Source organism: Tenrec ecaudatus, chromosome 8 (assembly GCF_050624435.1).
Source record: "Tenrec ecaudatus isolate mTenEca1 chromosome 8, mTenEca1.hap1, whole genome shotgun sequence".
Lineage (NCBI taxonomy): Eukaryota > Metazoa > Chordata > Mammalia > Afrosoricida > Tenrecidae > Tenrec > Tenrec ecaudatus.
The window spans coordinates 2690465-2762553 of record NC_134537.1 but is presented as its reverse complement, the minus strand read 5'-3'; the positions used below and the strand labels follow the sequence as shown (position 1 = coordinate 2762553).

At 39.3% G+C, this 72089-nt stretch overlaps 1 non-coding gene across 1 annotated transcript; it reads right to left on the bottom strand.

The window, feature by feature from the left end:
* Nucleotides 1–47626: 47626 nt before the first annotated feature.
* On the bottom strand, nt 47627–47760 carry LOC142455879 (small nucleolar RNA SNORA18). Its single transcript, XR_012785991.1, has one exon. It is a non-coding gene; the product is annotated as a small nucleolar RNA SNORA18 (small nucleolar RNA).
* Nucleotides 47761–72089: the final 24329 nt, after the last annotated feature.

The following is a 72089-nucleotide window of genomic DNA, read 5'->3' as shown; positions in this document are numbered from 1 at the left end:
ATTGCTTGTATGACTCTTGATTGTGCAACCAAGCAAAATGAAATCCTTCACAATGGGAGCCTTTGTCTCTCGCTGCGCTGGAGAGGATTAGGGGTTTAATTACACCGAGTTGGAATCCATACTAAATGCTTAAGTCTTGGATCTTCCTACTTCTTGCAGCAGTGCTTCAAGCTTCCCTCACTTGTAGCCAGCAGGTTGTGTTATCAGAATATTCAGTTTGCCAACCAGTCTTCCTCCAGTCCTGATGCCACATTCTTCTTCATATAGTCCAGCTCCTCAGATCAACTGTTCAGTCCATAGCTTGAAAACCTATGGTGAAAAAGTAAAACCCCGATGCACATTTTCCGATTTTTATCCCTATAGTATTCCTTTGTTCTGTTTGAATGACTGTCTCTTGGTCTCTGTATAGACTCTGCATGAGCTCAGTAGAGAGCTCTGGGATTCCAATGTTTCACAATGTTGGCCAGGATTTATTATGATCTCCACAGTCAAAGGCCTTTGCACAGTCAATGAAACACAAGAAAATGTGTTTCTGGTATTTCACGCTTTCAGCCAAGATCCATTTGACCTCAGCGATGGTACCCCTCACTCCAGGTCCTCTTCTGAATCCAGCTTGAATTTCTGACAGCTCCCTCTTGGTGTACTGCTCTAACCATTGTTTGGTTATCTTCAGCAACATTCAATTTGCATGTGATGTGAATGATATTACTCCATAATATCCTCATTTGTTGGGGTGTCACCTTTTGTTGGCATGGAAAATTTTCCAGATGATTAGCCAGATCTTCCATACTTGTTGACCTAAATGAGTGCATGCTTCCGGTACTTCATCAGCTTTTTGAGACATTTCCACCAATGTTCCAGCAAGTACTGGCGTCTTCATTTCTGGTGATTCCTTCGGGGAAGCTTGTGTTTGTTTCTTTAATACCTTTTGGTCACACGGTTGAACACTGACAGGTTCTTTGTGGCACAATGGTTCTGTGTATTCCTTCCATGTCCTTTGATGTTCCCTGCCTATAGACGCCTTCGATAGTTTCTTAGTTCAGACATTGCACTATTAATGGACGTTTGCGGCTGTTTGCTTTCATTTTGAATCTTGCTCCATTGGCAAATGAAGGCCCCCATGCTTTTTTTCATCCACGTCGTTAAATTCAACTCTGCTTTGAAGAGGCAGCCCTTCCCCAGGTGTACCTGGAATGCCTTCCGATCTGCAGGAGGCTTGCTTCAATAGTGGGTATGTCTTGGCAAAGCAGCTCAAAGGGACCAGCCACTGTTCAGGAGAAAGATGAGGCTTCCTACTTCCGTAAAGAGTTACCCTCCCAGAGGCTCCCACGGGAAGTTTTACCCTGTCCAGTAGGGTCCCTATGAGTTGGCATGGATTCCTGTCAGTGAATTAGGGTTTGGGGCTTGCACTTTGAGGAAAACGTCCCCTGGCAATGTATCTGACATAGTTGTGCTGATATCTGTAACATCTGTACTGGAGAATCTCTTAGAAGGGAACAAGCTATTCCTTCTTAGCCTGTTCTGAATTGGGAAGCTCCGCTGAAATCTGCTCACCATGGTGACTCTGCTGGAACCTGGAATCCCGGTGGCATGTCTTTCAGCATCCTAGCAACATTGGACCCTTCAACGCGTGGGATACTCTGATCGATGGGTAGAGCTGCTAAAATACATTAATTAGCAACAAAACATATCCCAATTTCCAAATACCTTATAATCTCACCCAGTCAAAAATAAATCAAAATCCCCGTTACTGTTGGTTGCTTTCCAATTCAAAAACCCAAACTTCCAAACTTTTGTTCAGCAGTGGAGCATGTTAACTGCTGGTGCCACCTCTATATCATGAGAAGTAATCTGTGTTAGGGTTTATCGCTCTTTGGCACTGGCACCGCATATAGATGATAACATTATAAAAATCCCTTCAGTTAGTTTCCCCAGATTCTCCCAAGACATATTTGTTTTCTGCTAATAGATTTTGAGAGATAGTGTGATATAGTGGATATGGGGATGGAACTTAAAAGGAGATAGGAGGTAACTTCAATTCTAATTTTACTTCATCATGTATGCATGTTACTTAAACGTTGAGTTTCAGTTTCCCTAATTATAACACAGAGATCATTATTTCAATCTAAAAGTTTATTATAAAGACTATGATCGTGTACACAAGTGCAGTACATGCTCAACTGCCAGCTACCATCATTGGAATTTACCCTGGCTAAGACTGGCCGTCGCTCCATTTGTAGAAAACTTTCCACAGCCAGTTACTTAATCCCAAGGTGAAGTTTGTTTCAGGTAAAGTTCCTTAATTGTTTGAATATATAGGATGCCAAGGATAAGAAAAACTGCTCATTTCATTAAGAGTTGGGCCCATGGAAACACCATACCCTGTGTACCAGCCTGGAGGCAGCTTGCCTTTCAGGGGGTTCTTCCTATTGCGAGGCCTAGGGTGAAATTACAGGTGGGTGCTCCTTGCGCACAAGAAGGAGGGAGCTAACTTGAAGCTACCATGAGCTCCATCCTGGCCCAGCAGATGCATTTGTTTGTTCATGCAGATCTCTAACACTTTCCCCATGGCCAGAATTCCCAACTTTAAAATATCCTGTAGGTTTTGTGGAGCTCCTACCTAATCACTCAGAACATGTAGGGGGGTTTTTTTTTGTGTTTTTAAATTTTTTTCAACTTTCTTCCTGATTCTGAATGAGAATGTAGTTAAATGCCTGTTTAAGAATTGATGAGTAATTTAAAGGATTTAGGAGAACATTCTGTGCTATTATATGCAAATACATGCCATGCATGGCTCCCTATGTCATTAACCTGGCAGTCATTTCATGCATGGCTCCCCATCTTATTAAGCTAGCAGTATGGAATATTTGATTTACTAAACTGGTATGAACTACTTAGTGTGCTAATATAGGAATATAACTTTTGAATTTCTTTGGAATAACTCTCTTTGAAACAGATTCTTAGAGACGATAACATTATTTTGACAGCTGTGCGCAGTTTCAAAAAGTCTATTTTAGGAAGCTTCTTATAACTGGTGCAAATGTACCTGTGTGATTGAATGAAGCATACAATAATTGGAAATGAAAACCATCATAGCATGGTCCTTAGAATTCTGTAGCAAGTGATGCTACAGAGCAGGTCAGTACATTTAGTAGACATGTTTGCTCAGAAAGCCAACACACAGCCGCTCACTATTGCTCGAGAGTCTGCCACTAGTCTCCAGTTACCATGATGTTCTAGAAACTCTTTTTATAACCAAGGCCCCCTGGGTTTCCCTCCCCCTTCGTTGCCATAGCAGCATTGATCGGCCATGGGATTTACAGAAGGGAAGGGGAAAAAAGAGGGGGAGGGGGCTGCATCTTTGTAAAGTTGGTGCAGTGCCAAACGTAGCAGGAATTAGAAATGCAGCATGCTGGATGCCTCCTTTAGTGTCCATTTCAGCTGGCACCTAATGTCACCCACATAATCACAAGCCACTCTGTCATCATTCGGACCAGCTGCATGAAATGAGACAAAGGGAAATTCAGCAGTAACGGAGGGAACGGTAATTTTAAAAGCTTTTAAATGATGTTTTCTGTGTTCCTCAGTCAACAGTATTTTAAAGCCTTTAATTTCGCCCCCACCTACGATCGGATTTCCTTGTTGTTACGAGCTTGACTGACGACATATCACCACCAACTTGGCCAAAAATATGCCAGAGACTAGAAAGGAGGTCAAAGAGATAAATCGAAACGGAGCAGAAAAGAAATATTTATAGTAATTTTCATGCCTGTTAGGATTTTTCTTTTCTTTTTTTGGCATTTAAAAGAAGTCGGCAAAATTGCCCTTATTCTTTGACGAAGGTATAATTTCTGAGCCACGAGTGTTCAGAGTTGATCTGCAGACCCTTCAACACCTACATCCGGGCTTGTGTAGCTCATGTGCATTGTTTCTCCAGTCATGACACGTATTTCAGAGTTCACAAGGCAGCAGCAAAAAAAAAAAAATGTTCATGGAGGAAGAAAACCAACTGCATAATCCAGGGAAGTTGGTGAACTGTGACATGGTAGGGCTCATAGAGACATGAATATGTAAGCAGGGCTGGCTAGGCTTGGAGGAGGGGGAGGGGAGAGAGTAGTGAGATTGGGGAATGCTTCCAAGAGCGAGCAAATATGCAATGTGTTTGCTTGCAGCAATTCCAGAATGTTGGCAAGTGTGTTAGGGTATACAAATGGACGGAGTTAAAACTGGAATCATTTATTGGAGATGCTTGGGAAGGGGAGAGCTACTATGATGGGACTATTAATGGTTGGCTGAGACTTTTCTTAGTTAAACAAAAATGTTCTCTTTTTAGGAGCTGTTCATCTCAGATGGTAAACAAAGCCTTCGTCTAAGTATAGGCAGACAGAGAAATGGAATCATTAGAGATCCTGGCCTCACCATTATCTGGGAAACGGGCAAACCATGGAAGTGGCATTAAAAATCCGAGAAGGAAGAAAGGCGTGTTCCATGACCTGTTTGGGGCAATTTGGCTATCTACATTGAAAAAATAAAAGAGAATAAACATGTCCCACTGTAGAGAAAATCAGAAAGGATGGAAAGCTGAAGTTTGAATACAATAACTTTAAGAGGTGTAAGAAAAAATGTGAGGACTATTTTTATGAGTTTAAAGGAGGTATGACCTTCTTAAACAAGGTATGAAAGTTCAAATTTCAAGGGGTAAATATGTTGCTTTGACTCAATGGCTAAATAATCCAAACAGTTCAATCACGGAAGAAGAATCATCAAGATGATCAATTTTATTAATAGAAAGTATGTGTTAAAGAAAACATGATAAACTATTTCAAAAATATCAGACTGGCAAGATATTAAAGTCTGACGGTGCTAACGACGTGAATGCTAAGAGCACACATGCGCTGCTGGTGCACATTTCCATCTGCGTCAGGACTTTGGAGAGCAATCTGGTGAGATGTTGTGATAGCCCAAATGTGTCTGCTTTAAGAATGAGAGAGCATGTTTATAGTTATTCACATGAATGAACAATCACATTCTGATAACAATAATTGGATTGACAACAAAGATGCCATAGTATACTCATCGTCAGAAAGACAGTGAAGGTCATAAGGTCTGTGAAGGTCATAAGGAGACCTGGGTGCACAGAGGTTAGCCTTGGCTGCTAACTGGAGTAAGCTAGTTCCAACTTATCAGAGGACCCCAGTACAGCCTTGGGAACCCCAGAGATAAGTCTACTCTTGCCTGTGAAATAGAACTGAATGGATGGTGTGACAGCGGTGGGGTTCTTGGTTCATGACAATAAATGAACTGATTAAGAGAAATGATGGAGTTAGAAATATAGATTGTGGGAAACTGAGAACCTAGAAGAAAGTGTAAGCAGCCTAATCTCTACACTCGTGATGAGAGGGCTTGGAAGACCAGCCCTAGTGGTTAGAGGGAAACCCCTACAGTCTGAGCTAGGGATACCAGCCAAATATACATTCTCCATATAGAGAGATTTCTCCACATTGCCCTCCACTAAAATGCTAATATAAAACTGCCTCCTACAGGTGCCTGTTCCTCGCTATGCAGCTAAAGGATGCCCATCTTTAAGAGAAGAGGGATTCTTTTATCCCCCCATTCATGGAGCGATCTCCTACTTCTTTTGTCTCTTAAAGGCCTGAAACTTGCCATAAAGTCTCCTCCATGTTGCTCAGGATACCCAAGATTCACACAGCATTCTGCTGTGTCTGCCATACCTGGAGGCTTGCAGCGCTGTCACGATAGAACCCGGTTGTTTAATAAAATTGAGACTGATACTGGAGATCAGTCCCCTGTGTAATTATGCAGCCTCCTTTGTGGTGGTTACATAATCTGGCGTCAGTTTGGGATTCATGAGATTTAAGAGTGAAGGGGTGGAGTCTAGTCTGTCAATCAGGTCATAGCCCATGAGACCCATGTGTGGACACTGCGTTCTCCTGAGGATTCTGGGAATTCTGGCATTTCCTCCTGGAAATGGAAGACACTCTTTCCCTCCGTGCACTCCCTGAGAGACTCTCTACTGACAAGACACGTGAGGCTATGCTGATGGCAGCAAGAGCCTTGGACCTGGAGAAGCCATGTCAAGACCCAATTTGTAGAAGGCAATGTGGCACAGCGGGAACCCAAAATCCATCTGCAGACTATCCAGCCAGATTAAGCCTTTGCCAGGTTCCCTTCAGCCACAGGCGAGAGACCCAAACAGCTTTACTATCAAACAGAGATGATTATAAACTTGATTATAGTAGATCAAAACATGTATAATATTATAATTGGTCAGTCAGTTGACCTCTCTCTTGATCCAACTTGAATTTGGGCTAAGCTCAAGTATTTCTTGTTCCATGACGGACGTTCCTTCTCTGTACGTTTAAATATCGATGGTGGTCTTTTCTTTCTTACTCTTTATTGGCATTTTTCTTCTTGCTGTTTTGTTTTTGTGTTTTATTGATTCTGTTGGGTTTCCCAGTCTGCGAAGCGCAGGAGTGAATGCACAGAGACAATAATGGATGCAGTGGTTTAAAGGGGGATGCAGAGTGGGGGGTGGGGTGGGGAGAAAGGGGTTAGGGGGTTTCAGGAGCAAACAATGAATGTGGGAGTGGGGAGGGATCACTAGAACTGGTTGTGATGATATATGTACAAATGTCTTTAAAAGAGATTTAACCATGTGAATGTGCATGATATGTGAATAATGTATCAAGAGAAATACTTAAAAAAAAAAAGAAACCAAACTTGGTCAATGGTTACCATGGGTGAAGGAGAAAGAGTTGCTGCTTAAAGGGCCTTGAGCTTATGTTAATGGTGTTGGAGTAATTTTAAAAATAATATCAATAATGGTTATATAACATAAAGAGTGTAATCAATGGTATTGAATTGTACATGTAGAAGTTGTTGAATTGGATAATGTTTTGTTGTATATATTTTGCCACAATTAGAAAAAAAAGTATATGACTAACCATGGGTACAGGAAGAAGAAAATTTTCTAGAATTGAAAGTGGTGATAATTGTACAATTCCTTTGATATGACTGAATTATTGAACTGTATGTCAAGTGGATGAAATGCTAATAAAACTGTTTTTTTTTTTAAAAAAACAACCTAACAAAAAACCCAAGGCTTGATCAGGCACACCTCGGTCCTCAGAGTAACATTTTTGCTTTTCAATACATTAAAGCGGTCTTGTGCAGCAGATTTACCCGTGCCATGTGTCATTTGATCTCTAGACTGCTGCTTCCATGAGTGGGGATTGTGGATCCAAGCAAGACAGAAGCCATGACAACTTCAATTGTGGACTTCTTTACACTGAGTTATAATCCATACGGAAGGCGGCACTCCTTGATCTTCACTAACAAGTGCTTGGAGCAAGCACTTTCCTCATTTTCAGCAAGCAAGAGTGTGCCAGGTGCAGATCAGGGGTTGTTAATAAGCCTTCCTCCATTCCCAATACTGAGTTCTCTATCATATAATCTAGCTTCTCTAATGCTTTTCTCAGCATACAAATTGAGGAAGTATTGGGAGAGGATGCCACCCCAACACACTTTCCTGATTTTAAACCGTGTAGGATGCCCTTGTTCTGTTTGGCCACCTGTTTTTTTGGTCAATATACGGGTTCCGCATGAGCTCAATGAAGCGTTCTGGAATTCCCTTCTTCTCAAGGCCGCCCATAGTTTGTGTGATCCACACAGTCCTAAAACACAAGAACATTTTCCTGGCATTCCCTGCATTCAGTTGAGATCCACCTGACATCAGCATGATATCCCTTGCTCCACAGCCTGTTCTGACTTCTGGCAGCTCCCTGTTGGTGAACTTTTGCAACTGTGGTTGTATGATCTGCAGCAAATTTTACTGGCATGTGCTATGAAGGAGGTTGTATAATGTGTGCATTCTGTGGGTGACTTCTCTTTGGAATGGGTACAGCTGCGGATGCCTTCTAGTCAGTTGACCAATTTCTGTCCTCCAAATTTCTTCACAGAGATGAGTGAGAGCATCCAGTGCATCAGTTTGTTGAAGCATTTCTATTGGCATTTCATCCATTCCAGAAGCCTTGTTTTTGATGAAGGCTTCCAGTACCATTGAGTCTGGCTCATATGCCACCTCTTGAAAGTTGACTGGTCCTTTTTGGTACGGTAACTCTTTGGATACTTTCCATCTTCTGTCCATGCTTTCTGCAACATTGAATATTTTACCCATAAAAACTTTCCATACTGCAACTCAAGCTTGAATGTTTTCTTAGGTTCCTTCAGTTTAAAATATGCTGAGAATGTTCTTAATTTTTTCTTTTCTAATTCTGTGTTTTCACATTCATTATTTTATATTGTCTTCTTGGGCTGCTCATTGAAGCATTCTGTTCAGCTCTTTTACTTCATTTCTTCCATTTGTCTTAGCTACTCCACACTTCAGATCAAATGTCAGAGTTTCCTCTGACATCCACTTTGATCTTTCCTTACTTTTGAATGCCCCTTGTGCTTTCGTTATGTGTGACGTTCTTGATGGCATCCCTCTGATGTCATCCACTCTTCTATCACAATATTCAATGGGTCAGCTAGGTTGTTGAGATGTTCTTAAAATGCAATGGGATAGACTCAAAGTCGTATTTTAGTTCTCATGGACTTGTTTTAACCTTCTTCCAGTCATATTTTGCCTCGCATGGGTTATTTTCATTTTCTTCCACTTAAATATGAGTAGTTGATGGTATGTATCGCAGTTGGCCCCTGGTTGGTTTTACCTGTTGACATTGAGCTTCTCAATCCTGTCTTGACTACAGATGTAGTCTATTTGAGTTCTGTGTATCCCATCTGGAGAAGTCCAAGTGTATAGTACCTGTTTGTCTTGTTGGGAAAGTTATTTGTGAAGAAGAAGTCTTACAAAATTCTATTACGCCATCTCCAGATTAATTTCTATCACCGAGACCATATTTTCCAATTACTGTCCCTTATGTTGTTTCTACCTTTTGCATTCCAATCACCAATAATTATCAATGCATCTAGATTTCATGCTTGATCAATTTTAAACTGAAAACAAAGGTAGAATTATTCAATGTATGCATCACTAGCTTTAGTGCTTGGTGCATTAATTTCAATAATACTTGTATTCACTAGATTTCCTTGTATTCGTTTAGATATTATCCTATCACAGACAGCAGTATACTTCAAGATAGATGTTGATATATCCCTTTGGATGAAGAACGTGATATACTCCTCTTGAATCTGTCATTCCTGAGATGGTACACCCTATGATTTTCAGATTCAGAACTGCCAACACAGTCCTCCTCAGCTCATTAATGCCTACAAGGTCAATCTCTGTGTATTACATTTCATTCTTGACATATTCTAATGTTCTGAGATTCATACATTTTACATTTCCATGTTCTGATTATTGATTTATGTTTGCAGGTGTTTCTTTTCATTTTGAGTCAATACCCACCAACAATTAAAGGTCCAGATGCTGTTCTCCCGCACGCTTTACTCCATCCAAGTCATTACGCTCCGCTAAGTGAGAAGGAAGTTCTTTTCCAGTCATACTTTCAGTGCCTTTTGGTCTCAGGGTTCATCTTCTAGCATTATATCTGACAATGTTCTTCTTCTATTCATGAGGCTTTTGATATCTGAAATGTTTTGATACTATCAATAAGGTCAGTACTGACTCAGCAGCTCCCTGTAATAATAATAGCCATACCAACTAAAAATGAGGAAAGGGTAAACAAAAACAAAAAAATACTGTTACTTAACCCCTTACTTCTAATTCCTTTCCTAAGCTCTGGCAGTCTAGTTTAAAGATCACTCCAATTACAGATTATGCTGCTTCCTGCCTCATTCCTCAGCCCCTCATTCCAATCTGTTTCCTTTTCCTTCTTGCATCTATCCTCCCCACTGCCTGTAAGCAGCCTTCCATAATTCCCTAAGCTAAGTTAAACATTCTTAATTATAGTATTATATATACATGTGTTAGAAATCGGTTGTGCTCAGTTAAATTGATTTTGAAAACTGGTGGCCTCAGGCATCCTTATTTCTTCTCATAAGTACTCATCATAATTATAATCAATTATCTAAAATTATTTCTTCTCCCTCCCCTCTAGGCTGAGATCATTAATGGAGAAATCTGATGTGGTTTCTCCCCTCAGACATCAAATCTAGGATATATATAATATATGTATAGTATACATATTATCTTATACTTTAATATATATGTATTATACCTGTATATAAAGTACATTAGAATTTCTTGTTCTATGTATTCATATATATATATAAGTGTAGTTGAAAAGACAATCAATAACTCATTCTATTTCTTGTCTAAGTAGTTATCAAAATTTTTAAATGTTTCAAAAAACGAATGATCCACTATCCCTTCTTTAGTAAAGGGGCTAACATAAAACAACATTTGCTGTGGGGCAGTTAACAGCCTGGTGCTTAACCACTGCTCATCCAGGGACTCTATGGTAAGTTTAAAAGTACAGGTTATTTCATAATTTTTTAAAAAGGCAAAAATGATGCCACACTACATTTCTACATTGTATTGTTTATGAAACCTAAACTGGTAGAAAAGCTAGTAACTTAAAAAATGTGTTTCAAAAGGAAAACAAGGTCATGGAATTGAAATGCTGCTTCATTTTTAAGAATCCAAAAGTTAAAAAAAGTCAAATTCTTACAATTGGAAACATCATATGATTACTTGCTGCCTTGCATTTTCATAAAGTTTAGTGCGTTCCTAAATTATATAGCATCCTGTCTGATTTCTTCCACTTAAAAATTAAAATGTTTTTAAATATTCTAATTATTTTTGTTAAAACAAATTTCTACTGTTTTTACCACTCTGCATATGAAAACTCACAGGAAACACCCATCGAGCCAACAGTTTATGATTTTAATTTCCAAATGCAATGATAAGCGTTTTTGGACTGTTTATAAATTCAGACCACTAGAATGAGCCTCTTTCAGGAGCCAGTGTAGGAAAATCATTTAGACTGAATACTTTGCTACTTTAACCACGGTCCTGGCTATGTGTCATCCCGGTTAAGCGTTATGTACGTCCTATGTCATTATGTCAAAATGGCTGCTAACCGCAAGTCAGCAGCTAGAACCTACCGGCTGCTCTGTGGGAGAACGAGGGAGCTCTCTAATTCCAGAGAGAGGTACAGTCTCAAACATCGGCCTCAGAAACCCCTGGGGCACTTCTGCTCCGTCTATAGAGTTGCTCTGAGATAACCAATAGTAGTAGCAGTACCTTTGGTGTTTCAGTCTTGCTGTCTAGCTTTGTAGCTCTTTGAGAATATTTTGTGGTCTCTGGGCTATTAATATTTTACAGGATTTTCTTATAATTTAAAGGAGCTAATTTGAACAAAACTATCAATATGATATTTCTTGGAAGCTTTTATTGTTGGTTTTTTTGTTCATTTTCAAGTATCTGATTCCTTGTTTGTTTTGGTTTTCAATAGATAACTGGGCCTTAGAGTAAGCTGCAGAGTCAAGAATATTTGATTTACCACTTGTAGAACTCACTGGCATGAAGCCAACTGCATTATAAACTTGAATTAAGCACAAGGGTTCATAAGAAGGAATGTCCACACTGCTTTGTGACGCGCATGGACGCTTTGTGTGGTCTCCGCTGGGTCAGCCACACTGGAACGGACTTTATCCAAGAAAGGATAAAGCTGTCCTCCTTTTTAAGTCAGATCACATTGCCACCAATATTGTGTTGAAACTGTAATTTTAATGTGAATTCTCCTCTTAGTTACCTTTGTGGCATACATAGATGCAAACTGACTCCCTCTCTCACTTTCTCCCTTATACAATTCCATATGTAATTATTCTATGATTGCTTTATTTTATTTATTATTTAGATTATTTAGAACAGTATTATTATGTTTAAGATGTTGTATTTGGAAATAGGGTACTTAGAAGTTGTATATAAGTAGTGTTTTTGGAAGTGTTTCTTAAGTTTTTATATGTATGAAAGATAAAATGTATACTATATACGTAAACAGTTAACAAACACTAACAAGAATGATAGATGTATATGTGTATTTACCTAAAAACTTGATTTAAAGACAATTGGGGACAGATTTCATTTGTGACCCCGGTGAGACCACTCCCCACTCTGCTTATTCCTGTGTGACATTATAAATTTCAGTTGTTCCCAAGGAGCCTACCTTTAGGATATAATACACTAACACAGGATGTTGGAATATATATACCTGATATATTGCCCATAATGAACCTGTGCTTTTGTTCCTGATAACCTATCTCTTTTGAGCCCTTTTCCTGGGAAAATATCTCATCACACAAGTTACTGGTTATAACCAAACCTGGCCCACTGAACATGCACAGGAAGGACAGCTACACCTCTGAAGTCACCCCAGGACAAAAATAGTTTGGCAGAAAACAAATGTTGCCAGAAATAGGCCATCAGGCCGGCTCAACATATTTGCCATATGCTGCCAATAAGCCATATCCCACCTAGAATTTCAACTCAGTCCAAATGCATATTCATGACAGATACTTAGAAATTGGTATATATTTATAATCCTCTCTTTTCCTTTCCTAGACCTAACACATAACGCTGTAAACCCTCTTTGCCTTGTCTACCTTAGTCCTGGCTTGCTCCTTACTTGAACAATCAAAACAAAGTGTTCCCTATGATCTGTACTCTGGCTTTGTTTCTTAGCCATTCAAACACTGGGGCTGATTATATTGAGAGAGCAGGGTATAGCACTCAGCTGTAAACTGAAAGATCGGTGGTTTAAGCCCACCAACTTCTTTCTGAGGAAAGATGTGGCCGTCTGTTTCCATAGAGATTGTAGTCTCAGAAGCCCTTGGGACAGCTCCCCTCTGCTCTGCATGGTCACTATGAATTGGAATGGACACAGTATCAACAGTTTTGTTTTCTTGTTTGTGTGTTTGTGTTTATTGATAGGGCTGAATTAGGGATCATGGGTGTACTCTACTACAAAGCTAAGTCTTCAGGCAATCATTAGAAGAATAAAGAAAAAACTATTTATAGTGACAAAGACTTAATGACTGTGGTTCATTTAGACCTGAAACTAGAATATCAGAAAGGAGGAGAATAATATTCTCTGAGTGAGGTAAGTTGTTTATTGTGCCAACCTGGCTGATAAACACATGTGGGGTTAATTGAAGGGCAGAAGGATAAATGGTTCCATGAGCCGCACCTTTCTAGTTCTTTCTAGTTCTCAGGTCTCTTCTTTGTGATGGTAGGACCAGGGTGCAGTTGACTTAGCCAGTTCCCTACTTTAGCTAGCAAGGCTCACTTCCTGCAAGACATCCCTGAGAAGAAGCCACATGGACCTACCCCGATGCAGCCCTGGGTGCTGAAGTAGCCGTGTGGAGAGAGACACCTGCCAGAGCTGAGATGCTTACACATTCACTGACTCAGATTTCCTCCTGCAGTCGGCATCATTGCATCTGTCTTTGAGATGGAGGAGAACTTTGTAGATCGGTGTCGGACATATGGGTTAATGTTGGACTTGTGGATTTGGGCAGCACTGGGTTGGGATGTTTTCTTGATATGACCTTACCCTTTATAAAAAACTCTCTCTTATACATGAGTTTCTGTGGATTTGTTTCTCTAAAGTAGCCAAACTAACACACTGGGTATACTCAGTGCATGTCCCAAGAAGAAATGCATGATGTTTGGAGAGAGCTGAGCTTTCTTACAAAAGATGCAAACAGACTCAAGGGAATATGGAGAGTCACTTCAGGTTTGGCAACTCTTCTCATGCAACTATTTAATTATGGAACTAATTAAAATACATGGTCTAGATTTTAGATCTGATCTTGGGAAAGTTTATAATAGGGCTCTGGGCACATGATTAAAATAGATAAAATCATGAGTTTTTGTGAAACAATGCTTATTGTTAATTACATTGTGCTAATTCAAATCATGGAGATTATTAGACCTTAACTGCCAAACTGCTGAGAACCCTGGCCCAGCCAAGTTGTCACAGAACTTAACTATTACCAATATAAAATTATTATTTTTTAAAAGTTTGATCAGCATAATGCTTTTTTTCATAGTAGCATTACATAGAAATAATGAGATCTGTGAACCTGTACAAGTTTGAGATTTTTAGAATCACATACTCAGTGTAATTAAAAAGAAAACAAATGAGACATATATACTTCTATAATATTTAATACTGATACACTATAGAAAGGGGAAATCTTTATTTTTAGATCAAACATTTTAGATCAGTTTCATTTCCTTAATATTTACCTTAATAACATGAACCTGAATTCTGAAAATGCTTTGTGCTAGCAATTTCAATAAGGAATTTTGAAAGTATTTTAGGTGTAAGTACATATTTTTCTCCACAAGCCAACCTCCTCAGAGCTCTTTTGCTTTGGCATAAAATATAATTTTGAAATAGCTATCAAAGGTGGGAAAGCAAGGAGAGGGGAAAAGCATTGCCTAGGTATAGACAAACAGACATGCAAAGAGCATATGTGATGGTTAGCTATTTGTGCCAATTGGCACGTGTACGAAGAGATGGGTGAAGTCCAGTTGAGCAATCTGGTCTCCACCTGGTGATGTCTCCTTGGGGATGTGACCTAGATATATGAAGCTGCGTTTCACCTAGGCTGGTCACCCTTTCTTTCCCTTCCTACTGGACACCCTGCACCACCAGTTTCCTTGCCTCGTGTGTACACTCTGTGACACCTGGTCTGACCACCTCGTGCCACCACATGACCAGGTCCCCCGCTGGGCTCGGCATCCTCACAGGGCACCACCAGGCCCCGGTGTGCAACATTCCACCTTGTCTGCCCCTTCATCCCCCGCCCCCCCCCCCCGCCCGCTTCTTTGGCCCTGGCGCCCGGGAGCCATGTAAGCTTGGCAAGACCTTCAGTACATTATCTGATCCATGGAGGAAGTCGGTCCGGGCTCTCTCTCTTCAGCTGAGTGGGCTGCTCTCCTTTTATAAATTTCTTTCTCCATACAAACTCGTCTACCTTGCTAAGTGTCCTGCTTTGTTTCTCTAGGGAACCCAGCCTAATACAGCATCATCTTCAATTTTACAAGTTTCATTCACACGTCAAATGTAAGCACAAACACAAAGACACACTGCTCCACCTATCGAAAACACTCTTCTTCTCAGTGGTTATGGAATGCTTAAAAATCAATGTGAGCTCAAAATATACAGATGAATATTTTTTTTTAATTAACACACAATAGTCTTCATCCTCTCTCATCTTAGAACAGATGCCCATTGCTCATCGAAGGCCCGATGGTGCAGTACGGAAAGCACATGGCTGCCAACCCAAAAGCTGGACGTTCCAACCCAACGGTCACCCCACAGCAGACATGGCGGTCTGATTGCTGGAAAGAATACATTCTTGGAAATCTCTATAGGATTGCATGAGCTGGCGTCCATTTCTATCATGACAATTCACTTGCTCATGCTTCAAAGTTCACCAGGGCTGTCCTGTGAGAATGTTGCTGGAAAACCTTATCCATGATCCACCCTACAGCCCTGACCTCACCCCTTTGGGCTCTTATGCTATTTGTTGTAACTATTTAAGGAACATGTAAAGGGAGATGAGTGAGTTCCTCCAGCAAGGCAATGGGTCCATCTTGATTTAGAGCTGACCCAAGAGTGCAGAGGTCTCTGAAGAAGGGCTGCGGAGATGGGGCACTGCCACCCAGAGTGCATAAGCCTAGAGGGAGGCTGCCTCTAGGAACTGCACCTCACGTGCTGATTGTTTTGTTTAATTAAGTTCTCTATGATTTCGGTGAAGTGGAGGGGCAGTGTAAAAGAGGAAGGCCCTCCAGGAGCTGGATTGACAGAGTGGCTGCAACCATGGGGACAATGTGAGGATGGCACAGGACTGAGCAGTGTTCCATTCTGGTGTGCATGACATCACTCCAAGTCTGAACCCTCCCCACTGCACCGAACAACAGCAGGACTTTGTAGCAGTAATTTTGAGCTTACCCTCCTTTACCCACATATATTTTCCATTGGCTAGTTATCACTTGTCATTTCTTATTTGAACTCGCTCTCATGGGTTTTTTTCCCTAATTATATTAACTAATGGCTAGTTTCCACCACTCAGCTGCCGACTTACTATGCCATGGTGTGGCTGTGAAGCTCCAACTATGCCACTGGTATGTCAACTATGGTGACTAGATTTCAATGGAGCTTCTAGACTGAGAATCGACTACAAAGAAGAAATAGGCTCTTCAGTTCTGAGATATTCGTCATTGAGACCTTTTGAATGCCAACGGAACATTACTGATGTAATCCCCAAAGATGAGTCCCTTAACTTGGAAAGCACTCAAGGCATGACTAAGCAAGAGCTGCCTGCTCAAAGCGCAGGTGACTTTAATGACCTAGATGGAAGAAAGTCTGAGAGAGCCTTGTTTGAGGAGGAGACATGACTCAAAATGAACAGAAACAGCTGTGAATATTCATGACTAACCTGAAAGTGGAGTGCTTGAAGTATGATTGTAGGAAAATTGAAATTCCTAAAACAATGAAATGAAATTCATTACAATCAATAGTCATTACTGACGTAAAATGTTATTTCACTTTGAGGACAATCATATATCATACTATGTCAGGAATGACAAATTCAAGAAGAATGAGATTATATTCTTTGTCCAAAAGAACATTTCAAGTACAATGCTGCATGTGATAGGCTAATATCTACATGCCTACAAGGAAGCCCGGTTAACACAATGATCATTCAAATTTTCACACCAACCCCTAAAGCTACGCGTGAAGAAATTGAAAAACTCTACCAAATTCTTCAGTCTAAAGTCTATCAGACATAAAATCAAGGTTAATTGATTATTATTAGACACTGGGATACAAAATATTCAAACAGATATGAAGAAATATAGAAAAATAAAACTCACTGTCATCAATTCATAGAAACCCTATAGGACAGAGTAGAAGTAAGCCTGTGAGTTCCCAAGACTTCATGAGAGTAGAAAGCTCACAGGGGCTGGTGGTTTATATCTGCTGACCTTGTGGGTTGCAGACCAATGTTTAACCACTACGCACTGGCCTTGATGATAAAAGCTGACTTTGAGATCACATGATAGAGTTTTGCAAGACCCCAGACTTCATTACAAACACCTTTTTTTCCAGCAACACAACAACTGTAGACATGAACCTCAACAAATAGAACATACAAGAATCAAATTGACTACATCTGTAGGGTGAGACCGTGGAGAAACCCCAAATCATCAGACAAAGCAAAGCCAAGGGCTGGCTGTGGAGTAGACTATCAATATGCAAGTTCAGGTTGAAGCTGAATAAAAACCCTTAAATTAATTATTAAAAATTAAATTAACTCATGAAAGTCAAAAGATGTGAAAGATAACCTACCGCAATTCCAAGAACATCTTAAAAGTAGATTGAACACATTGAAACCTAGTGATAGGAGACCTGATAAGCTGTGGGATGACCTCCCGGTTGTAATACATGAAGAAAACAAATGATTATAAAAAAGACAGGAAAGAAAGAAAATACCAGAGTGGATGTCAAAAGAGACTCTGAAACTTGCTCTTGAACATATAATAGATATAGCGAATGAAAGAAATGTTGCAGTGAAATACTGGAACAGAAAGTTCCAAAGGGCAGCTCGAGACGATCTTCGAGTATAATAATGTAATGTTCAGAGACCTGAAGGTGGGAAGCCAAAAATAAAAATCAGGTTCAGCATATCTCAAACTGAGAGACCTAAGAAAAATCCACGACTTGAAGTACAGCTCGGCAGGATCTCATTGGCAAAACACTGAGTAATGCAGGAGGCGTCCAAAGAAGCTGCTGTCGACCACGTGGTCCTTGGTGGTGCTGCCTCTGCCTCCTACATGCTTCTGTGCACCACTTTCGGCTCTGGAGAAAAGATGATGAGGTTGGGACCCCTGGAGCTTGGCAAAGTCCCCAGTTTGGGCCATTCTGCACCCTAAGCTGGGATCTCTGGTCTTAGTAAGTCATAGGGGAGTAGGAGGTGGGAGCCAGAGCCTGTGGCAGGCAAAGCAGAGAAGCAAAGATTGAGGTGTCGCTTTGTCTGTGATACACCTGGACCTACCTTCTTCAATACATTCTGAGGCTACTTGCTTGAGAAAGCAGTTCTACGTTTGATGCATCTCTTTACTACTTGCTGTGTCCATTGTTACTCGGGACCAGGCGATGCAAAGTACTAGCCCATAGGCGATTTATGCCAGGCTTGGTTTCATGGACACAATCCTTGACCACTGAATGTACCTGCAGCTGTGTCTGGAGAGTAAATCTTTGCAACATAAACGTTGATTATGTATTCGATGAAGTGCTGGTATGATACTATTTGACAAGTCTGTAGTCTGTCTGGCATTACAGAACTGAGAACCTCTCACCAACAAAGGCCAGGAGAGCTCAGTAGAGGTTGCCAATCAGTGGGAAACAAAATCACCGTCACCACTGACAATTTGGTTGGTTTTCTGATTATTCTTTGATTTGAGGTAATTTTACTCATATCTACTTAAAATTTGAGTCAATGAAATTTTATTTTTGAGAAGTTTTAACTTGAGATGTGTACTACATACTGAGTTACAGATTAAGGGACGAATTCTATGAATTTTGAAGCCCATGAGGTTTATTTTTGGTTTTTTTTCTCCAAAATTTGAACACAAATACCTGTGTAGGGGCCTAATTATGTACTTGAAGTTTGGTTCCGTCATTCTCTTTGTTTTATAACATATTCTGTATAGCTGAGTATTCAGAATCAGCAACAGCTGAAGTAAAATTTGGAGGTTTATTAATTGTAAAAAAAGAAGAAGAAAAAGAAGATGGAAGGTCTGGATAGAGCCACTGTACCCAAAATAACTGGTATTTGTTCAACCATTCTAAGATCAATGGTTTGACCATATTGAAGGGAGGAGTCCTAGCTGTACTGAAGGCATTTGCCAAAAACAAGGTTTCAGCAATTGACCGAGTAACAATTGAAATGCTATCAACAAGGTGATAAACCCTGAAAAGCATTTCCTAGTTTATACTAAGAAATGCAGAAAAATTTTCTCGCAAACCAACTGAAGAGATCAATATCTGTCCATTTTAAAGAAAGGTGACCCAATAGAACGTGGGACTTATCAAACAATATCATAAATAACACACACAAGTAAAATTTTGCTGAAAGTTATCCAAGAAAGATTGTAAAAGTACATCAACAAAGAGCCCCCAGAAATGCAAGCAGGAGTTGAAGAGACCATGCTCATAGGGAGAGCATGGCTATTATCAGATGAACCTTGGCTGAAAGAAGGCAATATTAGAAAGATGTTTACTTGTGTTTTATATCTGTGCAAAGGCATTTAACAAGGTGGTTCATAACAAATGGTGGATAACAGTCAGAAGAATTGGGATGCCAGAACCCTTCATTGTGCTCATGTAGAGCCTGGGCATGGACAATGAACAAGGAAGATCGAAGAAGAACTGATGTAGTGGAATGGAGGGGTTGGCAAAGGATACTGAAATACCATGGACTTCAAGAAGCACCAACAAATCTGTCTTGGAAGACGTACAGCCAGAGTGCTCCTTACAAGAGAGAATGGCAAGCCTTGTTTTCATATGCATTGGACATATTTTCAGGAAAGACTGGTCTCTGGAAGAAGACGTTGTGTTTGATGAAATAGACTGTCAGCAAAACAGAGGAAGGCCCTTGACAAGAGGGAGTGACTCATTGGCTGCTAAAATGAGGAGGCTGGTGTGTGACTGGGCGGTGCTGAATTCTATCATATATAGCTAGGGACCCTGTGAGGCAGAATCTGCTTGACGGCATTAAAAATGATAATAATGGCCACTAGTGGCCATCCAGCCCAGAAGCAACAGAGCCCACATGGAAGAACACACCAGCCTGTGTGATCACGTGGTTCCAGACATCACAGAACAAAAAATCATATCATTGGGTGCACACCTCCATGATACGATCGCTGAGGACAAGCAGGTGCATAAGCAAATGTGGCGAAGAAAGCTGATGGTGCCCGGCTATCGAAAGAGATAGTGTTTTAAAGGCTTGAAGGTGAACAAGCGGCCATCTAGCTCAGAAGCAACAAAGCCCAGATGGAAGAAGCACACCAACCTGTGCGATCATGGGGTGTCGAAGGGATCAGGTATAAGGCATCATCAAAAAAAATATCTTACCATAGTGAATGAAGGGGGAAGTGCAGAGTGGAGACCCAAAGCCCATTTGTCGGCCACTGGAGATCCCCTCACAGAGGGATCTAGAGGAGGAGATGAGTCACAGGGTGCGATGCAGCCCCGATGAAGAATACACCTTTCCTCCAGTTCCTTAATGCTTCCTGCCCCCCCACCCACCCCCACTATCATGATCCAAATTCTACCTCACAAGTCTGGATAGAGCAGAGTATGTACACTGGTGCAGATAGGCGCTGGAGGCACAGGGAATCCAGGGTGGATGATACCTTCAGGACCAGGGCTGTGAGGGACAATACTGGGAGGGTAAAGGGTGAGTGGGTTGGAAAGAGGAAACCGATTACAAAGATCTACATGTGACCTCCTCCCTGGGGGACAGACAACAGAAAAGGGGGTGAAGGGAGATGCCAGATAGGGCAAGATATGACAAAATAATTTATAAATTATTAAGGGCTCATGAAGGAGGGGGGAGTTGGGAGGGAGGGGAAAAAGAGGACTTGATGCAAAGGACTTAAGTGGAGAGCAAATGGTTTGAAAATGATGAGGGCAAATGCATGTATAGATGTGCTTTATACAATTGATGTATATATGGATTGTGATAAGAGTTGTATGAGTCCCTAATAAAATGTTAAAAAATGATAATAATGGTATTATTTTTTTCACTATTTTCAAGAACATCATCATTATTATTATTTCTATAATTTTTCAGATTTCTACTTCATGAATTTCTGCTTATCTCTTTATAATTACTCATGTGCTTTCCATTGTTCGTTTTACCATCCTTTTTAAACCTTTGAGTTAGAACATATGATTATTCTATCCTTCTAATAATATACTTTTTTAAGGCTGTGAATTTTTTTCAAATTACTGCTAATGCAGTCTACTGTTTTATTTTATTTAATTAGGTTTCAAATAGTTTTCAAATTCAATTTTTCACCTCCCTTTTTATCCAAGTTTTATTTTATAAAAGGTAGTTGAATTTCTAGGTGGGAGTACTTTTGGGTTTTATGTTTGGGGGAAAATTCGTAGAGGGACTTCACTTTAGTTTCTTTTGATCACATTGTGATCAGACTATTGTTTATATTATTTTTGGTTTGTGGTGGTCCCAGAAATTGTGGCAGAGGATGGAAGCTATGTTCACATTGTTAAGTCTGAATTTCTCCATGAACATAGTAAAATGGTTGTTTTATATCATTAGGCTTTGGAGTTGTTAATTTAAAAGAGATAATTGGTATATGGTAGTATTTTAAGAACATTTAATATATAGCCTTATTGGAGAAAAACTCATTATTGCATGTGACATAATAGATTATAATATTTAATTAGCCTTCATATCTTTAAATTTTCTTTTTAAAAATTCCCAATCAATATCACACAGACCCTATTTAAATATCCCCAGTGACTGGGAGTTCACTCATTATTAAAATTTTTATTATCATTTCAAATTGATTTTCTTTTTATGTGTGTGGTCTTATTTAGTAGGACATGATATATAAAAGAAAAATAGAGAGAGATCAAGAATTCACTCACTGATACTAGAACTAGACCCAGTTATGCAAGATGAGTAAGTATCTGTAACTGCTTCTCTGGTTCAATGATTCTAATGCTAACGGAGCCAGGGTGGATCAATAGCTTTTATCATTTCTGCATTTAGCTTCTTGTCTCCCTCAGACAAATACAATATTTTTAATATGATGCTTTGTTCAGGATTCAACATCTCACACATCTGGCAGTCCAAAATGGCTGGTCAGTACTGACAAAAAGAGGTATTAGGTCTGAATGATAGCTTTTCTTTTGCCTTTAATGAGATGCAAACGTGCCATCTGCCTCCATTGTACATGTGCCCGTGGCTGGCTACTGACCTCCCTGTCCAGATGAGGCCATTTGTGAGCCACGTCCATTAGCTCCATGGCGTTTGTCTTTGATGCTCGGTGCAGTGTATAACTGTTTGTCTTTGCCATCTGACCGCAGGATAAGAAACTGCTTTCAAATGTCTATCATGGAAAATCTTGGTTTGGGCTGCATTATGGGCTGTCATCAGTCCCAACATCCTGAGGCTTTGGGCTGAGTTCCTGAATATATGTGCACTTCTCATCTGTACGTATTTATGGCGATCACTTAGCCTGAGTCCCAAAGACTATGCATTTAGGAGGACATGTGGGGCCATGCTGACTTTCTCCTGAAATGAACCCAATTCTTAAGATCAACCTAGCTTCAATTCTGGGAACAAAAATCACTCACATTATGCCAGAATTTATGGTCCTATTCTGGACCAGAAACGTCTATGAATCTGTTTAACAACTGAGAATAACAACAACAAAACCATGAAGTGTCATCATAGCTTTGGAAGCATTGAAGCTGCAATTAACGATCATAAAGAAACTAGCGTTCTCTCTGTGCATTTGTGTTTTTTTTTCTCTTTAAAGCCTTCTCTGGTTAGCACCACTGTTCTTTAATATTATGTGGAAACGTTCAGCTAGTACCAAAAATAAAATTAAGAAACAAAGGCACCTGTCCCAGAAATAGGATGGATCATCATGAAAAGTGAAAAAAAATATTTATAATTTACATTTTAAAAATCCAAATGAAACAACAGAAAGCTCCTAAAACACATGAGGTAAGCTTTAAAAAGTATTTTTCACGCATGCTGCTCATAGACAATGTTGTTGGCAGGAAGCACTGAGCTGATTGTGACCCACAGCAAGTGCACGGGCAGCAGGGTGGCACACTGCCTTGTCCTGCACGTCCTCAGGGTGGTCACTCTGTTGGAGCTCTGTGCTGCACCAATGAGCTTAGGCACCTTTGTGAAGGCCATCGTCTTTTTCACTGACCTTTAATTTTACCAAACATGATGTCCTTCTCTAAACCGGTCCCGCCGACAACATGTGCGAAGTATGCGAGAGGAAGTTGCATCACGCTGTCTTCACCCTACAGTACGCATTCTCAACCAGATCGCTGTCTTCACCCTACTGTACGCATTCTCAACCAGATCCGCTGTCTTCACCCTACTGTACGCATTCTCAACCAGATCCGTTGGTTTTTCTGGTTTTCCATGATACAGTCCATTTTCTCCACCGACTGACTCTCTAATGCAAAGGCACCAAGTTTTCTTTGATTTTCCTGATTCACAATCCGGCTTTCCTGTGTATGTGAGGCCATGGAACAATGTCCTGGCTTGATTCTAGCATACCTTAGTCTTCAAAGTGGCTGGTTTATTTTTTCCCCTTTAAAGAAAGTTTTTGCAGCAGATTTTCCTAATAAAACATGCTATTTGGTCTCTTGACTGCTGTTTCCTTGGATATTCATTTTAAATCCAAGTGAGAGGACTAGTTGACAACTTCCTTTTTCCTCTCTGGCTATCATGGTGTTGCTTATTGACCCTGCTATGAGGATTTAAAACAGTACTCTTAAAGAGTGCTCAAAAATGACATTTTTGGATTAATTTGTTCAGGATCTAGGGGACTACAGCTGGCACACTTGATTGAGAGCTATGTAAGAGTATCTGAAAAGCATACGTGAATGCCGACTTTTAGTCCCAAAAGACTGGTTGCTGCGAAGAACACAATTCCCCAAATTTATCGCATCCACTGCGGGAGCTCAAATTAAAGAACACTGACACTTTTTTCTAAGTCTTAATGTGTTTCTCTGGAAATGCCAGCAGGTAAGAATAGCTATGAAAAAATAGAAAAAGAACATGTTTCCTTCCCACCTATTTGTTTCTTTCTTATGTTGTATGTCAATGTGAATCCATTAGTTTTGAATGTGTGTGAAACATAAATATTTAAGATAAAATAAAGCCACTTTAATGCATACAAATATAGTTTTGCAAACACTGTTTCAGGAAAATTGAAGTTGTTAACTCATAATACATTCCCAAAAACCTTTTTAAGTTAAATGTTTGGAAAGTTCTGTATATTTCCAAACTTTTACTATAAAATATAGGCAAATTTTAATAAAGTTTTGTGAAAGTGAAGGAAGTGCAACCTAATCATAAATTGAAAGATGGAAACAGCAGGAGAAAGGTGGTTACCGTGTTTTCATGCATGCATTGTGTTTGTTCTATATTCTTGCTGCCAAATGTTCCCTGTCCTCATAAAAAGTATCCATAAGCACACATCCTAAATTTTTCTCATGTTGATGTGAAAATTTCACATAGCATATCTATGAAAATACTTCATGGAATGAGGGCAAAGAGGTCACACACACAAAATTATAGCACGGATTTCTTTACATTAAAACATAGTACTATATTTTTAAATGTTAAAAATCTCAATAAAACTCACTCCCATTGAATTGATGCAGACCCACACTGACCCTATCGGATAGGGTAGAACTTCCCCTGTGAGTTTTGGAGACTGAAACTCTTTGTGGGAGTAGAAAGCCTTGTCTTTCTCCCGAGGAGCTGCTGGGGGTTTCAAACTGCTGACCTTGAGATTAGCAGCCCAACTTGTAACCACTACACCACTAGGGCTATATATATAGGGCTTTTTAAATATTAAAAAGTACTATTCAAAATAAAGTCAGACAAAGTACAGAAAATATGTTTCTCTAATGCTTGCCTAAAGGATTTTTCCTGTGAGTAAATATTTTAAATATTTAAAACATTTTAATATTTTAAAATATTTTAAAACAAAGAACTTATTACCATCCAATACATTTCTATATTTAGTGCCCTTATGACAGAGGAGAACTGCCAAGGTGAGCTTCTGAGTCTGTAAATGTTTACCGGAGCAGAAAGCCTCATGTGTCTCCTGCAGGTTGGCTAGTTAGATTTGAACTGTTGACCCTACAGTTAGCAAACCCAACATGTAACCAGCTATGCTCAGGGCTCCTTCAAACATTTTAGTATAAACTGATTAGACATACTGAAATGTCACCTTTTAAATGATCAAAAATATAATGCTATTCACACAAAAAGATTACTATCTCACCTATGTCTTCAGTGATCTCTTCATAAGGTAAATGACTAATATGGCCATGTCAAAAGAATTTAGTGCCCTTATATTAGGGCTATGATTAAATGTGAGTTCAAAATCCATTCACGTCTCTATGGTCTATCTGTATACCTTGCCCATGTTAGAGACACCATTATCATCTAATGGGGGAACATAAATCACCCCAGGAGGCATATGATAATTCTGTTGATAGTATAACTAATTTAGCCAATTCTATAGGATATAAAATACTATTGAGAAAAAGAAAAGCATATACATATAGGACAGCTTTAGTAGATTAAAATACCAGGACTGTCGACTTGTTCAGATTAAAAACTGAAACGATGGGATACTATTTACACAAACAATGTGGTTGGAAATAGGGAAAAACTTTCAATAACACTCATTCACAAAGGTAAAGCTATGCCTTTTATATAGAGTATTTGTACATTAAGAAAGCATCCCAACCCAGTTCAATCCAAGTCCATAAGTCTAATATTAGCCCCTATGCATACCAATCTATAAATTTCTCTTCAGACTCACAAAATACATGCAATGATGCCGAATACTGGAGGATTACCAGCCAGGAGGTGGGAATTCCTGTGGCTCCAGCAGCACTGCAAGCATCTCAGTGCTGGCAGGGTCTCCACGTGGCTTCTCTAGGTCCAGGATTCTGGCTACATCAGGGTAGGTCCATGTGGCTTCCCCTCAGGGATGTCTCACAGGGAGTGAGCAGAGAGAGAGTGTGTTGTCTCCTGCCTCCAAGGAGGAAATATAGGATTTCCCAGAATTCTCAGGAGAAGGCCATGCCCACACAGAGGCCACATTGGTTATATCTTGATTGACAGGCCAGACTCCACCCCTGCAATCATAATCCTCTCAAATTGATACCAGATTATATAACTGCCACAACAACAATCCAAATGAATCAGTTAATCTTTGGTCTTCCTTATTCAATGTTCAACTTTGAATATGAGGCTATTGAAAAATATGGCTTGAGTCAGGAGTTCCTTATTCCTCAAAGTAACATCCTTGCTTTTTGAAATTTTAAAGTGGTCTTCACCCAACGCAATGTAGCCTTTGTTCTTGACTGCTGCTTCCATGAGCATTGATTGTGGATCCAAGCAACATGGCATTCTTGACAAATTTAATCTTTTCTCTATCTCTTTCCTCATCTTTTCTCAAGATGCTACCTATTGGTCCACTTGTGAGGATTTGGGTTTGCTTTACATGAAGGTGGCCACAATTCTTGACCTTCATCAGCACGTCTGCCTCACAGTCAGCAGGAAGTTTATGTCATTTTCATATCAAAGGCTGTTAAGAAGCTTTCCTATAATCTGTTGCTGCTTTCTTCTTCATGTAATCTAGTTTCTCAGATTATTCACCCAGCATTCAGACTGAGTAAGTATGACCAGAGGATACAACCATGACACGCATCTCTCCTGATTTTAAACCTCATATACAAAGGCATTCAACTATGTGGTCCACTACAAACTATGGATAACTTTTAGAAGAATGGGGATTCCAGAGCACTTACTTGTTCTCATGCATAACCTGGTATTCTGTGCTTTCAGCAAAGATCCATCTAACATCAGCAATGATATCCTTTGTTCCACCTCTTCTTCTGAATTCAGTATGAATTTCTGGCAGCCCAAAGTCAGTGAACTGTTGTTGAATGAACTTCAGCAAAATTTTACTTGCACATGATATTAATCATATTGTTTTTATAATTGCATTCTGTTGGATTGGGTACCTTTGGAGTGGATACACCTAGTTATCTCTTCCAGTCAGTTGGCCAGGTAGCTGTCTTCCAAATATCTTGGTTCAGATGAATGATTGTCAGCCTGTTGAAACCCGTAAGTTGGCATCCTGTCAATTATTGGCGCCTGCTTTCGGCTTCTGCCTTCAGTTCATTTAGGACTGCGTCCTTCAGTACCATCGGTTTTTGATCTTATTCAACTTCTTGAAATGGTTCAATACCGACTAGTTCTTTTTAGGACAGTGACTGTGATTTTTCCATCTTCTTTTGATGCTATTAGTATGGTTCAATATTTTGCCAATGATCTTTCAATATTGCAATGAACCTTAAATTTTTTCTTATGCTACTTCAGTTTAAAATATGCTGAGTGTGTTCTTCCTTTTTGGTTTTTGAACACTGAGTCTCCTATTCTTGAGATGTTTTAAAAATTCTGGCGCGATATACTCATTTGTTTTTATCTTGCATGGATTTGTATGACTTTCTTTAGATTCAACCTGAACTTGCATGTGACCAATTGATAGTCTATCCCCATCAGCCCTTGGCCTCATTTAGCTGCTGACATTGAACTTCTTTATTGTTTCTTCCCACAGAGGTAGTCAATTCGATTTGCGTGTGTGCCCTCGGGAAACGTCCAAGTGTTTACTTTGCTTTGTGTTGTTGAAAAGAGGTATTTGTGATGAAGAAGTCATCGGTCTTGCAAAAACTCTATTATGTGACTTCCAGGTTTGTTTCTATCATACTAAGTATTTTCCAACGGCTCTTCCTTCCCCTTTGTTCCCAACTTCTGCATTTCAATTGCCAAAAATTATGGATGTATCATGATTGCACGTTTTCCCAATCAATGTCAGCCTGAAGACACGGTCACTTTCTTCATTACTAGCTTTAGTTGTTGTGCACAAATTTGAATAATAGTCATATCATAAACAGCATTTATATTTATAGCTAGATCTTCATCCTTTTTGATGATGGATGTGATGCCACCCCTCGTGATTTTGTTATTCCTGGCATAGTAAACCTTATGATTGTCTGATTCCAAATGACTACTGTCAAAATATTTTCTCTCCTAAGGCCCAAGATATCCATGTTTATGCATTCCATCTCTTTTTTTTTTACCACTTCCAGTTGTCCTAGTTGCATACTTTGTATACTCCTTGTTGCGTATATTCCTTGTTGCGGTTATTAATAGATGTTTGTAGCTGTTTTTCTCATTATGTGTTTCCCCATTAGCAAATGAATGTCCAGAGACTTGAAACTCGAAGGCTTTATTGTATGCACATCATTATGGTTGACTTTACTTCGAAGGCAGCTCTTCCTCAGTCATATTTTGTGTGTCTCCTGACCTGACGGGCTCATCTTCTGGCACTATCTCTGAAAACAGTTTGCTGCTATTCAGAATTCCAGAAAACTTCGTCATTCTCATGGAAAACTTGTACATGGGCCAAGAGGAAGTTGTGTGAGCAGATCAAGGGAACACTCCATGGTTTAAAATCAGGAAAGGTGTGTGTCAGAGGTGCAGCCTCTCACCATACTTATACCAATCTGTCTGCTGGACAAACGAGGCGAGAAACTAAATGATCTGAAGAAGCAAACGGCTAATTCCTCCAGAGTGGGCAGCTGATTGCTTCTCTGTATTTCCCTTTTAGTCTTGGAATCTGCCAAGCCTGTTTACTTTGGGTGATCCTGATGGTACTAAAAGTACAAGTGACACAGCTTCCAGCACCATGGAAACACACAAGCCACCGGAGTGTGACAAAATGACAGACAAGTACAATGGTTACAATGTAGTTGGGATTGGCATGTTGTGGATAGAAGATGGGTAGGCTGCTAAATATTCGATATTATATATGACATTCCCATTTAATAAAGAAGCAGCCAGACTAAATTGTTTACAGTGTCAATGTTGAAAGACCCATTATTTAGGGTAACCAGCTATTATTTAATAAATATGACTACATTTAGGCTGCCACGCTAGAGAATCCACTTGTAGTATGACATGCGTAAACCTGCACACATACAAAAGCACTCTCTTGGACATTCTGTCCCATTCTGTCTTCAAATTTCTTTATCCCAAATTAAATTTTATCTGCAACTCAGTGAAAAAAACCCTAGTGAGAAACGCCCCATGAAACTCTGAATCACACAATTGTGAGCAACATACAAAGCCACTTTAATCTACTATGAATAAGGTAATCTATGAGAAGGCCCTAGTACTAAGAGCTAATCACTGCTTTAATCTATCAATAGATTGGGAGTCATAAAATGAATATATGGTAACACAGTTCTATTATTTATTCATTAACTGATAAGCTTACATAAAGTAGAACTGGCTCTTACTGACTATATTATTATCCTAAGGTCCAGCTTTTGTTGCTAATATATAGCTTTTCTGTCCATATCCTTGTAACACCCACCAAGTGATTACTTGGAATCCTGCAAATAAAGTGTGTGTAGCACGAATGGGGTGGGATGGGACTGGTCAGCCTTCTCCGCTGCATAAGAGAGCCCCCTCCAAAGCAGGGGATTGATCAGTCCTGCCACACCTTTCTGTGTGAGAGAGTCGTCTCAGAAGCAGAGATGGGATCCTGAGAGACAAGGCAGCAGAAGCACCAGAGGCCACACCATCAAGATCATTAAAGTAAAGAAGCGGCACTGAGATCTTGAGGCAGAGGAGTAGGTTTTCTGGCCCACCAAAAAAGTCAGATGCCAAAGACCAGTGCTGTTTCTGAGTTCTGTGTGACCCTTGAACAAATGGCCAAACTCAGCAGAGAGGGAGCGTAGCCCAGGAGGGACCGTTGGTGTCAGAAGAGGGTAAAGAAACTGCCTAGTGGAGGCGTGTCTGACCATTGCCTGGTGTCAATGGACTTGGGGCTGGTGTGGAGTTGGAGACTGCCTCTCTCTTGTTTGGCCAGAGGAGTTCAGACATGGGCGCCATGCCATTTCTTCGGTGCTTGACTTTGAAATCTAGTAAAACTAAAAAAAATCAACAAGAGGAAAAAACCAAAGCTGGGAGAACCATCACATAGTCAAGTGATGAGGGTGAATAAATTATTTTGAAAGAAAGATTCATTAGATTAACTGCTCAGCGGCCATAATGGAAGGTTGATATCAGCAGATCGTGGCTTAAAAGGGCTAAGAAGAAATCCAATAGACTGACTAAAGCCAAAGCCTGCTACTGAAGGAAATCACAAACATTTTCCACTAACGTGAACTGAAGACAAGCAGTGGACCTGGGTCCCAGCAGAGGAGGAAACTTGTGACACTTGTGGAAAGAAGCCTTTGGCAACATGCTTCAGCGCTCAGAGGTTTCACTGTTTCTTTGGTGCTAGAATTCTATCCCCGGCAATAATATATGTGCAGTGCGCAAGCATGCTTAGGAGATACTGGGGCTTCAGACCACTGCAAAAGATGATGGGGGGAGGGGGCAGGTCTCAAAATCAAGCGCATCACACTAACCACAAAGTTAGATGTTTGAACACACTAGTTGCTTTGTGGGAGAAAGAGGAGACTTTTCACTCTGTGAAGAGTTAGTCTCGGAAACCCACAGTGGCAGTTTGATACTATCCCACAGGGTCCCTAGGAGTGCACAGGAAGTGGACGGCAGCGGGAATGGCTGAAGGCATTGACGCGATGTTCACGTTATGCTGTAGTCTGTTTAATGTGCACTAACATCAGAAAAATGCATGAACTACTGAGAGAAAGGCCAAAATGTAACACAAAGTGAGTGAATGAGTGTTGGAAAATGACACAGATAGGCTTGCTTACCACAAAGCTGTCACAAACTTTCAATTCATGACAAAATGCAAATGCCTGTGAAGTGCAATAAAGCCAAAGCTGGGAATGCTTAGAAACGTGAAGTAATGATATTTTCCCACAACCCCAAACCAAGATTTTATAAAAGATATAGTGTTACATGCCTACTACACTAGTGTTTTCTTTTTATAAAAATAATAATTTTTAAAAAATAGCCATCTTTCAATGACATGTAGGTGGGAGTAGGTGACTGAGTTACAGCAGTGGGAATTGAGCAGAAATGCCTTTCTACTCCAAGACTTGGGCATAGAACATTCCATGGGATCCAGCATGCCTCCTTTTTCTCCTTTATGACTGCAAATAAATAGAATATCAGAGTCAAACTTTGAAATGAAGGACTCAAGACGGATTCAAAACATTCTACAATAATGAGCAAGAAAGTAAATGTACAAGGTTCAGGTCCTTAAAGAAGCGACTCTTAATTATCTGGGCTAATCCTTAGGCTGAGCAAGTACTCAGAGAAGCTGGGTTATATGAAGAATGCGGTATCAAGATTGGAGGAAGATTGATCAGCAACCTGTGAGATGCAGGTGACACAGCCAGCCTCCCTTGCTGAAGTGAAAAGGTGCTGAAGAAGCTCCAGGATTGCAGATCCAGTATGGATGGCCAGAGAATGAAAGGAAAACCAAAATCCTTACAACTGAACCAATTCATAGAGTCATGGTAAACTGAGAGAAGAAGAAGACTGAAGTTGCCAACAGTTTCATTTTGCCTGGATCGACAATCAGTGCTCATGGAAGAGGTCCAGGGAAGCATTGCACTGAGTCAATAATCTTCTACGTCAGATCTCTTTAGAGTATTAAAACACAAGGATGTTACTTCGAGGACTAAGGTGCCCTGAACCCAGCCATGCTATTTTCAGTCACCTCATATGAATATGAAACTTGTACATCAAGTCAGGAAGACCCAAGAAGAACATAAATTATGGTGCTTAAGAAGAATATGAAAAATAACATGGACTGCCAAAAGAACAAACAAATCTGTCTGGAAGACATACAGACAGAATGCTCCCTAGAGGTTAGCATAGCAAGGCTTCATCGCATATACTTTGGATACGTTATCAAAGACACCTGTCCCTAAGGAAGGACATCGCGCTGGGTAGAGTACATAGGCAACGAGAGGAAAAAGAAGGGCCGTGACAAGACGGATTAACACAGTGGCCATGATACTAGGCTCAAACGTTTTCTGTTGTACATAGGGCCACTGTGAGTCAAAGCCAACTCAGGTACCTATGAATCACAAGCACAGGTTTATATGGGAATTAGCAGTCAGTGAAGAGGCTGACACCAAATGTGGGGAAGATGTCACTTGTTACCTGGTCGATGGGCTATCACGCTGGGTGACCCTGAGGGATCTTGCTTTACCGTGGATCAGTACGAGCACTGTTCCTTCCATCATTTTCTTTTCTAAGTGACAATCTTTATTGTGATCAATACATGCCAATTACAGCATTATCCCTCGACTAGGTGACCATCTTTATCATACCCTCAATAGGTGACCATATTTAGGTAGATATCGTTTTAGGTTTCTGCTCCTTAAAAAAAAAGACACTCTACTTCAAAGCCTCACAAAGATTATTGTCAATAATCTGGCCTACCAAAAAGTCATCATCAGAAACCACCTTGAATGTGGGAGTGGGGAATGGCTTTCTACAAGAACTGGACTAGACACATTTTCTTATTTTATTGAGGAGTAAATTGCTTTAATAAGTACCTCGTTCCTGATTCTTGCAAACAAATCATTTTTCGTTCAAATATAATCACAGAGCCTTATTGTTAAATAACGGAAAATTTCTAGGGTAGGTATGTTGATGCAGTTTCATAGCAATGTGTCTTTAAATTTTTTGTTTTAAAGTTAAAAGCTGGTAATAAATTGAGTCTAATGATCACTCAGAATGTTGAAGTTTTCTGTTTTCACTTTTTAACCTTCTGTGCTGCCACCAGACTATTGTCAGTGAGCCATCATAAGCAAAGCAATGTAGACTGCAGGTGCTGACAATGATCACTTATAGCTTTTCACACTGCTCCAAAAGTGCACTGTGTTACTCATTCCAGATTTAGCTATGCTTATTTTAATTGGTACTTTTAGAGATTTTGTGTCTAACCAGCTGGTATGGTCCAGCAGGTGAGGCAGAGAAATCGCACTGTGCTGGTAAAAATGAAAGCAATTTGATTAATGTGTCTCAGTGATGATTGATATGGGCTACTGATAGTCCATCAATGCACTTGTTCATAAGATAATGGTCTCGATTATTGTCGTTAGCAGATAATGGTGCTTTTACAACCCAAAGGGATACTTTTTTTTAAAAAAAACAACAACTCACAAAAACCCAGAAAATACCAGGGAGGACGAATAAGAGCCCTTATATCATTTAATACTTGGCATATTTTGATGTTTTGTCAATCACTAATGAAAGTGCTTCTTGGATTTCAAGCAATGGTTAAAAGACAGCATAGAAATAACTGTAAGATTCTTGATTATTACAGAAATGTATATTTACTTTGTATCTATCTCCTACACACGCATCCACACAGAGAAGAGTTATTTATTCTTCCACCTTCTTACACGTATATTTGATTCATGGATTTTTCAGATAGATAAGAGGTACTCCATACGTATTTGTTGATGGAGTACCACTTCTAATTTACACAACTCTAATTTGTTAGATTTGCATATTTATTCTATACTCCATGAGACATTTTGAGGTTATTTTGCATACATTTGAGTTGCCCTGCTTCTTATTTCTTCTGTTTTTGTGTCGGGGGTTGGATGAGCTGTATTCCATGATTTGTTAATTTACTGTGAAATTTCACATAATTGCATGTGAGTTTTTACACTTTCTTGTTCCTTTTTTCAGTCACTATCAAACACCTGATCTTTTTTTTATAATCATTTTATTGGGACCTCGTACAACTCATCGCAACCCATACATTCATCCATTGTGTCAAGCACCTTTGTACATATGTTACCATCATCATTCTCAAAACATTTGCTTTCTACTTGAGTCCTTGGTATCGGCTCCTCATTTTTTCGCCTCCTTCCCTGCTCCCCACTCCTCCATGAATCCTTGATAATTTATAAATTCTTATATTGTAATATCTTACACTGTCCAATGTCTCCCTTCACCCACTTCTCCGCTGTCCATCCCCAGGGAGGAGGTTATATGTAGATCTTTGAAATTTGTTCCCCCTTTCTCCTTCACCTTCCCCCCACACTCTAGGTATCGCCACTCTCACCACTGGTCCTGAGGGGTTCATCTGTCCTGGATTCCCTGTGTTTCCAGTTCCTATCTGTACCAGTGTACATCCTCCGGTCCAGCTGGAATAGTAAGGTAGAATTGGGATCATGATAGTGGTGGTGGGGCGGGGAGGAAGCATTCAAGAACTGAGGAAAATTGTCTGTTTCATCATTGCTACTCTGCACCCTGACTGGCTCATCTCCTCCCTGCAGCGCTTCTGGAAGGGATTATCCAATTTCCTACAGATGGGTCTCCCATCATTCAAAATGCTATGATTTTTGTTGTTGTTGTTGTTGTTCTTTGATAACTGATACCTGATCCCTTTGACATCTTTTGATCTCACAAGCTGGTGTACTTCTTCCATGTGGGCTTTGTTGTTTCTCAGTTAGATAGCCCCTTGTTTATCTTCCAGCCTATGGGACCCCAGATTCTATATCTTTTGACAGCCAGGCACTATCTGCTTTCCTAACCGCATTTGCTTACTCACCTGCTTTATCTTCAGCGATCATGTTGGGGTAGGTTGGTGTGCTTCTTCCATTTGGGCTTTGTAGTTTCTTAGCTAGATGGCCACCTGTTTATCTTCAAGCCTTTAAGATCCCAGATGCTATATCTTTTGATAGTCAGGCACCATAAGCTTTCTTCACCACTTTTGCTAATGCACCCACTTTGTCCTCAGCAACTGAGGAGGGACAGGCTGGTGTGCTTCTTCCACGTGGGTTTTGTTTTTTATTGGCTAGATGGCTGCTTGTTTATCTTCAGGCCTTTAAGACTTCAGAGTATAATATAGGACTTACTTATCAACCATTGTTCCATGCTCTTTTTATTATTTAGAAATTGTGCTGATAGATTTAAATTATTAAGGTACTTAGTTAATGTTAAGATAAGGTCCTTGTGCACTTGCTGCTATCTTAAAATAGATTTTACAATAAAAATAATAGATACAAGCCAAAAAAAGGGGATAAATTGCAATGAAACATTAGGAACATAAATGCAACGTTGAACAGATATGGATCCGAATTTGGTACAAAAAGAAATTAAAATGTATTTTATATGTTGTGTATATGCACACAAATAAGTTAAGAACTGTAACTAAGAAACATAGAAACCTTTATCAAACAAAAACATCAAAGTGTGAAAGTATTATTTCTTGACTTATCCTGCAACGATGTCTACAGACTTCAGAAGAAAAATACCCATTACTGTGGTCATTGCATACTCTGTTGTCAGTTTGAGACTGAAGAGTGAAGGGCAGAGCTTAGCCTGTCAATCAGGTCACAGCTTGATGACCTCATTTGGAGGCACTAAGAAGATAAATAACTCACTGGAGGTGGAACATAGGTTCACTCCCTGTGAGGCATGCTTGCTGACAAGACGCATGGAGCTACAGTAGAGCTCTGGAGCTGAAGGAGCCATGTGGAGACCCCTGCCAGTGCTGAGATACCTCTACCCCCACTGGATTCACAAGGCTGTCCACCTACTTGCCTCTGATCTTCCTGCATTCAGTGTCATTGCATGTGTTTCACGTGTCTGAAGAGGAATTTATAGATTGGTATTGGACATGTGGACTAACATAGAACTTAAGGACTTGATCTGGGCTGGGATGTTTTCTCAATATTCAATTGCTCTTGTATATAAAACTCTTTCTTGTATGAATGAGTCTCTCTAGATTTGTTTCTGTAGTCTACCTGACTCATTTACCATCTCTCTAACCTTTCTACAGGGCCATGGAGTCACTATCTGGTCAATGGCGGACAACCAACCACAAGATCAAATCTGAAAGCTGCTCTGAGGGAGAAAGAAGAGGCTGTTTGCTCCCTGAAAGTTGTATCGGTTCAGAAACCCTATAGAAGGCTGCTTTGAGTCACTACCAACTTGATGGCTGTGGGTTTAATCTTTTCTCAGAAAATTCTGCCTTCTTCAATTTCTACCACATCAGACCAGTAGTATGGGTTCATTCAGAGACTTGTCACATTTTGTTTAAAGGTTCATTAAGTTTGGGGAACAAAGAGAAGTTTGAAGAGGCAAACTACTGGTTTGCCTCAGGACTGTAGGAAGAATTAGGCTTTACAACACAATTCTCCCAGGGCAGACCTTGCCGCCCTCAGGAATGAGCAGCTATATTGCCAGGATGGGGGCAAATGACTGCGCAACTTTCCTGGAATTTTTCTCACCAGCGTAGTTTTAAATCTTCTTCTATCTTTTTTCTAGTAAGTTCCCATGGTTTCCTTATGTCCTTCAAGACGAACTATACAAATTCCTACTTTGAAACCCCGCCCCCTAAACACCCAAAAAGTTCACCTCTCTGCCTTGAAATTACCTGACCTAGCAGATTTCTTCAAATTCCACTATTTTGATTGCACATATTTTATTTGTTTGGTTGTTTTAAGGCATCCTAAGGTATCCAACTAAGAGAATTTGTCTGTAGCCACTACTAATTGCAGAGACATGTCCAAACATATACTCTTTTTAATCAATGCAAGCATATATGAGCTGAAGTCCTAGTAGCAATGCCTTTTGACTTACCTTTGTGTATGTATTTAAATACACATAACAATGTCTATTCAACAACTATATAACTTATGAGTGTGTGCATCTAGATATCATATCTGAAATAGAAAACTCAGTTTTGCAGTAGCTTATCTTTCGTAGTCATCTTTGACCCAAATGCACACCAAAGAAGCTAAAATGAGAAAACCAGATAGACATGACATATATTCAAAAACCACATTTTAAAAATAAAAGACATACACAAAATGCAGACTTAGCAAAGAACAAATCATGTGATCTGACTGATGTTATTACTGAGTAGGAGAAGTACTTCTACAGAGTAGAAGTTCCTAGGACTTAAAACATACCGCCAAGAATGGGAACCAAAGTGAGGTGTTCTAGTTGAGGTTTGTCGTTGTTATTGTTCGATGCCATGCGTGAGTTTCCACTCATGAAGACCAATGTACAACAGAACCAAGCCCCGCTGTGCTGGCGCAACCTCACGATCCTTCCTGTGTTTGTGCCTATTGTTGGACCAAAGTGTCGGGTCATTGTGTTGAAGGTCTTGTTCTTTTTCGCTTCCCCTTTACTTTACCAAACTTGATGTCCTTCTCCAGAGACTGATCTTTCCTGATAGCATGTCAAAAATACATGAGATGATGTCTCACCATCTTTGTTTCCAAGGAGTTCTCTGTCTATACTTATTCCAAGACAGATCTATTTATTCTTTTGGCAGTCCATGGTACTTTCTAGATCTTCAACAGCACCATAATTCAAATGCATCCACTCTTCTTCATTTTTCTTAATCAACGTTCAACTTTCACATGTAAATGAGGTGATTGAAAATACCATGGCTTGGAAAGTGGTGGGATACAAATTATTTAGCAATCAGTTCAGTGCTATAATGACTATTTTAAGTATAAAAATATATACAAAAACAGTAGTTTATTATTTCATAAAGTTAGTACTTACATAAGAATAAAAGATGGGCACAAAACTAGATTTTGTTATAAGCAATAGTATTAAAATATTAGTGAAAAATATTACATAACACCTGTAAAACCCAGTTAAGTCATTATTTAGGATATTTCCCTATTGTTTCTTAATTGGCCTCCTCACTTGCAGTCTTCCCAGCGAGATGCTAGATTTTATGCTGGCATCAATGGCTCTCTGATCGATCCTTAACCATCATCCTTTTTGACAGTTTTGTATCATCCACATATGATATGATTCAATAACTCAATCATAACAAGAAGAATTGTACAATGATCACCACAATCGATTCTAGAATATTTTCTTCTGCCTTGTACGCAGTGTTATTCATATAATTATTTTTTAAATTGTGGCAAAAAATATACACAATGAAATAGTCTCCAATTCAACAACTTTTACATGAGTAACTCATTGCAACTGATGATACTCTTAATGTTGTACAGGCATTATTGATATCCTTTTCCAAATCATTCCACTACCATCAACATAAACTCAATGCCCCATAAACAATAGCTCTTCCTCCTTTACCTATGAGAACTATTGGTCAAGTTTGGTTTCTTTTCTTTTTTTAGTATTCTTCATATAATATTCAAATCTCAAACACTTCCAAAGTTGAATCACTTTTAAAAAGAGTTGTATATGCATCATCACAATGAGTTCTAATGTTCCTTCCCTCCTCCCGTGCAAGGATCTTTTCACTGTAGGAGTAGGTCTTATTCCTTTAGAGGTAGGCGAATTAGACAATAGTCATTGGATTTGATAGATTAGAAATAGTTAAGTGACTTCTTTTCTATGAACATATTATGTTCATCTTTGAAAAATTTATACTCATTTCTGCTGAACTTACTGCAATTGTTTTACACTCTTTCACTCTTTGAACACTTTAAGGAATTGCATAATTCATGCATAATGTTTCATGAGAATTTAAGGTGCTTAGAATATACTGTTGATGAAAGTTAAAAAGGAATACAAAATGTAAATCTGTGATGTTCACATTGGGCAGCTCCCCAGCCACTTACCTTAGAGAGAACCCTGATTATAAGGACCTTTTTAACAACTGGTTCACCAAACAAATAATTAGGCTGGATTGTTCAATATGTTGACCATAGAAACTTTCAATCCTACAACTCAGTGTTTGAAACTTGTTTGTAGTTTAAGATATGCTGAATGTGTTCTTCTTCTTTTAATTCTAGGTCTCTGCACATATTATTATAATATCTTACTTAGTATTCTTGAGCTACCCTGTGAAATTTTCTGCTCAGCTCTTTGACTTACTCAGTTCTTCTATGTGCCTTAGCTACTCTATGATTAAGGGCAAGTGTCAGAGTCTCTTCTGAAATCCACTTTGGCCATTTCTTTCTTTCCTTTCTATTAACATTTTTATTTCTTCGTGTAGGATACTATTGATGTCATCACACAGTTCATCAGGCCTTCTTCATTAGTGTTCAATGTATCAAATTTGTTGTTGAGATGTTCTCGAAATTCAGTTGGGGAATCCTGAAGTTGTATTTTGGGCTGCGTGGACTTCCTTCAATTTTCTTCAACTTCAACCTCCACTTAGCTATGAGCACTTGATGGTCTGTGCTACAGTTGGCACCTGGCCTAGTTTGATTTAGCAGCTGATATTGAGTTCCTCATGGTCTCTTCCCACAAATGTAGTTATTTGATTTCTGTTTAACCCTATTGGCAAAGTCCACACATAAAATTTTATGTTATTGAAAAAAAGTATTTACAATGCAGAAGTCATTGGTCTTGAAAAATTGCATCAAATTATCTCCCACTTCATTTCTATCACCAAGGTAATATTTTCCCACTACTGTTCATCTCTATTTGTTTCCAACTTTTCAATTCCTATCTTCAATTGCTATCAATGGATCACAGTTGTATGTTGATTAATTTTAGACTGAAATTGGTAATATTTTTCATTTTCTACATCTTAGCTTTAGTGGCTGCTGCATAAATTTGATTAAAAGCTGCATTGATTGCATTTTCTTATCTGCAGATAGATATCACCTCATCAGAGACAGCACTGCACTTCAAGGTACATCTTGAAATCTTCTTTTTGATGATGAAATGTTGCCATTCTTCATGAATGTGTTATTCCTACATAATAAACCATATGTTTTTCTGGTTCAAAATGGCTAAGACCAGTCCATATTAGCTCACTAATTCCTTGAATATTGATTATTATGTGTTCTACACCATCGCCATGTTTGACATCTTCCTAGTTTCCTAGATTCATATTGTACACATTCCAATTTCTAATTATTAATAGATATTTACATATGTCTCTTCTCATCTTGAATCATGCTGCATGAGCAAATGAAGATCTCAACACCTTTTATCCTTAAGGTTTACTTCATTTTCATTGTTATGGTCAACTCAACTTTGAGAAAGTAGCTCTTCCTAGGTCATATTTTGAGCTCCTTCTGACCTGTGGAGCTTATTTTCTGGAATTGTATTTGGCAATTTCATGCTGCTGTGCATGAGGTTCTCAGTATCTGAAAATGCTCTGCTGCCATCCATAAGGTTTCAAGTGGCTAATTCCTCCGAGTGGACCGCCTATTCCTTCTTTTCAGTTTATTTCTTGCCTGGAAGATGCTCTGAAACCTGTTCACTTTGGGTGACCTTGGTGGCATATGAAATATGAGTTACATAGCTTCCAGAATCGCAGCAACACAAAAACTACTACAGTATGACAAACTGACAGGCAAGTGGTGGATTTAAACCCTGCAATAGTTATTGTTTCTGGCCAGAAACACAGTAGGCGCCGTTAACGTCTCACTGCAAGGAGATAGGCAAAGCTACTACAAAAGAAGCCAAGCATGATTATTTCATGCCTACCATTTTGAACAACAGTATCAATAGAGGAGATATTAAAACATGTTTACATATCTTCACCCCAATTAGGACAATATGTGAAAAAATAGAGATATTTTACTGATAAAGGATACAAACATATAAACAAAATATTCCTACAATATAGTTAGCAATAAATACGAGCTCAACCCTAGAAAATCAACACTGTGATAATCCAGGCTAGAAAATCAAAGAAGAAAATAAACCATATGTGGTAGTTACGTAATCTGATGTCAATTTGAGAGGATTTCGAGTGAGGGGATAAGTCTACTCTGCCAATCGGATCACAGCCTCAGAGGCCTCTGTGTTGGCATGGCCTTCTCCTGAGGATTCTGGGAACTCCTGTATTCTCCTCATTGGAGGTGGAAGAGACACTTCTCTCACACTACTGACTCCCTTGGAGACTCTACTGACAAGGCTGATATCCTGTGAAACATCCCCGAGGAGAAGCCACATGGATCTACCCTGATGCAGCTCTGGGTGCTGTAAAAGCCAGCACTGAAATGCTTACAACGCCACTGGATCCAAAGACTTTATGATCACCGGCCTGTGATGTCCTGCATTCCCCTTCATTGCATGTGTTTCTTGAGTCTGAAGAGAACTTTATAGATTAGTATCACACTTATGGGCTTGCACTGGATTGGGTTGGGATGCTTTCCTAATGTATAATTACTGTTTATATAACGCTCTCTCTTATACACATGAGTTTCTATGGATTTGTTGCTCTAGTCTGCCCAGACTGACACACCATATAATGGCAAGTTCCGAAACTTAATTTAACAAAAATCAAAACTCACCATTGATAAATCTAAAAATACAACTAGAAAAATAATCCCTTACATGTTTGAAGGCACCTATTAAAAAAATAATTTAAAGTGCATACAAAGACTGTGTCATAAAGGCATTTCCATTAAGTGAGAAATAAGTAACTGTATATGCCTACTCACATGTATCCATTCAACAGTAAAATATAGGCAATGGTGAAAGCAATATTCAGTGATGATTACAAGAAGATGGTAAAGAAAATATACAGAAATGATAGTAATCACAAAGGAGGATATGAAAAATGTCTTTCCTCAGCCAAAGATATGATTACAGACATGAAGAAATCAAGAAAATGTGTCAGCAAACATATAGAAATCATTAATATATAAATTCAATATTATTCTGAAGAATATATCCATTTTTAATAACTAAGGAAAAGCATCTTTTAAAAAGTACAAAAATACAGAATGCTATCTTGATGGAGAAAAATTATTCTAAAGTTTTACAATTGAGAAGACACAATGTGATAACACTGATGCGCCTCAAAAACCAAGTCTAAAACAATGCCCATAGTAATTCTTTTAAGATATTTCATAAAACTTGGAAAGTTCACAGGTAAGGTGGATATGGAGTTCTATTCCTATGACAGTGTGGACTGCGCCCTCGGGGAAAAGAGACAGAAACCTGGTTTAAATGAAAAGCAAACAAACAAAACAACCTCTGCTTTGGGCGGATGTACTAAGATCTGTGGGCGTGCTTATGTCCGCCTACGAAGCATGTGTATCCGCACAGTGGTGAGGGTTACATAGGAAGATGAAGTGAGAGAGACATTGGGGGGAAAGCAGAATTAAAATAAAGCAAGACACAAAAATCAGGAGAAAAAAATAAATTTAAAAAAGTGAAAAAAGTAAAATTGCAATTTGGGTGGGGATTCCTGATCCTTTGGAAAAGTGTGTGTGTGTTGTGTGTGTGTGTGTGTGTGTGTGTGTGTGTGGCGATAAGGAGTGGGAGCAGAGGGGGAGAAGAGTGCTGGATATGAGGGAAGGGAAGGGAAGGGAAAGGAAGGGGAGGGGAGGGGAGGGGAATGAAAGGGAGGGGAGGGAAGAAATGAGGAAACCACTGCTTGGGTAGTGAGGGTTTCTGAGCAGGCTGGTATCCAAGCAGACCCAGGAGGCCAATGAGGCAAGAGGCTTGGCTGGTGGGCTGAACAGGGAGAGAGATCAGCTTGGGCAGGGGAGAGCAGGGCGTGCGCAGAAGCTGCTTGGGCTGGTGTTCAGTGGTGAAAGGGGACAAGGAGTAGTCAGGAGTCGGCAGGCTCTGTTGATCTCTAAGGAACTTTGGTGTCCTTAGCTTTTAACTTGTTTCCCTGGCTTCCGGGAGCACGGGACTCCCTTCCTGGTGATACCTCTCCTGTAATTGCTCAGCTCTTCATGTGCTTGCCATCTGCCCGGTCCCAGGGACACCTGGGGCCTTCCTTACCAGGTCCTGGCTATGCTGGGACCTTATCTGCTGGGTGCAGGGTCGGCAGAAGCCTACCTTTTTGGGGAAGGGAGAAGCTGGAACCTACCTTGCAAGGAGTCTGGCTGCCCAAGGTTTCCCTTACCTGGTTGTTGGAATGGCATCCCACATTATAAGGTAGCGTTAGTGGAAATATTCAACAGTACTGTGCCTTTGGACATTAGTTTGATAAGAGATAGTAAAGCTGACTAATCTCATGACACAGATTCCCCTCTTAGACTAGACTTGGATACTACGGAGAAAATGTTGTGTAAATTAATGAGTCGTGTTCAAACTGATCACTGTAACAAATTTACAATAACAGAAAATAAGAGTAATTAAAATGTGCATCAATTGGAAAATAGATCAATAAAATCTGTGAATTCATACAACAAAATCATATATGGATTTAAAATAAAGCAAATGTAGAGTTTCCTATGTGGATAGATTTTTAATAAAATTAAATAAAATAGTAAGTCATAGAATCTGTGAAAAAGTATGCATCTATGTAGCGTATAATACATATAAATAATATTTTGGTGTTACAAAATTTAAAACATAAAACTCAGAGCAAAAAAACCCCGTGTTTAATAGCATCATTGTTAGCTCACATTTGAGCAAACATATTGTCATAGAGTTTCCAGTCTATTTCAGTTGGCCCGTTAGAGTTACAGTGAGGTACAACATCATCAGTTAGGAACAAAGAATGGTATTTGCTAAAAACAAAACAAAACAATAGTCAAGAAACAAATATATTAAGGACAAGTAAAAGTATAATGAAACTTAGACATCAGCATGTAATCTAAGCAAATTCTCTAAATCTGGCTGAACGAGACTTTGTCAGCGCTGCCAACAGGAAAGACACAGCACAGAGTGTGTTTCTTTTTAGTTTCTCGCCCCATTCAGCAGAGGCTGATGAACAGCGAAATGACCAACGAAATGGCCTCGGGAGCCAGAGGGAATGAAAGAGAAACAAAAATCCCTAGGTAATTTACAAAGTAGATAATCAACTCCTGACTAATCAGGATTTGACTTTAGTAAATCTCCATTCACACAATGAAATTAAATCAAACATGAGAAATTGCTTTTGGGTTATTCGTCTCTTTGAGCACAGGTCCCCTCATCACTGTCGATATCCAGACATGGGACAGAACATAGCTGTCACTTTCCCATCTTTCAGCTTCCCAGTACCACAAATACATATTTGCATTCACTTCTGATTTTAAGTTGGGGGCTCTTTGTAGGGCACTTTGTCCCTGGATGATGGAAACCATAAATGCCCTTCTCTGAAACCAAAAGGTTAGGGGTTTAAGTCTTTCCAGAGGTACCTCACTCTTTTGGAGGTCCTCCGCCAAAACACCAGTCACTGGGAACCTAAGAACCAACTCTGTCCTGACAGGCGGTCACTGGAGCCAGAACCTGCTCGATATCACCTGTTTGGCTTTATTTGTGCTTTCTTACTGGTTGTTAGGATTACACACACACACACACACACACACAATTATATATATATATAATTTTCCAGAGCATATGGGGCTGTGTATATTTGAAATCTCCCTTTTGGACTCCTATAAATTAAAAATGGAGCAAATAAGTCACAGCAAGTCAATCACATCGTTACTTACCTGCTGAATGACACCACTGTATCAGTGTCCACTGGCACCGCAATACATGTGTGGCATTCACAAATCAGAAGCTAACGTGTTGCTACAGGATTATTTTTGACAACTGCAGAGCACGTGAACATTTTTTCAATGCTTTCACTTTGAATACCACATTGCGGTCTTAAAGCAGCTAAGAAGTCACTAATTGTTCTCATTTAATAGAGGAGGACACAGAGTCTCGAAAGGTTACGTGATTTGGTCAAATCACCTGGCTAACAGGAAGCAGAATCCATCCAAATGTAAGTCTTTTGATTCTAAATGCACACCTTCTTTAATGTGCTTAGAGACTCTATTTTTCTCTGGAAGGCCTAATCAAAAATTTAGGCATTGTATATATAGTTTTGTTGTCTTTAATAATATTTTATTTTGTTTTGAGTGATAATTTACAGAACAGTTTTGTTTCCCATTCAATGATTTCCATAACAGTTGTTCAATGATATTGTTATTATTATTTATAATGTGTGAATATTCTCATCATTTCCATCCTGGTTGTTCTGTTTTTATCATTTCCATTCTGGTTGTTCTGTCTTTATTAATCTAACTTTCTTGCTCCCCTACATTATTATCTTTATTTTAAAGTTATTGTTGGCAGTTTGGTTTAATATATGTGTTTTTTTAAGAGAGCATAATATTTAACAGGTGGATACTGTTACTTTTGAGTTGATTTGTTACTTAGCTTCAAGATGAATTCAGGAGAATTTCCAGTTCAAGGTCTAATAGAACAGTCTTGGGGAGTCCTTCAGTCTCTTCCAGCCCAGTAAGTCTGGCTTTCTGTGTTGGGTTTTGTTCCTTTTTAGGAGTTGGAAGTTCTATTCCATATTGTTCCCCATTCTACCAGGGGCATCAGTTTGGTCGTGAGGAGAACGGAAGTAGTGGTTGTCAGAGCCCATCTCATGAATCATCTAAACTACTTATAGTGTTGATTCGCTTCTTCTTTGAACATTTTCTCTTGCTCCCAATGAGTAGAGACCAATAATTGTATCTTATATACACACTCAGGACCCCAGACACTACTCACCAAACTAGAATAGAGAACTTAATTATATGAACTATATTTTGCCAATTGACGAAGATATTCCATGAGACTATGGTCCTAATCCTTCAAACCCAGACCCAATCATACAAAAATTTAGTTATCTAGGTATCCATAATTGTGATGCTTATGTACTTTATTATATACATTAATATATGTGCATACAGGCACATATATGTTACACATGCACACATGCATACACATTTATAGATATATATATACATAGATATTGATACACACACTTACCTAGGATTGGGATTGCTAGGTCATACGGTAGCATGTCCACTGGTTTTGAGGAAATGACAGACCGTGTTCCAAAATGGCTATCCTGCTCCCATTCCCACCAGCCATGGATGAGGACGCTAAACCTTCTGACAGTTGTTATTTTCAGTTTTTGTTTGTTTATTTTAATCTTGGCCATCCTAGAGGGCATAAAAGGGTAGCCAATTTTTATTTTTATTTGCAATTCTCTTGTAGCCAATGACATTAATCATCTTTGGATATATCTGTTGGCTGTATATTAATTTTTAAACTGGCATATCTCATAAGTATATTGAAGAAAGAAAAAAATGAAGTAGTATTATCTCACTCTAGTATACAGGGTGAGTATGAGTTGGAATCAAATCTAGCAATGAGTAGTAGGGGCCAAGGTAGCAGTGTTAAGGAAGACCTTAGTAAGATAATGCATGTAGGAAAATCCAGAGCAGTTGGCAAACTTTTGAGGCAGAAGAGCCAATCCTGTCCCTCAGAACAATTTAAAAATTATTTGAGAGCCATGAACATATTTTAAAAAATCAATAAAATCACCATTATCTAAATAATATCCTTTAGCGATATGTATGCTGAAAGAGCAGCATGTGGCTTGCAGGCTGCAGTTGGCCAACTCCTGACAGGAGACGTGTCGCAGGGCACGCACATCCCATTGACTCTGCGAAGCATGGGGGAACTGTAGACTATTTCGTGTAGACTCATACTCCTTCCAGGAAAATCTTTACAGTGATCTCTTTCTCACAACGCATTTTTCACTTTTTTTTTTTATTCTTAAAAAATTATACCCAAGTCCTTGATTGGGACTGGATAAGAGTTTAAAGTCACACACTCATTAAAATCCTTACAGTACTCCTAATCTGTACATGAGAAAGCTGAGGCACTCATTAAATAACTCGCCAGAGTTGTGCAGTTTATGAAGGTGAGACTTATACTCGAATTTCACTAGAGAGTGAACGCTCTTCACCACTTAACCAAGTTTCCATTTAATAAAACAGCTGAGTAGGGGACGATGTGCTTTTTTAAGATCAAGTGTTTCCAGGGTAAAAATAAAGACATGTATGAGCCCCAAAAGGAGGGATGTGCAGCAGCTAATAGCTCAAAACAATATATATTTAAAATACACATTGACATTAAACACAAGAAACTATATTTAAGGTTATATCTGATATTACAAGTGATGCCCGTATAAGATTATTTAGACAGTGAATAATTTTTTTAATATTGTCATTTTCAAGAGACTTGTAGCAAACCACGTGTTGCAGTACTGGTTATGCACTGGGCAGCTGGCTACAAGGTCAGCAGTTTGAGACCACCAGCCGATCCAAAAAGGAAAAATGAAGCTTTCTCCCTCCATAAAGAATTACTCTCTGAGAACCCCCTAGGGGCAGTTAGAGGCGGCCCAACAGGGAGGCCTCGCTCGGAGTCAGAGTGGACCCATCGGCAGTGAATTTGCAATGGCAGCATGTCAGTCCTGTAGTAGTTCCATCTTGCCGAATATGAAGATTCAAAGGCTACACTTCAACAATGTCAAAATAAATGAACAGATTTGAGAAACACATTTTGCTTCACAAAATTTAGATGTTCTTTTAGCCCTTTTGAAGAGCTCACATTCAGAGTTCTGTTTTTTTTCTTTTTTTCTTTAGTGATCATCTGCCTGCCATTTGAGAAGGTTGATTTTTTGGTGGGGGTGGGGCAGGAGGGGTTTGGAAGCACATATTCAATTGCCTTTGATTCTACTAAATATTTTCCTATTTTTCAAATGTTCATAGTGGAAATGTTCTTTCTGAGTTAATTTTTGAATTCTTAGTTGGATTTTGTATTGTGTCTTATGATAAGCTGTGAATTTAAAAGAGGTAGCATGTAAATAAATTTGATAATAGTTGACTACTTTGGGAATGACTGCATTACTATTTTGGTGTTGAGAGTTGGCTGGGTGAAGAAGAGCTATCTCGTGAGTCATCTACATATTTCAAGCACTCATAAATGAATGACATCGTGCAAGTGCACATTCGGAATGGATGAAGGGGTTAGACTAGCTCAGTGTTCTACTTACACTCTCTATGGTACTTGCAACTGCACACTAAATAATAATTTATTATTCAGAAACACTCTTCTGAACACATTTTCTTACCACTTTTATCTTTCTTTTTTTTTTTTTCACGTTTGTCTTGCGGTTCTTCCTCACAGATCCAACCAATAGCAGTTCTGCGAGTAAAGCAAACCACACAGTTACTCTGTGAGGCGTTTCCAACGATCTGGGTCTACAGACGAGGCCCCATCGGGATAGACCTCAACCACTTTTATCTTTCTAAAGCATTATTGAATATTGATTTTTCAGTAGAATACATGCCAAGTTAAATTTTATGTTTCATTTGCCTTTTCATGACCTCTACCTGGTTGATCTTTTAAAGATTATTTATTCTTCTTTTCCCACCTCAAGTTTACTCATTCATTGGGAGGCAAGGAATTCTTGGCAGTTACACTTCAGACAGTGAGAATCCATGCTGTCAACCCAAACACCAAAATTTAGGAAATAACATTAGGTAGACCAGAGACTATTCAGAGGGGATGAAGAGACAAAGATGGAAACCAATTTTCCAGAAGTAAGGCTAACATTATCCTGATGAAGAATCACAATGAATGTAAAGCCACCACAGAGAATCAAAGGGTGGGGATGCGATATTCTTTCTTTCTTTCAGTCAGTTCTACCAAAACCTGGGTACCGCTTCTAGTTGGAGACCTTTATTTTCTGGACTATTTTGTTCTAATTTTACCAACCAAACAAACACTCTCTGAAGCTCTGGTAAATGACGTGCTGGTCAAGTCAAAGTTGTGCATGGGCCCGAGTGACTGGGGTGGTGGAAGTCATATTTCTGAGCAATAACTGCACTGGAAGCGGAGAATTTCAGTCCTCCCTTCCATAGTGGGGAAGACACGTCAATGTGGTAACATCCCAAAATATGGGAGGGGACAGGCCACCACCACATTCAACAGCTGGGGAATAGTCATAAATTGATTAATATATCTCCCAAGAGATGCTACAGACCAGAATAAGTTTTTATAACTCGTACTTGTTATCCTCCTATTTCAACAAATAACGATGACACATTTTGAAATGTACAATTTTGAAAGCAAGTTCTCACTTAAAGGGCATGCTCTCATTCTCTTAAAAATATGACCTTAGAGTCTCATAGATCAGCATCTACCGCTATAGTTTAAAGAAATAGATGTAGCTACTTATCATAAAATATGACTGGTATAACACTACTTTCTGATAGCTACCGAACAATGTATGCAGTCTGTGTGCTGAAAAATTCATGAAACCACGAAGAAGGATTTCTCAAGATGTTGATTAAAGCAATAACGATTAATGTCCATACATATCTAAGCTTTAGGTCATTTCTTTGAACACAGAGTTTGCCTTCTGAGTTTGACTCATAATATGCTTTCAATCTTGTTCAGGATTCAGCTGGGGCCACACTTTATGATAAAGCCCGTAGCAGAAAGGTCATGAGGTGGACTCGATGTCTTGATGACTTTGAAAAGTATATCAGCTTACACTGGGGCATGGGAGCGACTACTGCTGGGGTCTGTGGCACGGAAAGAGCCGCACCTTCCTTCTTGGGAGGGTTCCAGCACATGGCACACGAGGGCTGTAGTGTGTTTGAGGCCAAAAGAAACCACTGTGGTTAAATGCTCTAACGGGTCCTTTTAGATCTCTAATTGCAGCGATTTCTCGGGTGAAAGCAACATACAATGCCGTGAGAAGGAAGACAGCCCTTAAAAGATGGGAAGAGACAAGCCAGTGTGGATCGCAGATAAAGTATTTACAAAACAAACCCCACAACCAATACTAATTGAACATTTTATATTTTGACTTATTCAACTTTCATGATTTAATTTTTTTCTTCATTGCGTTTAATGAAACTTTCCCCAGGGTCACAGCCTTGAAAACTTTGGAAACAATGAAGCGGTTCTGTCTACCAGGCAGGTTTCACAGCTCTCTGCAAACTGCAGTCCATATTTTGTTAAGATCTTTTTTCTTTTTTTTCAAGGGCTGCTATTCAGCATTTTAAAGGTATCTGCTGTTCTATTGAAAATATTTAATAATTTGGGAAAATTAGTGACTTGGGCCTCAAAAAAGTCTTTCATGCACTATTCTAATATTTTTCTTATGAAATATAAATAACACCTTAATATCCACATATAAAAATAATCACATAATTATAAGTATTTTTCATGGCAAGATAAGTAAATGTGTATGCTTAATACAGGTTATAGTTGGATATTAATAGTTCAAACTATTTCTTCATATATTCTAACCAATTATTGATTTATTTAGCTACATATTTATTAATTTACCTATACATTTAAATACAACCTTCCATGTGTGATTTATGATTCTGAGAAAACTACTGGACAGATATTTAGCAAAGAAAGTAAAATATTGCATAGCTACATCTTTTTAGATGGTGGCAATTCTGATGCCACATCACATAATGGTGTGCGTGTTTCAGAATTCTTACAAACTGACTAAGCTTTTGAGTTTAGCTTCAGCTTTCTAGGATCAAAGTTCTAAAAAACATAGGCAAAACATGCAAATAACAGTGATTGGATCTAAGCTGCACCCCAGATAGATAGACGTGGAACTGAAGAACAATCTCCAACTCTCCCATTCCACTCCAGAATCTCAATTTCTAGGCACAGAAATTTGGTGACTGGATGATTCTCTTATTTGCTACAGTGACTAAACAGTGTCATGAGGGGATATTAAAGAATAGCTAAAATAAGAAATGCTTTACTTAAAAATAAAATAGTTATTATATCACTCGAACCCAGCAAGAGGATATTGTGTGGTTTAAAATAATACAAGTTTGTGCCCAGTGGCAGGGCTCAGCCAATTCAGACTGGTTCAATGGAACCAGTACCTAATTTTTAGTTGAATCCAGCAAACCACTTGTTAAAATATACCCATAATCAGGGTTCTCTCTAAGGTCAGCCACCCAGTGTGGAAATCACACATTTCCATTCCTTACTCTTTTTAAACATTCTTCTAAGTGCCCATAGTAATCATCTGTTCATAGGTATAACAAATTATGTAGAACTATACTTGTAATATTTATTTAATTTAATAAAACTCCTTATATTTTTTATGAAATACTATATTTTTATTCCTTTGCTTTTGCTCTTTCGGCAAACAAGCATATGACATGAAGAGAAAACGTGCCAAACAACCCTGGGATAAGACACTGTCCTTCATTTCAGCTCTGTGTTGTTCCCCGATTCTTCCCACCCGATAGTGTGTTAGACAGGGTTCTCAAGAGAGACAAAACCAGATTGCTAATAATTATATATATATATACTCACACAGATAGATGGATAACACAAGAAATAAACAGTTAAATTACATAGGATAGATATATAACACAAGAAATGAGCAGTTAAATTATACTGCAGCACAAATGGCTCAGTGCAACTCACTCTCTCGTGAGAGAGTTGTGAGACACTGGCAGTCTTTCAAGTCTTAAGGGCTGCCAGGGAGTCCTCTTCTGGATCATCAGCCCATATGTTCCTGTCCCATGTTTCAGGGTACCAACTTTTCCCAATAAATGCCCTCACTTAGGTGTCAGACACTGCTCTAGATCTGTAATTCAGCTGCCGTTGTAATTCAGCCACTCATATAATGAGACTCTGGACCTGGTTCTCAGCAATGTCAGCCCTTTTACTAGAGGAGAGAAGGCTCTCCTTTGTAGCACAGATGTAAATTTTCAAATCTGTTAGTCAGCACCTGAGGCACACTTCTGAGGCTCTGAGACCATCCCTCTCCTTAATCCCACTTTCCATTGTAAGAAGGACCAGCCAACCAGCTTCCCTATACTTGTCATCCTTACAAAACTCCTGGAAAATTTCAAACATATGATCACTCAGAGCCTCTCCTTTAACCAGCATCTCATCTATCAGTGGTGCTACTTTAGGTATTATCTTTGCTATTTCACACCATGGATTAGGAAGAGTAGCAGACTTACCCATGCTTTGGGATGTTGAAGTAACATCACTAGTGTTAAGACTAGTCAGGCTGGCGAGCCAATTTAAGAAGCCCATACTTATGATTTTATTTCTCTAGAAGCACTCCTAGTACCAGAGATAACTATATAACCACTGAAAGTGTTCAAAGAGCTAAAAATATTGCCGGAACAATGACTGTAAGTCCAGCAGAAGCGAGTGGATGTTCTTCAGAGAGGAGCACAGTGTGTTCTGAAGAAAGAGGTCCTTTAACTTTCTAATCTGCCAAATACAATGACGACCGTCTAATTGAGCTACCCCTAAAGAAATGGGATCCCTCTCCTCCAGTAAAGCGATGGTGAAGAATAAAGCATGGAGCCAATGATGCGCCAATAAAAGTGAAACATGTTGTGAGTGGGGATGTCAAACAAGAAGATTTATGGAACTATCTTAATAGGGATGGTTTTGGCTTTTTGTCAGGTATCATTTAACATTTTATTAATATTTCAAAACTCTTACATAATGTAGTTTTGTGTATCTCTTTTATTATTCTTATTTAAGCATTAACTATACAAAATTATAAAATACCTTTTGGTATATCTTTTTTATACTTCATTTGTTCAATTTGTTTCATTTGTTCAATTATTCGAATCCCACCACTGGTTAAACTCCTTAACTATTTTCAGTCAAACTATAAGATGAACAAATAATCCACGATACAGGACTCTTTGAAAAAGAATATCACATCAGGACAGCCACAACCTGCCACATGCAATTGATGCCACCTTGCTTGCTGAAATGAAATTCACTGATGGTCAATGACTCCAGCTTTCAATTTGAATTATACCCAAATGTGAATAAGGGAAAAAAAAACCCTAAATTGATATAAAAATTTATAAATGAAGAAAATGTTGAAGATATCAAGTTCATTCTACTTAGATCAACAAAGAAGCAACATTTAGGAAGCAAGATATGGCATCAGGAAATCATTTTAACAGGATCTCTGTGGAGTGTTTAGAAATCAAAGATGGCACTTTGAAGACTCAGGTGCACCTGATTCAAGTCACGCTCTTTTGGATCCCTTCTGGTCACTGTCCTGTGTCCCACCAGAAGAACAAGCCAATCAGGCCAACAGGAAACACAGCCAGGGAGCTCTCCAGGGGCAAGGCTGCTGCACCTTCAGCTCTCTGACGTTGGAAGGGTCATCAGGAAAGACCAATCACGGGGCCAGGACGTCATGTTCGATGAAGTCAGGGGAATTAAGAGAAACCTGCAATGAGACGGGCTTCCACAATAGGTGCAAGCATAGGAGTAATCTCCAGTACATGCTTTGGACGCTCCCATGTGCACCAACACATGAAAAATTCAGCACACTTATTGGTGTGACTTTTCAACTGAACCGACTGCATATCTTGTATTTTCCTCTTACGCCTTTTGTGAGAAACTCTACCCCTTTTATTTATCAGGGTTATGGAGTTAAAAATCTTTTAAAATTCTGATTGGTGTCCTGCTTTCTGTGTCATTTGACTTATGTACATGATGCTCTTATTAATTAAAAGTTGTCCCAAATCCATTCTTTTGAAACTTCATTAGACGAATAGTTACTGGGAGCTCTGACATGGGTAATATGCCAATCATTAAGAGGAGCAGATCAGGGTCAAGGATAAGCTGACTCAATATTGTCTTCTTAATTATGTATACACCTCTGACTAAATCATCCCACAGTGGCTTCGGAGTGCAGCGACGGAGACACGGGCCGCAGTAAGGATTTTTTTGGTGAATGTTGCTATTCCTTTCTGACCCCATGAAATCGAAGTCGACGAGAGAGTCGGCGGTGGACTTCATTAAACTTTACACTACACGTGCTATCAGTCTCGCGCCCGTTCTGTGTGTGTGTTTGCAGAAATGCGGAGGCTGTTGGCACTTTTTAAGCACCACTAACCGTGAAAGGAAATGTGACATGCTAACAGAAAGCCATTGCTTTGACTCGCCTTTATTTGCAGGAAGTGCTTTCAGACGGATTCCTCTCTCCACTCTTTTTTCCATCCACGAATGTATTTTCATTTGTATATAAATAGATGGGGGAAAACACTGTAAAAATGATATGTCAATCTGCAGACAAAGCGAGTTCTCCAGAAAAAAAAAGGTGAGTTTTAACACATTGACCTTGTGATAAGATTTATCACAAGAGGTTCATCTCCTCATCAGTGTCAATCTCTCGCTTTCACAAGAGCACTTCCGATTGTTCTCCGGGTCTTCCTGATGGATGCTGGGACCTCCTCATCCGACTCTGAAAATCCACCTCCACGAGTAAGACAAGACAGAAGGCTTGGAGCTCGTTCTGTTTTCCGCGATGACACAGCAGCCTCTCTCTATGGAAGTACTTCCTAGGGCTGGACTATAGTTCCGTTGAAACATTGCAGTGGCTTGCCAAATATCTTAATGACTTTTCTCTCAGCAGTTGGTAATGGTGAAATGTTATTCTAGTACCCATAATGTCTCTCATAAAGCAATTGCACACAATATGTACTGCACTTCTATTTTAGTGGGCTCTTCTGTCAGAGAGCCGTGCCTTCAAGTGTAATATTGCAGAAAGAGTGAAGAAATGCGTGATTAAAAACGGTCACCGCGAGTGGACCACTTAACGCAACCCGACGCTGCAAAACAAACCAGCCTTCCCATATGTAGGCGCCCGTCATATAAATGACAGCTCTATGTGGTCATTTAATTTTACGATCTCAATTCTCGCATATATTGCTCACATAAATATAGTGTTCTCCTGCAGGGAGGTCTGCTGGGGGTTATAAAACCAGCGAGACCTCAACGGGTTCAAATGGACATCTTTTATAATTATTGCTATAAAATTTCTTGACAATGCATTTTGTTGTCCAATGGCTAAAGAAAATGATTTTCCAAAGGAATGGTTTCAACAAAGAGTGTAGCAGAGCTGGGAATCTGTTGCTGTATTCACTCCTAGTTAATTGCCTGAGTTTCTCTCACCTACAAGAGGCCCTCCTGTTCCCTGGGACACTTTTTAAAACATGTGGCTTCTAAAGGGAAGGATTAATCTGCTGTTAAGTGCAATTAAAATCTATTTACAAGGATGCCTTCAGGCGCTGATTCCTACCTCAGTGCTTCTCCGTCCACAAATACCTTTTCTTTGGTATGCAAATATATGAAATAAGAAAAGGGGAGGGAAGGGGTTCCATAAACACAGGAAAGGAAATGGTTTGGGAAATAGACATATCAGTTTTGAAAAAAAGCATCAGTTGCATTGCTCTGAGGATACGGTTGCTACTCCTAACTTCTTCAGGGTCACGTATTTGGCATTACCAAGGAATTAATGTGGGAGATTTTCCCTACAATGCATTGGGACACTTTGATTACATCTAGGATTTGGCATTTCCTCTAGGACAATAAGTTGCAATTATTGTTGCTTCATGTGACAGGTGTTTAATAGCACACTAATTGGGTTTGGGCATTTATTTCCTATTATTGTCCTGTGACTACCGTGGCAAACATAAGATTTCTTAAGGTGTCCATGTAGAAATGTAATACACACTGATGGTGAGCTGATTTTGACTCATAGAGTCCCTGTGAAACAGAGTTGAACTGCCCCTGTACTGTCTGAGATGTTCAATCTTTATAACAGTGGAAAGCCTCATCTTTCGTCTATGGAGTGGATGGTAGTTTCCAACTGCTGACCACAGGGTTAGCAGTTCCACACATAATGTACTATACCACCAAGGTTTTTTGCTCCTCCCTCATTGTATAATATAAAATAAGCTATTTGATATATTTTGATATTAAAATATTCACTAATGCTCATGTTTCTTGATCTATAACAGTGGTTCTCAACCTGTAGTTGCTACCTACCCCTTTGGGGGTCAAATGACCCTTTCACAGGGGTCAACTGATTCATAACTAGCAAAATAATAGTTATGGAGTAGCAAGGAAAACAATTTTATGGTTGGGGGTCACCACAACATGAGAAATGGTATTAAAGGGTCGCAGCAATCAGAAGGTTTGGAACCACTGGTCTAGAAGGAAGAGAAGTGGCCCTGAGCCTTGCTTGCACTCTTGTAGAGGAAACAAGAACACAGAGGTGGCCGTGGGTGAACAAAGCATGCCCGTAGGATGTGCAGACTCCAGGTTTATTTGTACATAGGTCAGTTCTTCAATTACTTGTATAGCTCCTATGTCCTTTGCCTCTACTTTGTTGGTGTCTCTCTGGCAGTGGTACCTGTATTAGGATGGCCATTGAGCCTTCTTCAACTCTCACTACTGAAACCCACATTCAGAGATGTATCTGTAGAATAAACTTAAGCGAAAGAGTGGACAACATGCCTCTCATCATAGTGATTGATTGGTTTAGTGTGGACAAAGGACATTGTCCAGTTAACTCAGTGCAGTTTAGAACCTTTCTACAAACTCCAGATTGGGTGGGGGAGTCAAGGCTTCTGTGGTAGCTGAGCTTAGAATTGTGAGAGGAGAAAGTTCCTTTACTCCCATTTTACCAGCCAGCAGGGACTGTGACATTTCAGATGAAAAACGGCAGTGAGAAACTTCATATTTAAAAATTTCATATTTAGGTTATCCAGACTTTATTCAAAAGAATTATTGAGTTCAGGGTAGGTAAGTTATTATAATAAGGGCAGAATACTACTATAATAGGAAGATTGTTTCAAACATGAAATCCGCAAGTGTTTCTTTGAATTGCTTTTCCCTCATAGAGACCCTATAGGATAGAGTGGAACTACCCATACAGTTTCCAAGACCACAATCTTCACAAATACAAGGACTCATGGAACCAAAAAGAATTGGTTGACTACAATCATTTTTGGAGGTACCATATGATCAAGAATTGATGTAACTGAAGGAACCAGTCCAAGCTACTCTGAAGAAGCAGGTGAAAATATGGCTCCAGGAATAAGAAGAATGCCAACTGAGATGTTTTAACCAATCTTTACAGTACTGGAGGAGTATACTTGTCTATGCAAAATAATTTGGAAGACAGTGTGGAAGACAGTGACCTGGCCAACCAACTGGAAAAGATCCATATCATCCAAAGAAATGTGACTTAAGCAGAAGTGGACATTATTGAACTCTATCAGTAACAGTACATGCAAGTAAAATTTGCCGAGTGTAATTCAAACATGGTTGTAGCAGTACATAAGAAGGAACTGCTCGAAATAAAAGTGGGATTCAGAAGAGGAAATGGAGGGAAGGTGTGCTAGTCTGGGTAGACTAGAGAAACAAACCCATAGAAACTCATATGTATATAAGACAGAGTTTTATATAAAGGGTAATTGTACATTAAGAAAGCATCCCAACCCAGTCCAGTCCAAGCCCATAAGTCCGATATGAGCCTATATGTCTGATACCAATCTATGAAGTTCTCTTCAGACTCACGAAATACAGGCAATGACACCGAATGCAGGACAATCACAGGCCAGTGGGAGAGAAGTTTTGTGAATCCAGTGGTGTTGTAAACATCTCAGTGCTGGCAGGGGTCGCTACGTGGCTTCTCTGGCTTCAGAGGTCTCGTTACATCAGGGTATGCCCATGTGGCATCTCCAGCTCAGGGCACTACTGTAGTTCCATCGTAGTGGAACTTGTAGTCGTGCTTTGTTAGCTGAAATATCTCCCAAGAAGTGAGTAGAGTGAGAGATGGTGTCTCCCGCCTCCAAGAAGGCATACAGGATTTCCAAGAATTCTCAGGGAAGGCCATGTCCAGCCTCATTGGCTATGATCCAACCGACAGACTAGACTCCACCCCTTCACTCTTAATCCTCTCCAGTTGACACCAGATTATTTAACTACCACAGAGGGCTATCATTGATCTCATCATTTTGAAATCAAGAAGGCGTGTGGCACAGTTATATTCTTTCATTACACTTAAGCTGTGTGTTGAGCAAATAATTTGAGGAGCTGAACTAGAGGAAGAAAAATATGTCATCAGGGTCGAGCTTGCTTGCTGAAAGTGAAGAGCCTTCCTGATGAAGGTCAAAGCCTTCGGTATGGAGTACATAATGTAACCAATATCCTCACAGCCGGACCATTAGAAAACATAATGGTAAGTGGAGAAAAGATTGACATTATCAAGAATTTTGTCTTGCTTGGATCCACAATCAATGCTCACGGAAGCAGCAGTCAAGAAAGAAAGCACCATACTACATCGGGTAAATCTCCTGCACAAGACTTATTTGAAGTGCAATGAGCAAAGACGCCTCTTTGAAGACTTACGTGTGCCTGGCTCACGCCTGGGTCTTTTCCATTGCCTCATATTCATACAACACTTGGACAATGAGTAAGGAAGACTGAAGAAGAAGTTACACCTTTAATTATTGGTATTAGAAAGAATATTGAATATGCCATGGATTTCCGGAAGGACAAAAAAATCTACCTTGGAAGAAATACAGCCAGAAGTTTCCTTGAAAGCAGGGGTGATGAGACCTCATCTCATAGACTTTGACCCTGGTGCCATAGTGGGTTATTCCCTGGACTGGTAGGTACTAGGCTTTTTGCTTCCATAAAGATTTCAGCCTTGGAAATGCAGGGACACCTCTACACTGTTCAATAGGGTCACTATGAGTCTGAATTGACTGGATGAGAGTGAATTTTGGGGTTTGGTGGGGTATGTTTTCAAGATGATCCAGTCCTTGGAGAAGGACATCACGCTTGCTGAAGTAGACAGCAAAAAAGGAAGCTCTTTAAGGAGATGAACAGGCATAATGACCACCACAAGGGTCTCAAACAATCTGAGGATGGTGCAAGCCTGGGTTGTATTCTCCTCGATTTGTACACAGGGTTGCTATTAGCACTGAACTAACTCAACAGCACCTAGCAATAACACCAGTCTATAAAATCACACTGCCAATTATTTCTCCTGCACAGTGATTACTAGGTTTAAACCATTAACATTTCAATTAGCACTCAAGTACTTAACCGCTGTTCCACTGGTATTTCTTAAATGCCTGAAAGGTAGTGTGCTAGGCAAGGGTCTAGAGAAACAAAACAGTGATACTACCTATGTACAAGAAAGGACTTTATATCAAGAAGCAACTTTACATGAAGAAGGCAACTGAGGTCAGTGCAACTTAAGACCCTAGACCTGATGCTAGCTGGGCCCTCTTCACACTCACAGAGATGTAGGTCAATGAGGCAGAAAGGTCAAACAAGAAAAGTCAATTGACTCAGTGTCATGGATCCAAGGTAGATGCAAGCATGGAAGGGTTTGTTAGGTGGTCCACATGGGGCGACTCCTGGAGTGTGACAGAGTTGTACTGAAGTCTCAGCGAGGAGGAAGGTGACGTGGCAGAAGGAGAGGCAGTTTCCAGAGTTCCTCACTCTCATGCAAAGACTACACCCCCAAGGATGTGCCTCCAAGCTACCAGTCAGTGAATCTGTAAACATCTTAGCTCTGGCAGGGGACTCCAGCACCCAGGGTTTCATTGGGGTAGGTCCATGTGGCTTCTCCTCAGGGATGTGTTGCAGGAAGTGAGCCTTGCCAGCCAAAGCCGAGAACTGGCTAAGGCAGCTGCAGCCTAGTCCGACCATCAGAAAACAAGAGACCTGAGAACTAGAAAGGCAAGGCTCACTAAGCCATTTATCCCTCCACCTTGCAATTAACCCCACATGTATTTATTGGCCCAGTTGGCACAATAAAGTAACCACCTCAACTCATATGTGTGTAGGAGAGAACTTTACCAACTGCACATTAAGAAAACATCCCAGCCCAGTCCAGATCAAGTCCATAAGTCTGATATTACCCCATATATCGATAGTAGAACATAAATTCCTCTTTAGACTCACACAGCCACGCAGTGACAATGCAGGAAGATCACAGGCCAGTGGGTGGAAAGTCTTGTGGATCCAAACACAAGAGATGTATATTTTGCCAAATTTCAGCACTACTTCTATCCTGATTTCTAACACATAAATTCATTTGCCTATTTAAATTCTATACAAATGTAATAAAACAGTATGCTTATTTTGGGAGTGGGGAGATGTTTTATCCCTTAGTATTATATTTATGAGATTCATTCTTATTGTTTATCTTAGTGACCTGTGTATTCTGTAATGCTGTTTAGTAATCCATTCTGTGAATACATTAATCCCAGTGTTAATGGGTATTCTCATAGGATTCAGATTGGGATATCTAAGTAGTGCTCTCATGGGCATTTAAGAAGTCCAGGTGGCACAGTGGGTTACAAGTTTGACTGCTAACTTCCATGTCAGCAGTTTGAAATCCCCAGCCACTCTTCAGGAGAAATAGACTTCTACTCCTGTAAATATGTAGTTTCAGAAATCCACAGGGTCAGTTCTACTCTGTGCCATAGAGTAGCTATGAGTCAGAATCAATTCCATGATGATCAGTTTGGAGTTTTATTATGGGTAAATATGTACCATGTTCTGGTGTACTGATTTAATTTTAAAAGGAAGGTTTTTCAGTAAATGCATTTTCAGACATATGAAAATATGTGTGAATACATAAACACATATATGGGGAGTCTTCAAAATGATTTTGTAAAAATGAAATTAAAAGCCTACAGATTTTTTAAATAATCTTTTGGAAGCCTGACAAACACACACACACACACACACACACACACACTACCAACTTCTTCAGTCTGAAATTGATCAAGCATAAAATCAAGATGTATTGATAATTACAGATGATTGGAATGTGAAAGCTGGAAACCATGAGGAAGTATAAGTCGTTGGAAAATGTGGCCTGAATGATTGAAGTGAAGCTGGAGATTGCATGATCAAAGTTTTCAAGACCAATGACATTCACTGAAAACACTTTTATTGGTCAACCCTTGAACTGACAATCATTTGCTCATATGCAATTTCAGATGGAAACTGAGAAAATTTAAGACCCATCCATAAAAGCCTAATTATGATTTTGAGTATATCATATGGATTTAGACTTTCTAATTTTGAGTACATGGGTATAAATTCAGATTAGCTCAAATGACAGATTTGAGGACTTCTAATGATAGAGAGCCAGGGGAATTATGAGGTGACATCAAGAACATCATACTTGAAGAAAGCAAAAAAGGAAGAGTTATTAAGTTGAAAAAAATGAAAACTGAAATGGTTATCATAAAAATGCTGAAGTAAAAGAGATAAACATAAAAAGTGACCTAAGGGGATAAAGTATTGTAATGGATGTATGCAAAGACCTGAAGTTAGAGAACCAAAAGGGAGAAACACACAGTATTTCACAGACTAAAAGCACTGAAGAAAAACTTTAAGCCTTGAGTTACAATACTGAAGGGTTTTGTGGACAAAATACAGGATGATATATGGATACAACGATGTAGAAGGCAATAAAAGTAGAAGGAGAGAATACACAGGGTAACGAATTGGTCAATATGCAAAACGAATTGGTCAATATGCAAAATGCATTGGTCAATATGCAACCATTTCAAGAGGTACCATGATTAAGAGCCAATGGTATTGGAGGAAGAATTGAAGGTACACTGACACAATTCAAAACTCATTGCCATCAAGCCAATTCTGGCTCACAGCAGCTGCAAGGCTCAAAGAATTGATGCAATAACAACAGATACATTGCAACGAATAAATTCAGTGCAAGAGGTGTTTACTTCTCTATGCCAAAAAATTTGGACTACCTTGTAGTTGACTAGAAGAGATCTATAGTTATGCCTCTTCCAAAGAAAGGTAAACCAATAGAATGCTTCAATTATTGAACAAAATATGTTAATAACACATTTATCACAAATTACATTTTGATAAAGATAATGAAAATATTTCTGCAGCAGAATATTTACATTGAGTAGGCAGAAATGCAAGCAAGAATTAGAAGAGACCATGGCATGGATACTGTTCACATCTTGACTAGAAGCCCCCAAATACCAGAAACAGATTTACTTGTGTTATATTGGCTATGCAAAGGTATTTGACTGTGTAGATCATAGACAGTTGTGGGTGAAGAATAGGCATTCTAGAGCACTAAATTGTGCTCATGTGGTATCTGCATAGAGGTCAAGAAAGAATTATTTAGAGCAAAGGAATACTGCATGATTCAAAATCAGGCAAGGTTAGTGGGAGGGTTGCATTCATTTACCATATGAATTCAGTCTGTATGAGCAAAACACCTGGTAAACTAGACCATATGAAGGAGAAAATAGCATCAAGTTTAGGGACAGGCTCATTATCAGCCTGTGGTGCTTGCTGTGGTGGATACATAATCTGGTGTCAATTTGAGACTATTAGGAGTGGAGTTTAGGCTGTCAATCAGGTCAGACTTGATGACCTCCTGTGCAGGTGCTATGGAGATAAATAGCTCACTGGAGGTCAAACATACTGTCCCTGTGAGACATTCTTGTTGACAAGCCACATGGGCTATGTTAATGGAGCCAAAGCCTTGGAGCTGGAGGAACCACGTGGAGACCCATGCCAGTGCTGAGATATTTTCCATCACCACTGGATCCACAAGACTTTCCACCCACTGGCCTGTGATCTTCCTGCATTCTGCATCATTGCATGTGCTGTGTGAGTCTGAAGAGGAATTCACAGACTAGTATCAGACATATGGGCTAATATCAGATTTATGGACGTGCTCTGGACTGGTTTTGGATGTTCTCTTAATATATAATTACACTTTGATATAAAGCTCTATCTTATACACATGAGTGTCTGTGGATTTGTTTCTCTAGTCAACCTGGACTAACACACTTGCTGAAATCCAAGAAGACTTGAAGTACTTAAGAATGAATTAAATAATAAGCCATTAGTATGGAACAAAAATCAATGTAAATAAAACTAAGTTCTCTACAACGGAATTGATAGGCAATGTCTTGATAAACTGAGAAAAATAGCCATTTTCAAGGACTTTCTTTTACTTGGATCAATAATCAATGTTTGCATAAGTAGCTGTCAATAAACCAAAGAACATAACTCATTAGACAAATCTGTTTCACAAGACTTCTTTAAATTATTAGAAAGCACATATGTCACTTTGATATATGGGAAACAAATAAGAAAGCCAAAAGGAGAATTGATATAATTAATATATTTGGATGATGATGTTGGGAAAGAATATTGGCTGTACTACCACAGGAAGTACAGAGAGAATGCTCCTTGCAAGTGGGGATGACAATATTTCATGTCACTTATGTTGGACCTGTTATCTGGAGAGACAAGTTCCTGGAGAAGGACGTCTTGTTAAGTACAGAGTCAAAGAAAACAAGGTAGGATCTCAATAAAATGGATTGACACAATAACTGCAAAAAATAGGCCCATACATAACAATTGTGAGGATGGTGGAAGACAAGGCAGTATTTTTTTTGTATATTGATTGTATATTGGTTGCTATGAATCAGAACTGACTCTACAATGCAGACAACTATATATGAGTGAGTACCCACCAAAAAGAATATGGAAAAAAGATCCACTTGGTGAAATTTTTTTAGTACACATATTTTCCTGCCAGGCAAGCATTGAGCAACTCACTCTGAGTTAGTGCACCCCATGGCATCACCTGGGAAGGTTCTCTCTGGTCACAGTGAGTTTTTTTGTAAAAGAATTTTTTGAGCCTCATTTTGTATGATGGCCGATTAAAGAGAACAGCATGTGGCTCCGGAAATTTTGTTTCCTGTTTGGGGAAAAATGCCCCAGAAACTCTTCTGATGTTAATACAGCACACAAGGACAACGCTGTGGAGAAAACTCAAGTGTCTACGTGGTTTGCTCATTTCAAAAAAGGGTGAAATGTCGATTGATGACAAACTTTGTTCTGGATGTCTGTCAGCTTCCCAAATGGACAAAAATGTCAACTCCTGGTGCATTTAGAGTTCATTCCCCAAGGACAGACTGTTATCAAGCGTTCTATGTAAAGATTCTGGAAAAATTACATGACAATGTGTGACAAAAAAGGCCTGATTTGTGGCAGCTGGGAGACTGGTTTTGCCACCATGACAATGCATCTGCTCTCGCAGCCATCTCAGTATGCAAGTTCTGGGCAGAAAACAGCATGCCTCTCTTGCCCCACACACCTTACTCCCCTGACCTCACTCTGTGTGACTTACTTTAGTTTCAGTGGATGAAGAGGGACTTGGAAGGACCATTTGACGATATAGGAGAGGTAAAGAAAGAAACGAGGGAGGTGCCGCCAGCTATCCAAACAGATGAGTTTGAAACATGTTTCCAAAAACGGAATCACAGATATGACACATGTGTTAAGTGTAACGGCGAGAATTTTGTTTTGTTAAAAAAAATTAAATACATGGCTTTGAAAAAATATTACAGATTTTTTATAACCCCTCTTAACCAGAATGAAACATGCCATCCTGCACCTTGCTCTGAATTGTTCTTATGCTTGAACACATTGTTGCAGTCTCTCTATTAATCCATCTACTGAGGGCCATTCATTTCTCATTGCCCCTCTCTACCACACATGATGTCTTTCTCCAGAGACTGCACTCTCCTCACAGCATGTTCAAAATACAGAAATGAATTCTTGCCATTTTTTCCCTTTAAGGAGCAGTCTGGCTGTACTTCTTTCAAGACCAATTCGTTCTTTTGGCAAGGTGTGGTATTTTCAATTTTCTTCCCCAGAACCATAATAAAAATGAATTAATTATTTTTACCACTTGCTTAATCAATGGCCAACTTTCACATGCATTTGAAATGATTGAAAGTACCAAGGCTTGGTTTAGGCACACCTTATTCTTCATGGTAACAGCATGGCTTTCAACAGGACAGAGTGGTCTTGTGCAGCTGAGGTACCCAGAGAAATGTATCATTTAATCTCTTGACTGCTGCCTCCACAAGCATTGATTGTGGATCCAAATTCAATTTTTTTGGCTATTAGAATGCAAAAGTTGTAAATAAAGAGAAAGGAACAGTCACTGAAAACTATGGCCTTCCTGATAGAAACTAAGCTGGAGATTGTGTGATAGATTTTTTCAAACTAATGATGCTTTCATTGAAAATATCAAATATCTTTTTCAACAACCCAACAGGTTTCTTCAGAGAACTTCCACTGAGGGAATATTCAGAAACCAAATTGACAAAATCTGTGAAAGAGATCATGGAGTGGCTCAATATCAGCAACAAAAACCAAGCCTAACCCCAACCATCACTTGCCCATACGTGAGCGCCAGGGGTGTGATAGGCTACAATCTACACAGTTGGCAATTTGAAACCACCAGCAGCTCCTTGGGAGCAAAACTGGGTTTTCTACTCCAGTAAAGAGTCTTGAGACCTCACAGTGGGCCACTGTGAATCAGCATCGACTAGATAGCAGTGAACTTAGTTATTTTTTTTAAATTCAAGTAGAAGTTGAAGAAAATTGAAACAAATCTACACTATCCAAAATAGGACCTTAGGTATATACCAACTGAATTTTGAGAACACCGCAAGGACAGAGTTGACACATTGAGCCCTAATGACAGACGCTGTGAGGAGCTGTGAGAAACCATGAAGAACATCATACATGAAGAACGCAAAAGGTCACTAAAAACAGAGGAAAGTAAGAAAAGACCAAAGTGGATGTGAGAAGTGAATCTGAAGCTTGCGCTGCATCCTAGGGTAACTAAGGCAAATGAAATCAATGAAGTAAATTATCTGAAAGAAAAACTTCAAAGGGCAGCCAGAGAAGCCAAAATAAAATAGTATAAGGAAATGTGCAAAGACCTGGAGTTAGAAACCAGTCAGCGTGTCTTAAATTAAAAGAACTGAAGGATAGATGCAAGCTTGGAGTTGCGATACTGAAAGATGCAATGGGCAAAATATTGAATGATGCAGGAAGCATCAAAAGAAGGTATAATACACAGTCATTTTACCAAAAAGAATTAATTAACATGCCAGTGTTTCAAGAAGTGTCATGTGAGCAAGAACCAACGGTAGTGAAGGAAGAAGTTCAAACTGAACTGAAAATCTAGCCCAAAACTAGGCTCAAAGAATTGATGGGACACTAATTGAAATGCTTCAACAAGCTGATGTAGCACTAGAAATACTCACTCATCTATGTTAAGAAAATTGGAAGGCAGCTACCTGGCCAATTTATTAGAAGAGATCCATATTTGCACCCATTGCAAAGAAAGGTGACCCAACATTACATGGAAATCATAGAACAATATCATTAACATGTCATGCAAATAAAATTTTGCTGAAGATCATGCAACACCAATTACAACAGTACTCTGACAGGGAGCTACCAATGATTTAATCTGGATTCAGGAAAGGACATGGAAAAAGGGATATCATTATGGATATAAGATGAATTGGGGCTGAAGGCAAAGAATATGAAAAAGACGAGCTTTTTTGACTATGCAAAAATATTTGGCTTTGTGGATGATAGTAAACTATAGTTAACCTTGAGAAGATTGGGAATTCCAGAACATTTCATTATGCACATAGGAAACCTGTACATGGATCAAGAGGCAGTTGTGTAAACAGAGCAAGGGAGTACTTCATGGTTTAAGACCCGGAAAGATGTATGTCAGGGTGGCATCCTCTCACCACATTTATTCAATATGTATGTTGAGTGAGAAAGCAGTAATTGAGTAAATTAGTGAAACTGGATTATGTATATAAAAGAGTGTGGCAACCGGTTTGGAGGAAGGCTTATTAAGAACCTGACATAAGCTGATGACACACGCTTTCTTGTTGAAAATCCTCACAACTGGACCATTATGATAAACAGATTTTAAAAATTTGAAGTTGGATCCACAATCAATGCTCGTGGATGCAGCAGTCATGAAATTAAATGATACATTACACTGGATACCTCAGCTGCACAAGACCATTCTCACAGGCTTGGCTCCACCCACATCGTTATGATTGACGTAACTTTGAAAAGGCAGCTCTTCCCCAGTCATATTTTGAATGCCTTCCAATCCAAGGTTTCATCTTGTCACGCTTTCTGACAATCTTTTAGTGCTGTTCATTAAGTTGTCAGTGTTTGACGATGTTCTGTTGCTATCCATAAAGTTCTCATTGGTTAATTCCTCTGAAGTGGATAGCATATTTCTTCTTCATGGTCAATCCCTAGTCTGGAAGCTCTGCTGAAACCTGTTCACTTTGGGTGACTCTGCTGGTATTTGACTACCAGCGACATAACTTCCAGCATTAGAGCAAAATAAAATCCACTAGAGTAAAACAACCTGACATATAGGTGGCGGATATACATGATAGAGATATCACACTTTGGGTGCACTTCTTACCCCAACAGTTATATAAATTTAGTTCTATTACTAATCATTTCTCTAAGTGTATACTTCATGTGTCTATGACTCATTTTCAACTGATTTTTTCTAATGATTCTTTATATGGAATTCATCCTTAAGTTTTGTTTTCATCTTTATCTTAGTTCATGTGTATTAAAATTAAAGGCTTTTTATTTTAACACTTCAGAAACAATTGCTTAATTAAAAAATACTGATACTGTTGTGCCCATTGAACCTATTTTCTGGCTTTCTGCAACCATCTTGTGGAGTGTTTCTATAGGGATGTGTCAGACAGAACCCTCGTCCCGTGTGCCTGCTTCCTCACGGTGACCCTACAGGACAGAATGGAACTCCCGTGAAGGGTGTCCAGGGTGGGAAATGTTGATGAAGGCAGACTGCCATCACTCTCTCCTGGGGTGTCACTCGGGGTTCAAACCAATGACCTTTCAAATAGCGTAGCCACTGTATGATCAGGACTCCTTATGTGAAGCTTAGTATTTATTAGCCTCTCTTTGAGGAGGCCTGGTTGGGTAAGTATTGAACTGCTAACCACAAGGTTAGGCCACTCAGCAGTTTTTTTTATTTTGTGTGTGTGTGTAGGGGGGGGGTCTGGGGGGGAGAGGTAATCTGTTTCTGTAATGTCCCATTAAATCATTAGGAACTTCCTAAGTGTCTCTGATTTAGAATCAATTGGTAGCTGCGGAAATCCAGGCATTAAAAATTGAATAGATATTTTCCTGACTGTTTCTACTATGATATTTTATGTTGGGGTATGTAATAGTGTTAATACTTTTTAATCACATTTTCTGTGCTATATTTTGATCTCTCAGTCTTTTTGGTCCCCCCTTTCTCTCCTTTCCCAGGAGTCTTTTGTGATATCTCTGAATACTTTTGTTTACTTAATTTGTTCTTTGTTTAATGGAGATATTGTATATAAGTTGGGTCTCCTTTGTCATCTATAATCATTACATCTTTAATATTTTTCTTTTCTTCTTCAATTTTACTGTGTCATTTCATGGAGTTATTTCAGCATGTCCATCCCGTCAGACAAAGTATAGTAAATATGTATCGTAGTTAAGAAGAAGGCAAGACTGTCTTAAAGCCAAGTCTAGGACACGTGCTACAATATTTCAATTCACCTTTATCAAATAGAGCATTAGTCTCTAAAATTATGCTCTTATAGGCATAATTCTTTCAATAGTGAGTTTTCTAACCAGATATCATATAATAATGACCAATTATTATTCTTTATATCCAACATGTTGGTTATATGTGATAGAAACTGCTCTATAACAAGTCATAGTAATATATTATGCCAATGATTAATGCCAATAGTCTCTGCCTCATTGACAATTATCCAAACCATTAATTTCCTTAATTTAACAAAATGAATAAGATGTAAATCAGATATTTAACTAAAACAAGCACCCTTTTTCATGTAAGAATTCTTCTACTATAAACACTTTAATGTTTTCCTATACATTGATAATGTCAGTAAAGATTACATTAATCTCTTATGATTACAGTTTTCATTTTATTTTGTTAAATATTGGAAGTAAAGCTGTTATATGATAAATTATAGAATACTATATTCACTTTCTAAATTTGCTGATTAAATTTATAAAAAACTTTTTCTTTAAAAAGTATGCTTCAGTTGATTTTTATGTGTTTGACCATCCTCCCGTGCATCTGCAAGATTATCTTAGGCCAGGTTTCCATAAAATCTTTAAGAATTTGAGGAAAATCCTTATAAGCGAGCAAAGGAATAAATTGGAGAGGAGAAAGACACCAAAGGGGTATTTGTGAACAGCCTACTGCTATTGTAGACTAACTTTCATGGCTGATGAAATTCTGGTCTGTGAATTGCCCTACCAATGGGACGAGGAGGCTGGGTATTTACCCTTCAACTCCCACCCGTAATTGGCTGAAGCCTGCTCCTGTAGGCACCTATTCTCCAATGTCTCCCGTTGATGTCCAGTGCAGGCAGAGCATGCTCTTCAGCACGCATGAGGCTTTGGGCTCTTTCAATCTGAGCCTGTATGAGAATTGTAAGGGCTGAGGGAAAATGGGCCAGAAGATGCTGTGGCCCTCAGATAGACTCATGCTCCACTTCAGTTTTACTGTATTTGATAAGTGATTCTTCAAGATGATAGCTGATTTTCATGTTTAAAATAACAAATTCTAAAACAAATAATAGCAAAAACAACAAATTAGAGGGATTTTAGTTTTTATTTGTTTGTTTACTGCTAAAGCTTTTGAGTTTTTTTGCTACAGCTTTTACCTAGGCCATAATTTGTAATTAATATCCATCACCTCAATCTTTATTCCACTCATCTCCAGTCAGCACCTCTGCTGGTCTCGGCTGGACCTCCTGAGGACAACATGGGCTGTTTGTTATTCCTTGGCATCTACATCTTTAGTTACTGGTCCTTTCTCAGGCCATGATTGCTATAATTGCTCAATGCTCTGCAGTATATTGAGAACTACTGAGAAAAACTTCATTTATTTAAGAATATAGTTGACAGATCCCAAGGTAATTCTTCAAAGAAATAGGAAATCTAATTACGAACTTCATATGGTCAGGGAAGAAGCCCAGGCTAAGCAAAGGACTTCTAAAACAGAAGAACAAAATCATAGGCATTGCATTATCTGACCACACACCTACTACACAGCCACGGTGGTCAACACAGCCTGGAACTGGTCCAATAATAGAAGCATAGACCACCAACCAACAGGATAAACACGCACACGCGCACACACACACACACACACACACACACACAAACAAAAATAAAAGCATTGACCAACAGGCAACTGATTTTCAGTAAAGGACCAACAGATATTAAATGCGAAAGGATACTCTTAATAAATGGAACTGGAAAATTGGATCTCCTTCAGCGGAGTAATGAAACAGGATTCATACTTTTCCCTATGCACACAAAAAACTCAAGGTAGATTAGAGACCTAAATCTAAAACCCAAAGGTATAAAGATCATCAAGGGGGAAATAAGGACTAAATCCAGGGCCCTATTGCAGGGCCTACACGGACGGCCACACAGTGGATGACAAAGTAGATAACAGGGACCCACTAAAAATGAAACACGTATGTATATCAAATGACTTCATCAAAAGAGTAAAACAAAAAAACCAAACCAAAACAAAAAAAGAGTAAAACAAGAACTCACACATTAGGAAAAATTGCTTTAGCAACTACTAAAATCTATAGAATTCTGCAACACTTAAAAAAAGGGACAAATAATTCAATTAAAAGGTGGGCAAAGGGCATTAATAGACAATTCACAAAGGAAGACACTTGGACATCTAACAAGCACGTGATGAAATGCTTCGGATCGCTAGGCATCTGGGAGAGGCAAACCAAAACAATGGTGAGATATCTTACATGCACAACGCTATCTCAATTAAAAAAACAAGCAAACAGAACAAATGATGGGGAGGGTGGAGAGAGATTGGAAAGCATACACTACTGGTGGGCTTGTAACTCCAAACAACCATTGTGGAAAGTGATATGCCACCCTCTAAAAGAATTGGGGCTTGAGATGTCATCTGACCCAGCAAAACTTTTGCTCAGCATATACCTCAAAGAAATAGAACAGAACTCAAGCAGGCGTGTGTTCTCTCGTGTTCACTGCAGCACAGTTCACAGTAGTAAGAAGTTGGAAACATCCCAAATGCCAATTAGAAGAATAGATAAAGAAACCCCAGTACGTACATACAGTGAAATACTGCACATCTCTGAAACCCAGTGATGCGATCATGAAACACCTCCGGACATAGATGCACCTGGAAACCATTCTGACGGCTGCAGTTAGTCAACCACAAAAGGAAGAATATTGTAGGAGTCCAGTACTATAAAAGAAGACAGGCTTCTGCTCTCAGGTCATATAATCTCAGTCCCGTCTCCCAAGCAATGGGGTAGAGAGCCTGTCGAGTGCCCATGAGCCATCTACCACCCCTTCGTATATGCATCTTAAAAACTACTTCACCACCTAGTGTCTATTTCTCAAGATGGGGGGAGATGGAGAAGACCATTCAGTTGCTGCCATACAGAATTGTACCTTCATCACCCCAAATCGACACACACGCCTAGCAGAGCGATAAGTGAAGCTTACTGGAAATATAAGTCCAGATGGGGGTGTGGGGCATGTATGCCTCAGAGAAGGTGATTACTCTTATGTGGGTGGGTAACTCTTGTGCAGCAACCCCCGTGGGGAAAAATGCTTAATAATACTTACATAAAACTGGAGGGGAGAACACGCTAGCTTCTACCTTCCTATTGGATACTTCCATGCTATGTATTATAGGTGCCTGGACTTTAAGTTCGGTCCTTTGGGGCCATTCAATATCTTTCACACCAGAAGGATTCTATATGGAAACCCTACCCAGTGAACTGGTCTTTCTCTATAAATCACCCTTAGCAGATTTAAGGAATTGATGAACTTCCTTGGACTTAAAATGGGAACACCCTAGAGTGTAAGGAAGCAGATGACCGCTATCAGAAGATTGTGGAATTGGCGGTAGTTGGAGTTTGGTTCATATATCTTGCTCTGATGATGTCAATGAATGGTGACCTGGGACTACCATATATTTACTATTTTAATGCCCTCCTTGCTTTCTTATGTCATCTATTAATCTCATAAACATGGTTCTGCCTTTGTAAATGAGTGTTATTGAAGTTTTTCCCTATCACCGATGCCCCTTGTGCATGTAAATAACATCCAGTCATTTAAGAGTTTAATCTGTACAAAGCAACAATCTCCATTTTGCAGTCTTAAGCTGGCCTGTACTCGGATAATTTTCTTTTCTCAACAACAGTTTTAAATTCTATACCAGAGGCTAAATTAAGCACACTATCAACAGAATTATTTTATGTCCTAGGGGGTTGATTTATAATGTTCTGTATCATCAAATGATAATGATGTCTCTAAAGTGAATCATAGACATATACAAACTATAGATATGAGTGGATTTTTAGGCTCATACTGCTCAATACTGGCCTCATGAAGAGTTCATTGAAGATGTGGGTTACAGCAAATGGTGGTGAAGGAACCAGATAGTGCCAAGCTTTAGAATAGCATCTGAGATCTTAAAAACGTGTTTTTACAAAATTAGCCACCTAAGTGAAATGTCAACTAAATCTACATGGAAGAAGCATACTAGCCTGTGTGAGCAAAGGATTGTAAATAATAACTTCTAAATCCAAAGGAGGGAATGGTATCAGAACTTAAATTGTCAACACCCAGTTTGCAGAAGGCTATGGATAACTGGAACACCAACACCCCTTTGCAAGGTCCACACATGGACTAAGCCTCTGGTGAATCCCTGCTGAACATGGTCCAGGAATGTGAAGAGCTTTACTATCAGCCACAGAGCATTGCAAAGTCGATTATGGCAGATA